This window comes from Diplotaxodon limnothrissa, linkage group LG11, assembly GCF_057381915.1.
Source record: "Diplotaxodon limnothrissa isolate DT_005_m linkage group LG11, D_limnothrissa_male_GT1.1, whole genome shotgun sequence".
In the NCBI taxonomy this organism is placed as follows: domain Eukaryota; kingdom Metazoa; phylum Chordata; class Actinopteri; order Cichliformes; family Cichlidae; genus Diplotaxodon; species Diplotaxodon limnothrissa.
In genome coordinates this window covers 32,791,056-32,862,488 of record NC_140606.1, presented here as the reverse complement: position 1 = coordinate 32,862,488, position 71,433 = coordinate 32,791,056, and the positions used below count along the sequence as shown (strand labels likewise).

At 38.6% G+C, this 71,433-nt stretch overlaps 4 protein-coding genes across 4 annotated transcripts; 1 reads left to right on the top strand and 3 right to left on the bottom strand.

Moving 5' to 3' along the window:
- The first annotated feature begins 852 nt into the window (after positions 1 to 852).
- On the top strand, positions 853 to 8,480 carry onecutl (one cut domain, family member, like). The gene is made up of 2 exons (XM_085365857.1): positions 853 to 1,897; positions 8,170 to 8,480. The coding sequence occupies exons 1-2, from the start codon at positions 853 to 855 to the stop codon at positions 8,478 to 8,480; spliced, it is 1,356 nt and encodes a 451-aa protein (XP_085221983.1).
- A 5,749-nt stretch (positions 8,481 to 14,229) lies between these two features.
- Positions 14,230 to 25,328, bottom strand: LOC146623288 (cathepsin S-like). Its single transcript, XM_085365856.1, has 8 exons — positions 25,275 to 25,328; positions 21,042 to 21,157; positions 20,798 to 20,920; positions 19,157 to 19,309; positions 18,004 to 18,228; positions 16,416 to 16,581; positions 16,130 to 16,232; positions 14,230 to 14,663 (listed from the first exon to the last, which is right to left on the bottom strand). The coding sequence occupies exons 1-8, from the start codon at positions 25,291 to 25,293 to the stop codon at positions 14,564 to 14,566; spliced, it is 1,005 nt and encodes a 334-aa protein (XP_085221982.1). The 5' UTR covers positions 25,294 to 25,328; the 3' UTR covers positions 14,230 to 14,563.
- Positions 25,329 to 43,084: 17,756 nt separating this feature from the next.
- Positions 43,085 to 51,327, bottom strand: LOC146623287 (cathepsin S-like). The gene is made up of 8 exons (XM_085366645.1): positions 51,273 to 51,327; positions 49,559 to 49,674; positions 49,311 to 49,433; positions 47,399 to 47,551; positions 45,741 to 45,965; positions 44,412 to 44,577; positions 44,123 to 44,225; positions 43,085 to 43,459 (listed from the first exon to the last, which is right to left on the bottom strand). Exons 1-8 carry the CDS (start codon positions 51,289 to 51,291, stop codon positions 43,360 to 43,362), a joined length of 1,005 nt encoding a protein of 334 aa, XP_085222771.1. The 5' UTR covers positions 51,292 to 51,327; the 3' UTR covers positions 43,085 to 43,359.
- A 3,964-nt stretch (positions 51,328 to 55,291) lies between these two features.
- On the bottom strand, positions 55,292 to 66,220 carry ctsk (cathepsin K). Its single transcript, XM_085365855.1, has 8 exons — positions 66,151 to 66,220; positions 64,454 to 64,577; positions 62,072 to 62,194; positions 60,628 to 60,780; positions 57,763 to 57,981; positions 56,644 to 56,809; positions 56,214 to 56,322; positions 55,292 to 56,023 (listed from the first exon to the last, which is right to left on the bottom strand). Exons 2-8 carry the CDS (start codon positions 64,574 to 64,576, stop codon positions 55,924 to 55,926), a joined length of 993 nt encoding a protein of 330 aa, XP_085221981.1. The 5' UTR covers position 64,577; positions 66,151 to 66,220; the 3' UTR covers positions 55,292 to 55,923.
- Between the last annotated feature and the right edge of the window lie 5,213 nt (positions 66,221 to 71,433).

Here is a 71,433-nt window from a genome sequence, read left to right as displayed (position 1 = left end):
GCTCGCTGACAGAGTCGGAGAGATGCACAGGACGGACAAGAGTCGCGGACGCGCTCTGAGAAGTGGATAATAAAGGTAGGATTTTGCACGTTTTTGTAAAACCAATACGTGGTGGTGATATATTTTCTGAATCGCCACCATGTGTGATAGTTAGTTTACGTGTCCTACATGTGGAGCGAAAATGCAAAGGAACTGGTCATTTACAGCGCTTCGCATGCGCGCTGTGGGCTGCTTCTGTATCATAACTTTGCATAAGATTCAAAAAGAGCAAAAATATTACATTCCAAGAGAATATTAGGTTGGAGTGAAAAGTGATATCTGTGTTTTCTGGCGCTTTCCGAGGAGTGTGTGTGGCAGAAAAACAAAAGTGCTTTTTAATTAATTTTTTTAAATTATTTGTTGCTCTTGTTGTTGTTTGGGCTACATTTTATTTTCTCTCACTGGGCTGCTTTATTTTTTCTCTGTAACGACTGAAGTTTAAATAAAGCGAATAACAGCGCCTGTCTTGTCTCACGCAGGCACAAAAGCGAGGCTTTTGCCGAGGAACCCAGCTGAGCACCAAAGAGACAAGCAGAGCGCTGATGCACAAGCGAGAATAAAATCTCAGTTAGAGCTCCTAATGTTGTTGCAATCTCGTTTTCCGGGGAGTTTGAGGAAGTACTTAACGTTATCAGATAATTAATTAGACACCCTATAAGCCCGGAAATCAATTAATTCACAAATCAATAAATCTATAGTCTGGTGTAACAAGAGACCTTACAGACTGTTGGCCCAGTTGTCCAACAACAATAACAAGAGGAGACCAGCCACACATCACGGCAAGAAATACAACTTTATTTGTTGAAATTAACGATGGATGGGAGTCTAGGGGAGATGTCCCTCCACAGCCACTCTGATCTGGCTCACAGCCAGGATGGCAGGGCTATGCTGCACTCCCGGGACCTTTCAGCTGCTTTCCCCAGGCCTTCCCTTGGGGGCTCCTCCATGTCTCTGGAACCTGAGCCCCGTCCACCAGGCTTCGATCACTCCATGTCAGCACTGGGCTACAGCGGCGACTCCCCATCCAGCTCTGGCAGCACATACACTACCCTGACCCCCCTGCAGCCCTTTGACGACAAGTTCCACCACCACCATCACCATCACCCCTGTCTCCCTGTCAGCAATGTTATTGGTAGCTTTACCCTTATGCGTGAGGATCGAGGCCTCAGCACCAACTTCTACAACCCTTATGGCAAGGAACTGGCCATGTCCCAAAGCCTGTCGCCTCCATCCACAGGATCAGGCCTGGGTTCCTCCATGCATGGCTACGGAAGTCTGGGCAACAGCCCTAATGGTAACGGCAGTCAGATGCTCCCTGGTGGTTATGATGTACATGGAGGGAGCCTTTTCTGCCGAACATCGGATTTTGGCCGAGAGATGTCACCGCCAGGCCTAGGAGGAGGTGATGTTTCAGTGGGGCATCAGCTAAATAAAATGGAGACTCACCAGCATGCCCCAGGCCATCACCCACACATCTATAGCCAGCACTACCAGCCACACCATCACCCGAGCCAGCAGGCCACCAAGATGGGTGACCACCTGCACTCTTCATCGTCTGCTTCATCCTCACCCAGCGAGGGCATGCTGCTGGGCTCACAGGGCAGTGGAGGCAGCACTGGAGAGGAGATCAACACCAGGGATGTGGCCCAAAGGATCATCACTGAGCTGAAGAGGTACAGCATCCCCCAGGCCATCTTTGCTGAGAGGGTTTTGTGTAGGTCACAGGGCACACTGTCTGACCTCCTGAGGAACCCTAAGCCCTGGGGCAAGCTCAAGTCTGGCCGTGAGACCTTTAAAAGGATGTCCCGCTGGCTCCAGGAACCGGAGTTTCAAAGAATGGCCTCGCTCAGGCTGGAGGGTAAGATCTGGCTTTACTCTGTATTTTTTCCACACACACACACACACACACACACACACACACACACACACACACACACACACACACACACACACACACACACACACACACACACACAGAGGCTCAAACAGAAACCACAACAACAGACACGCTCACTCTCCTTGTTTTCCCCAAACGCCTCCCTTCTCCGTGTCTTCCAAAAAAAATCTCCTCTCCAGCAATCAGTATGCAGCTCAGGTTGGTACATGAGTAAAAGCAAAAGCATCATACTGATGTTTCCCTCCTTCCCACTGCTGTGAATGTACAACCGCTGTGTCTGTTGTCTCATCAGCCTGGGTAATAAGAACTTAGCAGCACATTAAGGTCAGTTTGATCAAGAACAGGCCATATGTGCCGTTCCTTTGTTTACTTTGCTCCCAAACAGTTCCTATTGATTTGTACAGTAGCTACAATAAAAAAAAACCCACAGACATTTGCCCTCCTCTTAAATGAACCATGAAGATCAGTGTGAGCAGCGATTGGCAATTTAATCGCTTTTGAGCCCACAAAATAATTTGCGCAGATATGCCATTCTGAAGCGATTGATTAATTTCAGCAGTGATTTATATCTGCTCAGCGCCTGACTCAAGTTGAGTTGGCAAGGTAACTGATGCAAATTAGACTTGAGCTTTTGCCAGACACCTTTTATCAACGTTGTCACTGAGGCAATTACTGCGGGGCTAAATACGGATGTTGTTCAGCTCTAAGGCAGCTCCTTCCAGGTTTCTCACATGTGGAAAAGAAGATGTTGCTGCTTAAGTGAGGTGCATGTAGTCATTAGTGCAGAATCACTCAGTCATATGGAAAATTTGACAACAGTTTTGAAAGTTAATAGAATTTAGTTACAAAGTAAAAAAAAAAAAAAAAGTTTTTTCCAATGTAGAACACCAGCTTTCTTCTTTTGCTATGATTTGCTACATCTTTTCAGTTAAATAAATATCATAATAATAATATTTCATTGTAATTATTTCTTGCTTTTTATACAGATTTCATGGCAAATTTTAATTATTACTAGTATTATTTTTTAAAGGCACATTACAGTGTGCTGCTTGCCATTTAATATTCTTTGGGGATGTGGATTCAAGACGTGACAGCACGCCGTACAGTGCCGTGTTACAGTGTAGTCCCTCCACAGGGACCTAAGACCCATCTGATACACGCAGCACAGAAAGAGATCCAAGTGAACGCGGTAATATGAGATGAGCATAGACGAGTGTGTATCTGCAAGTGGTCGGCTCACTGCGGGGGTCTGTGAGCTGTACGTGTGTGTGAGCCTCCCCACTTGATCACCGCTTCTTTCGTTTCTGTTGGCAGCTCGACTGATTAAGCCGAGCAACACAATAGGGTTCATAGGTAATGATTGTGCGCTCTTGCAATCCCTTCACAATTATTGATCTTTGATTGTTCAACTCTGAGAGCACATGTGTACATCCTCCATTCAGCAAAACGTTAGCGCAATCACAACCAAACCTCTTTTCTAAAGATTAGTTATCTTGGGTTTTGCTCTGTAATTTGACCCAAACGCCGTTTGATTAATCCCATCCCGTGATGTGTGAATGCTTTGTACGCAAAACACCTATTATCTCCCCCACGAAAAGGCAAATCTTCATCATGATAAATCAGCCCTTTGTTCTTTGGAGCAGATTTAATCATCGTTCTTTCTTTATGTGCAGCATCCTTGTTTCTTCATTGTCACAAACACAAACATTATTTTTAACGAGTCAGACCGCCAAGTCCGAGCAGCCGATCAATCAGACTCATAAAAAATTAAAGTCCCTACACAGAGAAGCGTACTAATGTTTGACAATGCTCCTACTCTCTCTCTCTCTCTGCTCTCACACTCTCTGAAATTGCATATTTAGTTCTTGGCAAAGCCACAATTTGGACAGCTCGGCACTTTTCTACATAACCTACTTTCCGAAGGGGGTTGTTGTGTTTTCCCCCCCCTGGCCAACCCCCTTTTGTTTAATTACAAGCCTCTATTGATTTCCATGGGAAAGAGCAGCACGCTTTGCCCACACACACCTCGGCCGCATCGGCAAATCGAGACTGGAATTAGAATGCGCGGTGCCCTGTGCTCCCCAGTCTGAAGATAGCTCAAGTGCTCTCTGCTTCACGCCTCAAGTTTTAAGATGATCCTCCTTAATGCAGCACTTGCTTAAATACATAGAAGGCCCTTTAGTGTCAGCCAGAAGCACTGTTATTTCCATAATGTCTCTTCTATAGAGGGCTGCAGAGCTCTCTCCAAAGCTTGACGCACCGTAATTGTGGAATTTAGTTGCTGCCATTTTGTATTTTCATATGTCTTTTTTGCAGAAACCTTTTGGTAAAAATGCTGTGATCCCTGGGATTTATCTGCAGTATCTTGTGTGTGTGCTGTATGGATTACTGCACTGTATATGAGATGCATCTCCAGCCCAACCTCAGGCTGTGGAGGAGGCAATCAGGATTTAGTCAGAGAAGAAGGCAGGATAAAGACCACACAGCCTTGCTCTGACACTTAAAGTCAAGGAGGGGGGATCAGAGACTATAACTTTAAAGATGATGGCCGAAGCCCTTGTCTAAAGGTCTAAATGAATAAGAAAGGTCAATGCGGTTTACGTGTCAGCTCCAGTGCCCGCACCACCCCCACAGTAATGAAAGCCACAAAGCCTTGTCCACCGCTCGCTGCGTACAGTTCACGTTTTGCTAGCGAGGCTCAAAGGTCAAACCCAATGCCATTTGCATATCAGGAATTGCAAACAGGCCGGCGTGACCTTAGCTGTGCAACATCAAACAAACAGGGTTGTTGTTTTTGTTGTGTTGTGTTGTTTTTTTTTTTTTATCTGACTCTTGCAGCTCCCCCCACTCTGGCGCTGAAGGGGTTAACCAGCCTCTGTGGGTCGAGGAGTCTGAGCTGCACAGATTTAATCAATAATTTCTATCAGCCCCTGGCCCAAGAAATCAGCAGGGGGTGGGCTGGGGCTGGGTGGGGGTGGGGGGTGGAGGGGGTGTGGAGGGAGAGGACAGGGAGGGGAGTGGTGGTGGTTGTGAGGGGGGGGGGCTGAGACGCCAGGGGGTAGGGAAAGGGCTTTCGATCACGTTTCAGCAACACGAGACAGGGGCATACATCATGATTAGGGGCTGTTCCCACGATCATAAGAAGCCTATAGGGGAATATTTATGTCTCCAAGAGTAGCCCCGGTGCTGGGGATTTATAGCATGGTAATTGTGAGCCTTTTACACATGATTACAGCATAAGGAAGCATTTACTTAATGGTCGGCGTTATGATCGTCAGTAAGGGAGAGAGCTGAGGATAGGATGGCGGCGAGGAGGAGGAGAGCGGCAGGACACGGCAGCTCCTCCAACGAGCCATAAATCCACGCTACAAGCGAGCTAGCCAGCACTATCATGTCATTCCTTTCATTACTACATGAGCTCATAGTGCACCACTGTATATACATTCCATAGCTGCAGCTCACATCCCAACACCCCCAACCCTGAAATATTGACCGTGGTGATGGTATAACTCATATGAAGAATGCAGCACAAATACTATATATATATATATATATATATATATATATATATATATATATATATATATAATTTCACTTGTGGTGATATTGACATGTTGCTGACATCTCGGCCTGTTCAGATTTTAATGAGACGTGGTTCGATAACTCTCAGAAATGCAAACGAGCTCTGGATGCCTAAAAGCTAACAGGCCCCTGTAATCTCAAGTTGACAAGAGTGCATCCCCGAGTCAAAACACTTCCTTCAGATAATGATTTTAGAGGAGAATGTTCACAGGGAATTCATGGGGAGATTTATTCATGTCCAGTTGAGTACTTAAGTTTCAGAAACTCAGCTGGATGTTAGAGCAATCAAAGCCAGACGGTGCGAAGTACACACACACACACACACACACACACACACACACACACACACACACACACACACACACACACACACACACACACACACACACACACACACACACACACCCTTTAGACCTGCGTCTAATTCTGCTGTTGTGATTGCACTCTGTGAAAAAAAAGATGGCGGTGAGGTCACACTTTTTCCTAAAACGCTCTGCTAATGAGAGAAATTTGCCACTGTGCGTTTGAAGAGTGAAAAGACAGTCATACAGTTAACATCAGCAGCACCCCTCAGTATGTGAGATGTTTCTCAATGGGAAACTGTGAGCCAATCAATTGGACGCGTCAGTGCTGTTGTGAGAGCAAAAGGCAGCATCTGTGTTTTATATAATGTATGTTTGCAGCGTGAGTTGGGTTGTGTTTCTCCGTGTGTTAGGGTTTGAAATATTGGATCTCAAGGTTATTGCGAGCTGAAATCTCCATATAATCACATATTTTTTTTGTCAATAATAGAACTCCATACATATTTCTCTGTGTTTTCTTAATATAAGTTAAAAAAAAATCTGCCTGTGCAGCAGGATTATTTCAACCAGCTTCAACACGAATACAGCTTATTCCTCTCTTGCTTGAAAAATGGTGTGTGTTAAATCTCGAAAAGAAAGAAAGAGTTTCTCTTTTCTTGCAATAAAAATGACACGTTTGTTACACTGAGGGCTGTTTTGGTTGGCTAAATGCTCAAAAAGCCCAAAGAGCATGTGTAACCCCAGCATCTTATCTTTCTGAGATCGAGAAAGCTTCTGACACAACATGCCAAATAACATGCATATCTAATATCATACCTATTAGAAGAATTCATATTTTATACCCCCCCTGAAAAAAAACCCACTCTCTATATAGGCACTAATCCATCTGTCCTTGCTCATTTGTGTGTGTGTATTTGTGTCTTTGTGTTTTTTGTGCACGTACACCAGTGTGCTTACACTTAGAAATGCATTTGATACCATCAGCAAAATAGTCGCCCAGCAACCGCACAGTGCTGATTGAAACCTCTTAAAAGTGTGCATTTAGGTAATTGCACGACTCTCCCAAATATGTTTTAGCCCACTTAAGGCTTCTAAATGCCCTGGGCAATGCCGACTCTGCTTGTTTCACTCACCCCTGACGTAACCTGCCTTTAATAGAAAATAAATTAGTTCCCCCTAAAGTGATTATTACTCACTCACTGCCGCCACATGTAAATGACTTTTATGAGAAACTAATGATGTTGAAGTGTCCACTAAGGGAAAGGAAAGAGTGGAAGTGGAGGGAGATGGTTAGAGAAAAAGAGCGGGATGGAGGGTGGGAGGGAAGGGAGGAGAAGTTGGCTCGGTACACAAAGGCAGAGGTTGGTGTTGTGTTTCCTGTAAATACAGAATTACAGCGTGTTAGAGGTGAAAGGTTCAGCGATGGATATGCAGAGGAACATGCAGCCTGAATTCAAAATGCTCGTCTGATTCTCAAAATGGATCTGAGCTCAGCCCACACGCATCAGGCTATTTTTCTCTCTCACTAAACAAAACTGTTCTTTGCACTCTTTTTTTTCCCTTCAAAATAAATTTCAGACTTTTTCGCTAGAAAATATCGATTATATAATTGGGCGGGCTGCCGCAGCTAGAGTGGTGTTTAACCCAGACCCCGGGATTTTATTTTGTGGTTGTTGTACGCAAGACTTAGATTTAAAAAAGAATCACCAGAAGACTTAACTGTTACTGTAGATTGGATTTGGATAACTTTGATACTGGACAAATGCTGCTAAAGCTTTTTATCTTCTGAGGACTAAAGATGCAGAAATAAATAAGGGAGAGTCTAAGAGGGACAAAACGTGACATTTGATGTGATGAAAGGTTATATTTCAAATTTTTAAGGGGAGAAATTTGATATACATCTGTTTTTGTGTTTGAATTCAATTTTTGTTTGGAAGATATTGCCATTATCAGTGCAACACCAGATTTAGTTTGTCTCCAGGCCATATCTATGTAAAAAATTAGACCATTTTCCAAAATGTAATTAAAGGGAATAATGAAAAACATCATGGAAGACTTCAGGACTTTGGTCTGGATGTAGTTATATGTTTTTTTCTCCCTAGCAGCTTAGAGCAGCTCACTGGTAATAAGATGTGATAGGTTGAACATCTTGATTCCTTTACTGCACAGTGAAACAAGTTGCTGATTCATCTCTTTTAACTAATCAAAGTTGCTTAGCTAATCTGTTTTCTTTCAACAAATCCACTTTCCCACAGCTTAATCCATTTGTCCTAGTTAGCCAGCCAGTCTGTTAGCTAACCTGCTTCCCCTTTCCTTTTTTTAATTTATCTTTTATCCATCTGCCTGCAGCCTGCAAGCGTAAGGAACAGGAGCAGAACAAGCTGGAGCGCAACCAGGGCCCGAAGCGCACCAGGCTGGTGTTCACAGACCTGCAGCGGCGTACGCTTCTGGCCATCTTCAGGGAGAACCACCGCCCAACCAAAGAGCTCCAGGTCACCATTGCCCAGCAGCTGGGCCTGGAGCTCTCAACTGTCAGCAATTTCTTCATGAATGCCCGCCGACGCAACCTCAACAAGTGGGCAGACGAGGGCCGTCCTTCTTCCACCGGTTCCTCGGGCTCCTGCATTTCCTCCTCCGCAGTGTCCTGCAGCACGGCGTGATGCTAGACCGTCGCGGAGGTGCGGTGAGGAGGGCGCTGAGGGAGCAAGGGGGCACATAGACTGGTCTAGGCAGAGATCAGCCGTAATAAATGTCCTCCTCGTTATCAGAAGGAGAGATGGAGCCAGCTATTATAGATGAGTTTATGAAGATGAAGCATTTTTCCCAAACCAAAGTTAATTGCTCCCTTGAAAAGGAAGGGGCAATGCTTAGTGATATGATTGCAAGATGTGAGGTCTTGCCTGTATAGTCAAGGGTGCAAAGATGATTTGACTCAAAGAAGAGTCACACCCTTACATAGACACCATCTCATTGCATTATTATGATTATGTAGATTAGAGATAATGAGGGTATTGCAAATCAGGAGTAAGCATATTTTGGTGTACCTTCAAATCTTTTCTCATCTCTCCAAACGTGAAGAATCAAGAGGTGTCGTTTGCTCACATCTGGAGAGCTTCATTGTGTAACTTCCTAATCAAGTGATCGCCATCATCCGAAGACATTAATCCTTCCCCGATGTTATTGTAGTCCCTTTATTCCTCCAGAATCAAGGTGAAAGAGGAAGAAGAGGCATTTTTTTTAAGTCCTCTTTTTTTTTTCTTGGAGAACTGAATGCCCTTTTCTTAGCATGTGTTTCCATGGTAATGGTTCCCAGGACTGTATGGCGTTGTTCCAAGCTTGGAGCCTGGAATAATCAGGAGGGTTCTGTAGCGCCTGTGACTCCCAATTGTCAATCATTTCCCATCAACAGGAGCCTCTTCTGTATTGTGTCAAGACGGTCCCACCTCGAATGAATCAGAGTTTTCAAGGGGGAATCGCGGCACATCTCACCGTATGCCAGGACAGAATCGATAAACACAAGTAGGACACAGAAACAGACTTGTTGGTGCAACCGTCTAGCTTTAAGACTCTCACTGAGCTTCCAAATTAAAGCTCCACAGCCATTTTTTTGGACTCCAAATCAAAAAGAAAAAAACCAAAACACACACACAAAAAAAACGAAAACAAAAACAATTTGAACACAAAGGCTCTCTGGAGAAGAGGTACACCTGACACAATGTATAGTGACATTGTAGTATTTTTTCCACTCATTTCCAAACAACTGTATACTCCTCCATTACAAAATCTTTTTTTTACAGATGTCTAGAAAATGGAGGAATGTGATTCTTTCCAATGTTTTTGTACAGATTTCAAGCACATCGCTCTATTTATAGTAACACGTTGGAAGTGTGGGGCAGTTTGTTTCAGCCCTGCTGACGTACAAGGTCATTTTTTTGGTCCACAAAGGAATGGCTTTAACCATGCCTCCTTATAGCCAATAGATGAATCAAACCAAGAACTTTTCAAATGCAATTAATGATCTGATCAACATATTTATTACTGCATTTGTGTATTTATTGGTTTCCCTTTTTCTTTCCTTTATTTATTTGGTTATTTATTTATTTATGCTATCTATATACTGTAAGTATTTATTTAACAATGCTCTGTATGTCTGTGTGAAACTGAAAACTTTTTGTGATGGGCACTTTTAGCTGTAGAATCCCATCGTAATACCAAAGATTAACATTGCCTCCCTGAATGTACGGCCTGAATCCCTAAACCCAGTACCCGATCCACCCGGATCCAGCCCGACCCACCCAGTGATGTTAAGTATCTCTCTATCTTTAAGGCCTGGCCCTTTTTGTTTTCTTTGTTTTGTTGTAGAATTATGGGGAATTCTTTACTCTTGCAAATGTCTCTGCTGTCAGCTCTTAACGCCAAGGCCAAAGCTTGTTTGAATGTTGTGATAATATTTATAATTAATAATACTACCAATAATGACAATAACAATAATAACAAAGATGATGTGGCATCCCATAGGCTCACAAGTTGCTTGTAAAGTTGTGTTCAGACCAATGCCATCTGGCAGAGTGCGTAATGTGTCTGGGGACCCACTTAAAGCACTGTCTAATGTTGCGTAAGTCCTTCGGGGTCACGCGCAAACATGCGTACTGTGCATTTGCCTGGGGAAATGCATGGTTATGACCCCCCACCCCGCCCAATCTCCCTCACCTAACCCCTTCCCCAGTGCAGTGCAGACACTACTGTCTATGTCCTTCTCAGTGTGATCTCACCGTCCACCACACGCAAAGGCTTCTGCTAGTTGTCTCAGTTCCAAGACGTTTAGTAGGGTTCACTCCTGACTCCTCCCGTGTTTTCCTCAACTTGAATTGAGATACTGGAGTTTTTTTCTGGGTTTGTTTGCTGTCCAATGTGATTCTTAAAGGGTGTTCCTCATCTTCCGGGGAATTGGATTTATGTACCCGTGGTTTTTAAGGTCTTTTGAAGGTTTTTCCCATTCTCGTTTTCTGGGAATCTTTAATTTCTTTTGTAAGATTCTTTAGTTTTATGACCTATGCCCTCTGCCATCCAAAGTTCAGTGTTTGAGAAGTCTTAGATTTTGTTGTAAGGCTTGTGGGGCTTGTCCCTGACCCTGTAAGAGCTTCATGGATCTTTCCAAATCATTTGGAGTTTTGGCATTTGTTCTAGGTCCTCCTTCCTTACCTGGATTTTCCATTCTGAATAGTGGGTGCTGAAATCAGGAGAAGTCACCTAAGATTTAATTTTCTCACTCTCGACTAAATGCTGCCCAAGTGTGGCAAAGCTAGATTTGCCGTTTTCAACATTGACTCTTTCCCTGTCTCATTTTCTCTCCCTTTCTCTGTCTTTAACGTTGTAAGAGGCGGATTGCCGGGGCCCCCTTCACAGCGTGCACTTGAAAGACGGGTGGTCATGAAAGAGGCCATCGACTTTTTCGTGGACTTCAAAGGGGAGGCTTTTTTCATCCCGTCTCCTCTCTGGGTATCTGGTCTGGGGTCTGCTCTTGGCCAGACCTGTGGGCTTTAGGGGGCATTCAAAAAGGGGTGGGGGGAGATCAGAGAGGAGGCTGAATCGTCCAGAATGAGGATGGTGGTAGCAGTGTGTGCGGAGAAGTAGGAGGGGGGGTTGTTTGAGGAACAGGAGGTGTTGGAGTAGTGGGGCATAGAGCTGAATTAAACTTTAATGAGTAACAATTGTAAGCATGCTGAGAGCTACGGGGGGTGGCAGTGGGGTTGTGTGGCTGTGTCTGTACAGCGGTGAAAAAATTAAAAATAAAAGAGCTTGAAGGCTCTTCTGCTGATCTCTGCCCACTGCTGTCATTGTATCAAAGCTGAGGTGACACCTTTCAGGTTTTTCTTTGTCTCTCTGACTGCGAGTCTAAAATGGAGACAGTGCTTTTTGTATTGAGCCACCCTCTGCTCCGTGTCAAGCAGGGAAGCTCTTCCCTTTCTGTACAGAGGGTAGGCGGGAGGGAGGAGTGAATCCAGTTGGCTGCTGCAGGTGATCCGCATTGCCATTTTAGCCTGCGGCACCCCCTAGTGACTTTTCTAGAAACTTGACCCTGAGACAAGCCTGGCAGCCGAGGCCATTGCAGAGCAATTCTTAGGAGCGCGTTAATAATGAAATAGCAGAACTGAAAGCTGACATATACTTTCAGAATAAAAAATTTAAAAAGACCAAAAAAGTACTGTTTTTGATAACGTTTGAACGAAAAAACAACCAAAGATCAATGAGTAACTGCTGAATCATTATGTAATGTAGGTAGTTTTAGCAGTTCCTCATCAGAGCTACCGTAGCACTCAGAGGATTCAAAAAAGCACCAGTGGGGTTCCGTGTGCTGGTTATTTATGTTGCATAAATCAGTATTATGTTGAGCTGGAACTGAGAAACTGACATGAAGCAGTGTCTTCAGATGAAAGTCTTTTGACCCCAGTGTCTCCCCCTCTGTCCCTGTCTTCTCCCGTGTGCGTACATGAAGACTTTACCCATCTACCTCAACTGTGTGAGATGTTGTGTGGCAAAAATGTTCCTTAACCAAAGAATCCATTCTGTCAGGGTGTCTGTCTATCTATCTATCTATCTTGTCTGTTCATCCGTCTCTTCTTCTTCATGCCTTTTACTTCTTCAAACCAAATGTGCTGGAATCAATCTGTGAAGGGGCTGAAGGAACCCCCTGTCCAGCCAAAGCTCAAGTCGAGTATGCTAGTGTCCCATTGATCCATGTTCTGTATATAAATAAAATCATTCTCAAGACCAAAAAAGAAGGAGGTGACAATCCAAGCAAGGAGGATCTTGCTGTAATCAACGTTGCCTGTTCCTTGTTTTCCAAAAGCTAGAATTATGCGAATTGCTGTAATAGAAAAAATAAACCCCAAATCAAGCACTCATCCTAACATAAAAAAAAGATCAGAGGAGACAGAAGCTATTTTTCCACATTTGTAAGCCACCCCTCCCACCTGTTTTTTTTTCAAAATGTTTAGTGTAGTTGAAATACTGTTCAATCCCACTGTTGTAAGTAGGAATTAATAAGATCCATACAAAAAGCTTTAAACGGGAAAGAGCTGAGGGAAATATCTGACTGAGTCTGACTTTCCCCAGCTTGGACTCGACCCACCATGCTTTATTGTGCCATTCTTGTCCATGTGTTAGACTTACTAATGAATGTGGCTAACCAACCAAAGGCTTTAAAAAAAGATATACAAAACTTTAAACGTCAATCATGGTGGGACATTTTGTATCAACAACTAAAGAAAATCCCTTTGAATACCTCATGTGAAAATTGTTTGTTGTGATGTTGCACTAAAAAAAATAAAAATGACTCATTTGTAACCCAACACTGCAGTCTGTTGACTTTATTCTGACCTTGTTCAAGATGTTGGCAGGAAAGATATGTGGGTTTTAAAGGCCAACACCAATAGCTGCTCTGAAATCTGATTTATTTTTTATTTTGTCCAAAAACAAGAAAACACACTTACGAAACCAAGGCTTCCTTTTAAACGTCCTTTTTGTTTAACGAAAATGCTGTATAACATGCACAATTTAGTACTCAACCAGTTAAAACCCTCAACATCCCAGGCATGTTTACATAAATACATATCCCCCTTTTGTCAGGTCTGTGATGGCAGACTGTGTGGGGAGTGTGGACCCAATTGCAGAGTAAGGAGGACTGCAGTCAAAAATGAAAGTGAGCTTTTTATTTTTGACTGCACAAAATACAACCAAAGCAAAAGGGAGACTAAGATTAAATCAACAAAAACTAAACACAAGGTACCTGGAACAAGAAAACCTGAGACTTGAAACATGACGGATGATGAACATGACGAGGATCTGACGAGGGACAAAGGGACAAACTCACACAATAAAGATACACAAAGGCAAAAGAGAGGGAACGAAACAGAACTAACTAAAAGTAATTAAGAACCAGAAATCTAAATGATTAAACCAGGAAACTAAGTAATACCAGAAAAGGGCTAAGAAACATAAACCGCTACCATCGTAAGAAAACAAGACCAAAAGTCCAAAGACATAAACGCAGTAACAGACACAGCACCATGACACCCTTAAAGTTAAATATTATAATTCCGTGTTCATTATTTTGTGAATAAGGAACCAGATTTTTGGAAAATGTTTTATTTTTACATTGAGTCTGATTACATAATATAAGTGTCAACAACAAAGCAGCAGTACATGTTGTGTTGTGAATTTAATCTTAATCTCACTCATGTCATAAAATATACAGTAGTCCAGCGCTAAACATCCAGTACATTCACAACTTTTTACCACAGATATAGAAAGATTTTTAATTAAACCTTGTAACCTTGAACAAATGTCTATACTTCTGGTAACCCCCTGATTTAGTAGTTAATGCTAACCAAAGTAAACATTGGGGGATAAATATTTTTCTTTAACTTGTGAAAAATCAAATCTTTTAAAGCAATTGCTGAACCTTACCTTTCAAGGAGAAAAGTAGTTTGAACTTTGATAAGCGGGTATACCAAAAATGTGTGTACTCACACACAGAGATACACACATTAGCATTTCCACAATGTCACACGCCAAATAAAGTCAGTGATAATGATTCCTCCTCAAGATATAATTTTTCAAGAGAAGCACCAAAAAGTGTTAGTTTGAAGCTGTAGTTTTTGAAGACTTAATAAAAAAAGTCATAAATGATATATTCATTTATATTCATTTTGCAAGAGATTCATTTCAGTTCCCTCTGCAGTTACATGACGGGGTAGCAGGCATCCAGAGCAATGCCACACTGATCATTCTGGTTGCGTGCCATCCGGATGTATCCCTGATCTCCGAAGGAAGTTCCCCAGCTGGAGAGTACAAAATAATGAATTATCAGATAAATGTAATTAAATGTTTTAAAACTTCACATTTTGTTATTGATGTATTAAATCATTCTTATCTTGTTTTTTTGACGTTTTTATTAAAAAAGAAAACAAAAGAAGATAAAACCAGGTCCAGTGGATGATTAAATGCTTGTTCATATGAATTCTAAAAATGAAATGACTTCAGCAGCTGGTACATTTGTTTTTTCATCTTTGAATAAACATTAACAAAACTGTCTTTCTTCCTACTTTTACATCTAACTCAGTATAGTTTATGTTTAAGTATTAACAAAGGACAGGGATGTCATATGAATGGATGTGTCCATTAGTCGAACCTCAGATACAGGAGGAACAATGCATTTTTTTGTCCTAGTCGTGGAACACTTGACCAGCTCTTGGTCTGCAAAGCCGGCAATAAGTTGGACTTGTTCCTGGTGGGTGGTGGGCTTTGCCAGGGCAGCCCTTAGTCACCTATTCTGTTCATAATTTTTATGGACAGAATTCCTAGGCGTACCCAAGTGGCAGAGGGCTTTCACTTGGGTGGTCTCAGAATGTCATCTCTGCTTTTCGCAGATGATGTGGTTCTGTTGGCTTCATCGGGTGATGGCCTCCAGCTCGCCTTGGAATGGTTCGCAGCTGAGTGTGAAGCTTTGGGAATGAGAATCAGCTCCTCCAAATCTGAGGCAATGGTCCTCAGCCAGGAAAGGGGTGGAGTGCCCACTCCGGGTCAGGGACAAGTTCTTGCCCCAAGTGGAGGAGTTCAAGTACTTGTTCACGACTGATGGGAAAAGGGAGTGGGAGATCGACAGATGGATTGGTGCTGCGGCTGAGTGATGCGGACGCTGTATCGGTCTGTTGTGGTAAAGAGAGAGCTGAGTGTAAAAGCAAAGTTCTCAATTTGCCGGTCAGTCTACGTCCCTACCCTCACCTATGGTCACTAGATGTGGGCAGTGACCGAAAGAACGAGATAAAAGAGGCAGAAATGGGCTTCCTCCGAAGGGTGGCTAGCCTCCCTCTTATAGGGTGAGAAGTTCAGCCATCCGGGAGGGGCTCAGAGTAGAGCCGCTGCTCCTCCACAACAAAAGGAGCCAGTCGAGGTGGTTCGGGCATCTGACAAGGACGCTACCTGGGTGCCCCCCTGGGTGAGGTGTTCGGGGCATGTCCCACTGGGAGGAGGCCCTGGGGCAGACCCAGGACACTCTGGAGAGATTATATCTCTCGGCTGGCCTGGGAAAACCTTGGTATTCCCAGGCCAGGTCAGTTTTTGCGTGTTGATGATATGTACTTTTTAAAAAGCCTGACTTCTCTCTTTCACTTCTTATTTGTCTTCTAGAGTCCTCCAGTATGCACCACATTAGTGAACAGATGGTGGAAGACAATAGAGGCCCTGTCCATGAAATCACTTTGTATATAAAAGCCAGATTCAAGAGAAATCAGTGAAAATGTCTCACCTGTTCTTTATGAGCCAGTAGTCTTGTCCATTCAGAGTGCCGTAGCCCACAGCTAACACAGCGTGATTCACATTCTGAGTGCATGATGGGTCATTATACACTCCTGAAATTATAAGAAGAAATGATCAATCTGATTAAAATTTTCTAAGCAGCCATAAATAATAATTTCCAGGAAAACTGAACTCAAATTTGTCTTCTAAAAAACAAAAAAAAAAACCTCCTTCATCCTCCAAACATTTTAAAACTGTTTTTCCATTTACTTTGCATCTGATGAGGTGTATCTTACCACTCCTATATAAAATAAACGTGGGCCGCCTAGCATCAATTCCCACTGAAATGGGTCCAATGGTAGCAAGACCCTGCTTCAGAGCGTTCTCGTCCCCTTCAGGCAGACACTGGTAACTGGAGCAGTTGGCAGCACGGGTTGCTGGGTTGTAGTGGCACTGATCATCCTGAAGTTAAAGAAAAAAATGTTAAAGGATCTGATGCAGTCAGGAAAGAACTTCATACACATTAAAAAAAAATCTAAAAATATTCTTGTTTTACAACATACAGGGCTGCCCTAAGGCAGAATTGGAGAATTGGGAGGGGCACCAACAAATTGAAAATATATTCATTAACTAGGTTTTTGAACTCAGTTAAAATCACTCCTTTAGTCTTGTAGGCTCTCCATTGATTGGACTGCATCTCACTTCTCAAAGGAATAAGTCAGTGGTGTCATAATTTGCACTTCAGGACAAAAATAAACCTAAAGACTGTTGCAAACTACATAGATATTGTCATAATTTCCATGCTTGATTTTTTTGGTAAGGATAGTCACTGAGTATTTCACATTACAAAGTTCTTGTTTTGTTTTTGTTTTTTCGTTTTTTTTTTTTAATTTTCTTTTGGCTAAATTAAAAACATTGCCACCCCCGCGAGGCTGGAACAGTCTGTTGAATCGTCTCAGAACTGGCCTCCTCCACACAAACAACAGCGAACTACATAAAGCCTGGAGGACAAACATGTTGTCCGCTCCGATTAATTTATTGTTGCTCCAAAGAGACGTTAACAGCTGACCACAGACAAGTGTGAGTGTTGCTGTCTACAGCCTGAAGGATCAGACTCAACTTCTTGCTGGTGTTTATACACCCACCTAGGTGTCTCATACAGGGTTTTGTAAAGCTTGTGTTAGAGTCCTATGTTTAAATTTTTGTAAAAGTTTTGTAAAAGTTGGCTTGTTGGAACAGAATATACTGATTTCAAATTATTTAAACTCTGTTATTAATTGAATATAATATAAAGACGGTATAAACTAGGATTATATTAGGATTTTATTAAAAACATAACATTTCTTAATTAAAAGTTACAAATTGTTTTTATTTCTACACACATTTTAAACTAAGACATGTTTTTCTTTGTATAATCATAATATAATCCTAGTTTATGTTTATCTTTATGAGCAAAAAATAACTTTGCTACTGTCTACTCCATTTTTGTTGTAAATAATGAATTTTGATATTTGACCTTCTGTTAACGAAGAAGGAGATACACTTTATTAATCCCATTGGAAATTAGTCCACTGCATTTAATCATTCACTCAGTGAAGCAACCACCAATACAGTGTCCGGGGAGCGGTGTGTAGAGATGCTGAGGAAAGTACCTTTCTTAGGGGTACTTGCTTCTCATATGTTTAATATTTGTATTAATTATATTTGTCCCTACTAACCTGGAGATGGCTGATTAATGAAAGGAGGGTGACAGGGATTGTGATGAATTACTATTTTAACTGAGATTTTGTTTTTGCCTTGGAATTATCACTTAAATAAGTGCTGAATGTTCTTTTAGCACAGAAGTGTGCACATGAGGTCACACATGCATGTATGTTTACTTACATGTCCTGTATATGGGTATGAAGCATCAGAGTCAATTCCGTGGTTGTCGATGACATATTGGAAAGCTCGGTCTATGTAGCCTCCGTTGCAGCCTTCGTTACCATATTTGCCAGAACAATCCACCAGGTTTTGGGGACTGAGATCCACCAGCTTTCCTGTTGTCTTGGCTAACTGACCTTCCAGGGCCCCTGCAACACTGAAGGCCCAGCAAGCTCCACAAGCACCCTGAATAAAAAAAAAATTAAATGTCATGCTCATATTCTTAAGTCTTCCTCTAAATGTCCACTTTAAGAGCATAGAAGCACTTTTTATAACTCCAATTCCAAAAATATTGGACCGCTGTGTAAAATGTAAATACAAACAGAATGCAATGATTTTCAAATCCAATATTTCATTTATAGTAGAACATAAAAACTATTTCATACTATTTCATGTCAGATATTAGCTCATTCTACATTTCATGTTAGCAAACGTTGTCTCAAAAAATTTAGGCCACTGACAACCAAAGGCTGGGAAGGCTACAAAGAAACAGCTGGAAGAATACTTTTCAAATAATAAGGTTACTGGCAACAGGTCAGTAACATGATTGGGCATTAAAAACATCTTAGAGAGGCAGAGTTTGTCAGAAGTAAAGACTGTCAGGGGTTCACCAATTTTTTTCACCAAAAACTGCTTATATGAACTGTGAAATATTTTTAGAAGAATGTTCCTCAACATAAAATTGTAAAGACTTTGAACATCTCAATATCCTGTTTTCTAACATACATGATTTATTTTATAATCTTATCATATCATATAAAAAATGCAAAAATATAAATAAATAAATATGCACTGCTTTAAAACAGTGATGATTGCTATGTTCTAGTGTGAATACAGTACAGGTTTATGAGATTTGCAAATTATTGCGTTCTGTTTTTGTTTTTTTTCAACAGTGTTACACCTTTTTTGGGATGTAAAACTATGAAAAAACATAAAAAAAATAACAAACAAAAAAACCCCAGAGAACTTTCAGGGTTCAGTAAACGAGAGGCAGTCATCTTCTTCGTAGTAGTAAAAGTGGATATGGTGAAATTCTTCTCGTGCAAACATGAACTGATTCTTCTCAGCAGCACTAATACACAAACCCTGATATAAATGACCTCTTTTTTTTTACCTGCATCTTGACACTGGTGACATAACCCTTCTCTCTCCAGTCCACAGTGTCTGGTATGCCAGAACCTGATGCCCCTGCAAAGGGAGATGGCGCCCTCTGGATGCCAGTGGGAGGTTTGAGAGTTGCAAAAGACTGCAGGATCTCTTCTTCTGTCTATGAGGAAGAACACAAATTATGGAATGAGACACAAATATCTGTTACAATCAGCCTTTTCTGTCTGAATGCGGAAATTCCAGTTCATTTAATGGATGTGGGATTATTTTGACAGTTTTTTGATGTCGCTTTCAATTAAATAATAAAAAACACTTGACATTTTTAATTCATGAAAATGCTATATTATTATTTAAGTTTTTGTTGATTTTTGCTACAATCATTTTATATGTTCCCAAAGACTGGGAACATTTTAAAATATTTTTTTCCCTCAAACGAATTATTTGTTGATTGCGGATAACCTCTCCAGGACAATAAGAGCCTTTTTAATATTGATTGAATGGAGAGAGCAGTCAAAAAAGAGAACAGTTTCAGTTTGCTGCTCCTGCTGTTGCACGAGATCATATGTAAACAAATAACTACCATTTCAGATTTTCATGAGCACATATTAAAAAAATGCCCTGATAACACTCTTGACAGTATGCAAAATAAAACCAATGTGTTAAAAAAGGTAAACATGTTTCACTGTCCACTTTATATACAGTAATCTGTGTCTGTCCTTTTCAAATCTGATTCCTCTCAGGAATCACATTTGTTTCTTTTGGTATAGATGAAGTCAATAAATAAACAGAATGGACTCAGTTCTGTCTGAATGCTCAAAAACATTCTCCAACAAAGACTAAGGTGAAGCAGGTCACTGACCAGACAACGGTTGAGATTCCAGTATGCAGTCTGAGTGCTTTGGTTATTCATTAAGTTAGCTCAGGAATATACTGTAGGGTCTTGACTGGAGAATAGATCCTAGTCAGCCTGATGATTATTTGAGCTAAGAGGAGAAATCACCTCATTACTCCAGTCAAGTCTCAAAGGCCAGAACCAACACTCTGCAGCTAATCAGGAAAGAAAGGTTAGAAGAGCCAAAAGGTTAAAGGTAAAGCTTGGTGCTTTACCAGTTAATGTTGCTAATTTACATTCTGCAGAAAGTTAAAGCAAAGGTACCATAATTTATTTTTTGAATATTTGATAGTTTTTTTTAAACTCAGTTTAAGTGTTACCACAGCATATTGAAATGTTATGAATGCTAACTGAATAAATTAAGAGACCTGAGATAAAATTAGCAATGTGAAACTATACATGTGTGCCCCAACATATGTTTAATATTAGCCTGCTTGACTTGTATTTGTTTTTGTTAGAGGTATCTAGCCTGCATTAATTGATAAAGCACCCAAAAGACACTAAATACAAAATATGAAGACACTGAAACATGAAAACTGACACGGAACATAAAGACAGAGAAAGGGGAACTCAGAAAACAAAAATAGGGAAACCAGAAACATGAAGTGCCAGTAATCTGTTATCTATTCATAGCTACTCTTTAAGACAGATCAGCTTTAATTCTGTTGACCTTTTCAACATCATTAATACAATCACCATTAATGAATAAAAAATATCATAAGTCAAAAGCATTAATGAAGCAAGAGAGTGTCTCACCAGGTCTCCCATGTGATTCATGCCCAGTTCATAGGTGTGAAGTCCCATTGAGGCCTCCAAGTTGTGCACGGTAATCATCTTCAGGTTATTCTCCCACAGCTTGCGGCGGTGAGCATCCTCCACCTCACATAAAGAAAGAGCAGATGAGGTGAAAATGCCGTATAAGTTAATTATAAGCCTTGTGCAGAGTTTGTACATATATAACACAAAAAAATATTTATTACTACTACTTTTTGTCACATACATCTTTTTTGTAGCTCTTCCCATGTGTCTTCTTCCACAGCTCCCAGTGTGCGTCCAGTGTGGATTCAAACATGGCTGCTGCCCCGGCACACAGGGAGATGAGCAGCAACAGCAGGCCTGCAAACACACAAACATAGACGATGACACGAGAAGACAGGATGTCACCTGACCTTTGATGAGACTGATGCTCACTAACACACTGAGAAAACAACCTGCCTGGCAGAAAGTTCTGGTTTCCAGTCAGAAACAGACCTTAGTTTCATAAAAACCACACATAGAGACTCTGGCACGACACAGGCCAAAATATTTTCAGTGCTGTTTTACATACTAACAAAAAGAAAACAACAAAAAGATGGAGATAGGCGTTTAGTAACTCTAAAGGGTCAAAAGAGGCCACAATTATTTTTCTAGATACATCCATGGTTATTTTTCCCAAATGAAAAGGCATTTTTTTCACAATTTTACTGTCTCTAATTCTCAGAATGGGGACAAAACACACTTGTAAATATTGGTTTACGTCACTTGTTATCAGATTGCTGGCAATAAATCTAAACCAAACTGATCTAGGTCACCTCTGCGTCTCAGAAACAGGGCATAAACATATCAGCATGTACTAGAATCAACAAAAAGGTCTCAAAATACAAAAAGGGAGAGTGTTTGGAAAGTTTTCTTACAATGACTAAGATGAAATATACAAAACTGTAGACATTAAAGTGATTCCACTGAAAACTGCTGTTTGAACTCAGAGTTCAAGCATGTTACCAGGCTGTAATTGGTGCTGATGTTGTCTTCAGGGGTTTTATACCAAGGTGGCTCATTGGCCTCATCTACATAGCAAATAGTGATGTGTCATTCGCGAACGAAATTGCTCTTTGAGCCGACTCTTTGAAGTGAACGAGGCAAGGCGTGTTTTTCTTTTCTTTCTCTCACCCTTTCTCTCGCACTGTTTTTCCGCTTCACTCCGCATGCGAGCCTTGTGCTTGCGCTGAGCAGAGGGGGGAGGGGCGGTAGTTAAACTCGCAGTAGCACAGGAACAGAGCGGGAGGGCAAGAGAGCCAAGGACAACAACGTCACATCAGAAAGGTACAGTGATGGGAATAACGGCGCTACAAGTAACGGCGTTACTTTTTTCAGTAACGAGTAATCTAACTAATTACTGTTCCTATCGTTACAACGCCGTTACAGTTACTAACAAGAAAATGCGGTCCGTTACTATTTTTCAACAAACAGACGGTTGAAGCTGTGTTCAGCTTAGCATCTTATATCAGTTGCACGGAAGCAGCTGTAAGTAATCTGGGCGATACAGCTTTAAGCAGCTGCACGCGCTCCCGCGGACGGTAATCATGATCACTGTCTAGCACAACACCTGGAGCTAAGGGGGCAAAACAATGGCATGAGTGCTGCTGTTTGACTGAGGAAGAATAAAGTAGTCGTGGTAAGCCAATCACACGGCCACTTAAAGACAAAGCAACAAGGTGATATATACCAGTTTTTAAATTGTGTTGATAGGCCATGTAAAACCAGAGTCATGATAAACAATATATACGTGTGTTTTTTCCTCAATAGTTTCGTCACGTTTACTGTCTAAGGACAGCGCTAGCAAGCACGCTCTGCTTATGAGCAAAAAATAAAAAAACAAAACAAAAAATAGGGGAAGTTTTAGGAGTGACGCGGAGAGAGAGAGATAGATAGAGAGAGCGAGAGAGAGAGAGAGAGAGAGAGAGAGAGGGAGTTTTGAGATGTGAGAGATTAGTGACGTTTAGCGTGTTTGGGGTGTGTAGTTAATGTGTTGTCTGGTGTAGTTAGTGTGTAGTGTTGTGGATAGTTTTGTGTTGTGTGTCAGAACAATGAGGCGACTGTTTTTTTTTTGGAATGGCACAAATAATTTGTGTGGCATCTTATTGAATGCAGAACAGCTGATTGTTCTGTAAATAGTTTGAAATGGTTATTTAAAAAAATCAATGTAAAAGGTAAATGGATGCAAATAACTTTGTTGTTTGCAAAACTTGTGCATAGGATTTTAAAATTGACAATTTATATTTCCATTTAAAGTTATGAAATATGATTCATTAAACATGTTTGCGATTGTTAAAAAATATAACTTTTTCTTCTCTGATTTTATGTTCTTTGTCTGATTTTAGATCAATTGTGTTAATACAGTATGTCAAAATGAAAACATAACTGTAAATTCAGACACATGAGGTTGTGCTGAAAAGGATGATACCAAACAAGGTAAAGTAAATCGTTTTTAAAGGTGAAATGTGGAGGGAAAATCAAAAGTAGTTAAAAAATGGCCAATTATACCCTGGACCCCAGAGGGTTATATGTTTTTTTTTTGTTTTTTTGTTTTTTTTAAGTAATGCAATAGTTACTTTTCAAGTATTTAATTACTTTGAGAATATTGTAACTCAGTTACTAACTCAGTTACTTTTTTGAAGAAGTAACTAGTAACTATAATTAATTACTTTTTCAAAGTAACTTGCCCAACACTGGAAAGGTATAGTAACCATCCACAATTTTCAGTTGTGGATGATAAAGGATTCAGAAAGTTTATTCATGCAGACCTATATGACAGAGAATGTGGATCTTTTTGTTTTGCATATTTTAATCTAGATTTAATTGTGTTGTGGTTTGCGGTGTTTTGTGTTGTTTCACTTTAAAGCTGAAAGTTTAAATAGTTAAAAGTTGAAATGTAAATAGTTGTTCTTTTGTATTATATGATTTATTGATTACATTTTATGTGGAGTGAATAAACAAAAGTATATTTACGGTGGCCCCAAAACACGTGCAAACTCAAAACACAACAGAAGTGCTCCAGGATGCTAGGCACAGTGTTGAGCTTTTGTTACCTACACATGCCAAGAAGTACCAACGACTGGATTTGGTGTGCAACAGGTAAATGAACATTTTTTTTAAATTATTTGACTATATATGAGTGCTTGTGTATAAATACACAAACAATACACACATGCTTTCAATTGTGTAATTTAAGTGATCTAGATATCTCTGTTTTGGAAGTTCAGTTAACGCTAGAAATGTGTTTTGGAGTTTGTAAATGCTTCAGAGTTTTTACATGCTTTTTGAGTTTGTACAAGCTTTGTCTCCAAGGACCACCATTTATATTTATATGTAAATATATAAATAAATAAAACAACGTTGTTGTTTTTTTAATTACTAATTTCTTTTGTGCATGATTTTATATTGTTGTTGATAATAAATGAATTAAAGCAACAAAACAACCTGAAGAGTCGATTGGGAGCTGAAAGAGCCGGGTTTTTTTTTTTTTAGTGAGGCGAGTCGAAAGAGCCGGTTCTCTAAAAAGAGCCGGAATTCTCATCACTAATAGCAAAAGTCACTTTTAAAAAAAACAACTTTTTGCACAGATCACTGTGTCTTTAGGGTCACTGTGTTAAGATGAGTCTCAAGTATCACATCCACATATTTAAGGCTGTGCAAGTTTTCAAAATGACTCCACAGTCACAAGACCTGAAGTGAAACTTATGAAAACGCAAAAAGTACAGCGATGAATATGAAGCTCCACCTCTTATACCTGGTACAGTTCTCAACTGGGAAGAGGACCCTCTTCAAACAATACCGGTACATACAATACCCTCAGTGTATAACCTTAATTTAATATGATATATATAATATTTTTTAACGAGAATTTATAACTCATCAGGCTTCTCATACTAATGTATGCGATTTAAAGCAATTTAAGTAAGCCATCTACTCCGTTTGTACTTGGAGTTTTACCCAAAAGTGACTTTGACTGGCTCTTTTTTCCGCTTCGCTTTGTTGTCAGTTTCATAAATACAAATACAAAAACGAAGAATTCCGGTTTTATATTACTTTTAAATTGTTTTACTAAACAAATGCTACAGCGTAGTTGTACAACACAGCCTTCATTTCTATGGTGTAATTACATAAGAATATACTAAACATACACCGAGTGTGTTTGGACAATTTCTTTCTTTCTTTCTTTTTTATTTTTACAATTATTAAACATTATAGAAACACTTTACTTCACTGTGATGACATTATAACAAGGTTACAATGTATTTCTATCGTTGAACACACCTGCAGCCTGAACAAAGAAAAGTCTTTGAAAGCTACAAAAACGAAAGTAAACTAAATTATGAAGCTTTTTATGGGGCGATGTCCGCCTTTTTGTTTTACCAGCGATTAATATTTCTACTAAAGCTGTTAAAGTATTACTGGAAAGTGTTTCACTTGCCTTGATTAGTCGGACTCATCTTTGTTGCGCGGAAATTCAGTCTGACTGCGTTTCCTTGTTGCTATTATTTAAGAACGAAGTGTCACATGTTCTCTCGCAGTTCTTCCTCTTTCGAAAGTAAAAGCTACACCGTTTTCCTCACAGTGCAGGAAAGGAATAGTTGAACGCATAAGATATGAAACAGAAGGTAAACAAAAAACACTTATTCAGAGGTTTTCTCAAAAATTGAACCACACAATTGCACACTTTCGGAAAGTATGGCAAGTACACACACTCAGCATTTTATGCACATTAAAAGTGTCTTACTTCCCACATTTAGCCTTTTCATTACACCCTATGAGCAATCAAGTTTTTTTTAGTTTTAATTTATTAAGTTATTTATCTTTAGTTCAGTGTAGTTGGGTTTATTTCCAGATTGGGGTTTCCTCGTTATTATTTTATGTTTTAGTTTAGCTTCTTATTAGACTGAGAGTTGTGTTTCTGTTTTATATTAGTATGACAGAGGCAAGATTAAAGTTCAGAATAAACACAACAGAAGCACATCGTTTTGTCAAAGAAGGTATCTCACAGTCATGTTTCATATGCCAGAATTCCTTTCTTGAAATTACAAATTCGACCAAGCTGACAAAGTTATTTCCAACAATATTTCCTTTGAGTTTTCATTTGATCTTGTGAGTTTTGTACAGAATGGCATAAAATCATAATTTTAGCTGTAGCTACCCATATTAACTATGAGACTATCATGTGTGCAAATGACAGTTTTCTCTGAGGGTTAGAAATATGGAAATGGAAAACTTGGAGAATGGAAAATTATATTATGGCAATTTACTTATTAGAATTTTATATTTAATTCATTGAAACTAATCAGAAAGGTCAGGAAGGTCATTAAAAATCTTGGAAGTTAATTCTGCAGTTACAGAAGGTCAAAATAAATATTTGACCTGTCAGCTGTAAATGAAAGATCATGAGGTCAGTACGTTGTCTGCTGTTGGATGAACACAGAACACTGAAGGCAAGGCAAGGCAAGGCAAGTTTATTTGTATAGCACAATTCAACAACAAGGTGATTCAAAGTGCTTTACAGAGACATTAGAAACAAGAACAAATAAAAAGCATGATTTAAAATTGATTAAAACAAGCAAATAAACTAACTAACTAATTAACAAACAAACAAACAAACAAACAAACAAACAAAACAGTATATAAAATCAAAACAGATAAAATCAGAACAGTAGATAAAATCAGTAGTTAAATGTAAGTTTTGAAATTTAAGCTTAAAGTGTGGATTTGGTGCTTTATTCAAATGCAGCTGAGAACAGGTGAGTCTTCAACCTGGATTTAAATAAACTGAGTGTTTCAGCTGATCTGAGGCTTTCTGGGAGTTTGTTCCAGATATAAGGAGCATAAAAGCTGAATGCAGCTTCTCCGTGTCTGGTTCTGACTCTGGGAACTGATAAAAGACCGGATCCAGATGACCTGAGGGATCTGGAAGGTTCATACTGGGTCAGGAGGTCATTGATGTATTTTGGTCCTAAACCATTCAGAGCTTTATAGGCCAGCATCAGAACTTTAAAGTCTATCCTCTGACGGACAGGCAGCCAGTGTAAGGACCTCAGAGCTGGACTGATGTGGTCCACTTTTTTGGTCTTAGTGAGGACTCGAGCAGCAGAGTTCTGAATGAGCTGTAGTTGTCTGACTGATTTTTTAGGTAGACCTGTAAAGATGCTGTTACAGTAATCAAGCCTACTAAAGATGAATGCATGGACTAGTTTTTCCAGGTCCTGTTGAGACATCAGATCTTTTATCCTTGATATATTCTTGAGGTGATAGTAAGCTGACTTTGTTATTGTCTTAATGTGTTTTTCTAAGTTTAGGTCTGCATCCATCACTACACCCAAATTTCTCGCCTGGTTTGTGGTTTTTAGATGTATAGATTGAAGTTCTCTGGTGACCTGTAATCGTTTTTCTTTGGCGCCAAAGACTATTACCTCAGTTTTGTTTTTGTTTAGCTGGAGAAAATTGTGGCACAACCAGTCATTGATTTCCTCAATGCATTTACCAAGAGCCTGTACAGGGCCTCGGTCTCCTGGTGACATTGTGATATATATTTGTGTGTCATCTGCATAGCTGTGATAGTTTATTTTGTTGTTGTTTATAATCTGTGCCAGTGGGAGCATGTAGATGTTAAACAGAAGGGGTCCCAAGATGGAACCTTGGGGAACTCCACATGTGATACTTGTCTGCTCAGATGTGAAGTTACCTATTGATACAAAGTATTTCCTGTTTTCTAAGTATGTTTTGAACCAGTTTAGTACAGTTCCTGAAAGACCTGTCCAGTTCTCCAGTCGTTTGAGTAATATGTTGTGGTCAACTGTATCAAATGCTGCACTGAGATCCAGTAAAACTAGGACTGACATTTTTCCACTGTCTGTATTCAGACATATGTCATTAAACACTTTGGTCAGAGCAGTTTCAGTGCTGTGGTTCTGTCTAAAACCTGACTGGAAGGCATCGTAGCAATTATTCTGTTTTAAGAAGTAACTGAGCTGTTGAGAAACTGCTTTTTCAATGATCTTACTTAAAAATGGGAGATTTGAGATCGGCCTGTAGTTGTTCATTTGTGTCTTGTCAAGATTGTCCTTTTTCAGTATAGGTTTGATTACAGCAGTTTTTAGTGATTCTGGAAACACACCTGATAATAAAGAAAAGTTGACGATCTGTAACAGGTCTGACTCTAAAGTCTTTGAGACCTTTTTGAAAAAACTTGTTGGCAGGACATCTAAACAGCAGGAGGAGGAGTTCAGTTGACCTAAGATGTCCTCCAGGTCTTTGCTGTTAATAGGTTGAAACTGTTTCATGGTGTTTAAACAGTTTTTTGGTGGACACAGTACATATCCTGGATCTGCTGTTGATGTACCAATTGCTTGTCTAATTTTTTGGATTTTTTCAGTGAAGAATTTGGCAAAGTCATTGCAGGCCATGGTCGAATGAAGTTCAGCTGCCACTGACACAGGAGGGTTTGTTAGCCTGTCAACTGTAGAAAATAAGACCCGAGCATTATGGCTGTTTTTAGTGATGATGTCAGAGAAGTAGGACCTCCTTGCATTCCTCAGTTGTAAATTATAATTGTGAAGTTTCTCTTTATAAATGTCATAATGAACCTGGAGGTTTGTTTTTCTCCATCTGCGCTCAGCTTTCCTACACTCTCTTTTTTCATTTTTCACCAGTGTGGAGTTTCTCCATGGAGACTTTTTCCTTCCAGAGATAACCTTCACCTTAATTGGAGCAATAGTGTCCATTACATTTAACATGTTAGCATTGAAGCTATTGACGAGCTCATTGACTGACCCTCTGGGCAGGTCAGGTGTTAATGGGAAGACCTGGTTAAAAATTGCACTACTGTGTTCAGTTATACACCGTTTTGTGATCACTGTTGTTGATATATTTGTGTGGGCTGAGATTTTACTTTCAAAGAAAACACAGTAATGATCAGACAGGCCCACATCAGACACAGTAACCTTTGAAATGCTCAGGCCTTTGGAGATCAGTAGGTCAAGAGTGTGTCCTCTATTATGTGTGGCCTCTGTTACATGCTGAGTCAGCCCAAAGTTGCCCAGAGTGTTACTCAGGTCTTTAGTCCCTTTGTCCTGAGGGTTGTCCACATGAATGTTAAAACCCCCAACAATAATTACACAGTCAAAATCAACACAGATCACAGACAGCAGTTCACTGAGGTCATTAAAAAAGTCTGTGCAGTATTTGGGAGGCCTGTAAACATTAAGAAACACAACTTTGGATGGGGCCTTCAGCTGTAAAGCCACATATTCAAAAGACTGAAAACTTCCAGGAGATAGCTGCTTACATTGAAATGATTCATTAAATAAGACAGCAACCCCTCCTCCTCTCCTGCTCGCCCTGACCTCACTGATAAAACTGTAGTTAGGAGGGGTCGTCTCGATGAGAACAGCTCCACTGTTACTTTGGTCCAACCAAGTTTCAGTTAAAAACATAAAATCAAGGCTGTGCTCAGTGATTAAATCATTAATTAAAAATGTTTTCCCAGCTAGAGATCTAATGTTTAATAAAGCCAACTTAAGTGTTTTAGAGGTATTACTTGTCCCCTCGTGTTTGGGAGCAGTCTGTGGCACACAAGGTATGTTTACTATGTTTAAAGATCTTTTAGAGTGCAGCTCTCTGTGTTTTGACCAGGCCACATGTCTCCTGTCACCTAAAAGTACAGAAATTTTAAAACCTTCTAGTAAACAGGGTCCCCGCTTCTCCTGGGAAAAGTCATCACTGCCATAATCCTCACAGCCTGGACCCTTCACACATCACGCATCAGACTGCGGAGACAGGGCATGAAGAGGAACTAAGGGGGGCGAGGCTGGGCAATGTGACTTCGATTGCTCTGTTGAGGGTGGGGCTCGATGGCGAACCTTTGGCCGCTCTGGTGGGGGGTTTATGGGGGACAAAAAGGGATTGGGACGGGGGGTAGATCTGAGCCCAGCATTGACCCGCTCCATCATCACCTCAGTGAATTTCAGGTGTGGGGAGGAGGGAGAAAGGGAGGGGGAGGAGGGTGATGGCCTGTCAGGGGTTTGGGGGACTGGGGAAGGTCGTGGTCCCTTGTCCTGGTCGTTGGTGTTGTTGAGAGAGTTGGAGGCAAATAGGGACCCCTCTTCTTGCCTTAGATGTCTCTCCTTTCTGAGGCTCTTCCTCAGATGCCATGGATGTCTCTCCTTTCTGAGGCTCTTCCCGGGTGGGGGCAAATGGAGCTCCTCTTCAAGGTTTCTGCTGGGCTTTGTCTGTTCTTGGAGTTCTGTTTGTTCCTCTTTATGAGATAACTCCTCGTTTATCTCAGCCTTGGCACCAAGCACGGATGGATGACGTATGAAATAAAACAAGTTGGAGGTGAACAGTTTCACCCCTGACTTGTTAAAATTAAATCCATTTGCTTTGAACAGATGCCTGCGTTCCCAAAAAATATTAAAGTTGTCGATAAAGTGCACTGAGTGGTCAGCACATGCTGATATAAGCCATTTATTCAGTGTAAACAACCTGCTGAATCTCTCGTCTCCTCCTCTGACCGGCGGTACAGGTCCACTGATGAATACAGCTGCATTCAGAGAGTTTACAGTATTTAATAATCCAGTAAAGTCCCGTTTCAGAACCTCCGACTGTTGTTTGGACACATCGTTTGACCCTGTATGCAGAACAATGTTTGTCACAGTTGGATATTCATCTGCAATTTGAAGAATTCTCTCCTTCAGGTTGTTGACCATATCGTTAGGAAAGCAGAGGACTTTAGTGTTCTTACCGCACATCCTTTGTACATCCTTTACGGCAGAGTCACCCACAATCAGAGTTTCAGGCCTAGCCTTTAGCTTTCCCTGTGGCCTTTCACTTTTTAACAGATTTTCAGACCTTATTTCGCTGCTTTTAGATGGATGGTTGTCCGATATAGATCCAGGGTCCTTTGATAGTGGAGCAAATCTGTTCTGCAGTTTCACATTCAGTTGTTTTGGAGGTTTGTTGTTAACCTTCCTATTCACGGTTGTCCAGTCCTGTTTCCTCCCGTATACAGGGGTAGAAGAGCTTCTCTGTCTCGTAGGAAGTGAAGGCCAGTCGGTTTCAGAGATTTCAGCTCGCTGTGCCCTGCCTGTGATACGTCCTCCCCCTTCCAGGAGACATGATTTATGTCTTGGTTTTGCACCAAGACAGTCTAAGGGGGGATTATCACTTGAGGATTTATAATAATGCACAGAGTCTACTTTCTTGGTCATGTTATCTGTGCTCCTTAGCTGTGTACTAGCTTGCTCATCGCCATTGTTTTGAATCAAAGGCAAGGTTGTTTCATTTCCACACAGTCCATTTACCTCCACGTTTACTTCTAAGCGATGAATTTTTGTCTCCAGTACTGCAATCTTCTGCAGGAGGCTGTGGTAGTCATCTGTGGAGAGGGAAGGCATCTTGTTGCTAGTTAGCCTAGCGGTTAGCACCTTTCCAGGCTATTGAGGCTGCTCGGTGCCCAGACGCTGTAATCAGGCTTCAGCTGTGTCTAGGCCACAGACACACGGAGCGCTGAGGACAAGGTAACCATAAAATGTTGCTGTTTCTGTTAAGAACACTCTAGTCCTAATGATCTACAAGTGTCCAGAAGTTATCGCAGGTAAGCTCACACGGAAAAAAGGGAAAAAATCAGCATAAAAATCAATAAAAATCAATATAAGAAGCAAAGCATTCAAGAGCAAAGAGATGAAGCGTCCAACCATTCCCTAGTCTGTTCACACGATGGGGTAGCTAGCGAGGTTGGTGATGCCGCAGACATTGCCACGGTTATGTGCCATCAAGATGTATCCCTTGTTGCCCCATTCCTCACCCCAGCTGTGAAGAAAAGACAAAAGATGGACTTGGAAATGACGGAGAAAATGAAATATCACCAGGAGTCAAACAGCATTTCAGCTTATCATTTTGACAGATGACATGAAAACAACAACCAACCAACACTTAATTTTAGTGGACATTTGAGCCACCTGATGCCATTCAGACAAGTGACATGTCCCACCTGTTCTTTACAATCCAGTACTTCTTCCCCTTGGTGTTCACTCCATAGCCTACTGCCAGTACGGCATGATTGACGTCATCTTTGTTACAGTTGGGATCGTAGTAAACACCTAGGTTCACAACAGAGAGAGAGAGAGAAAAAAAGAGTGAGCTGCATTAGTGAACAGTGCATAAACTATGTACCTCGCACACTTTTTAATGTTGAATATAACCAGAAAGTTGTTGATGTGTTATTATGTTTAATTGTTTTACTAGCTTATACAGACCATTATAACTAAATTTTACTGCTGCCTAATTTAAAGTTTATTGCTCAAAATGAAGGTGTGAACTCCATGTTTAGTTTATTTAATTCATATTTAATGAAGAAATCCTGACTAAACAGGCCCTTAAATTCTAGGATTTTATTCCACACACTTTCCTTCCCTTATATGAAGTAGGTGCAGGTAACAATTTCATTTGACCAGACATATGAGAAGTTCATATGTTCATATACCATGCTTGTAGAACTGGAAGCTGCTCTGTTGTGCATCGATGCCCACAGACACTGGACCAACTTTGTAGAGTGCAACAGCCAGTGCGCGCTCATTACCCACTGGGATCTCCTTGTAGCCTTTGCACTGGGCTGCCATGCCTGATGCATTGTAGCGGCAGGTCTGATCCTGCAGGCAAGACAAAGGAGGAGAAAATGCTAAAACCGTTTGTTGCCGATTTTAAAAGTGTCAATTCTTGATATTTAAGATGCTACTTTTCATGTCCTTACCTCACAGTATAATCATATTTAGGTAGAATATCGAATTTTAATCCAATGGTTATTACTGATTAACCGACAATAAAAGAAAGTTAATAATTGCTGTATAAAATCAATAGTCAAAATACTTGCTATGCAAGGTTTTAGTACCTTGTGACTCTTCTGTCACATGTTATATCACATGATGTGTTTGGTGCAATTCCAACTAGCCAAACAATAGAGAGACGGCAGATTTTTATCATTACCGAGCAGATGTACTTCCTTCTCATATTACCAAATGACTAAAGAGGAAACTATGCTCACTCTGTGGGAGAGTTTCCACTTCATCATTTCTGCTGAATCACCTCCCTCTGGTAAGATGTTTGCAGCTACTTTACTGTCAAAATGAAATATTTTCTTCCTCGTTGCATGTTGTTGGTGAAGCGTGTGAAGGGGACAAACGTGACACCCTCACAGCCAAGTGAGAACCTCTTCACCATCTATGCATCTGCAGCTAACAGCTGATTACTGGGTATTATTTATAACAACTAGGTTAAAAGACTTTTTATGCAAAGCTTCTTTGTAAGAGTGCGTTACCAGAACAACTTCGAGCTTATCTTAAGTACTGGAAGAGGTGGGGCAATCACTCATTTAAAAAACAACAAACACCAACTAAATTATACTTGTTTATTACTTTAAAAACCCCCGCTTGACTGCTTTGGACCATCTTGCTTTTATGTGTTCAAGCACCCAGTGATATTAAAATATAAGTGCTTAGTTTATAGAGGATGTGGCACTCACTACATGAAACGAACTGAAGTGAAAGGCTCAGATTAATAAGCTACTTCAAGTTTAGTTGTGTGTTTGGCAGAGTGGGTTGCTCACCTGTCCAACATATGGGTAGGCCGCTTCAGAGTCAATACCTCCATTTTCATTCACATACTGGAAGGCATTGGTCATGTAGCCTCCTCCACAGCCGTCGTTCTCTGTAACACAGTCCACCAGGTTCTGAGGACTGAGGTCAACGAGCTGCTAAAACCGTTTGTTGCCGATTTTAAAAGTGTCAATTCTTGATATTAAAGATTTTCAATTTCTACTGTGTGTCAGTACACTGACACACAGTGGCGCTAATGAATGAATACATGCTAGGTATTAAGTGAAATATTGGGTTATTATTAGTCAAAAGATTTAGGAATTGCTACTGGAGCTCATGGGCAGTAACTAATAAATACACACACACACAACACAAAATGCTTTTGCAGGTACCATGTATTTAACCAAAACCAAAGGAAAATAACAAGGAAAGAAAAGGGAAAACTTCAATAAGCACTCCAGCTGCAGCGGTGCAATTAATCAAACATACCCAATTGGGGTGTATAAAGACAATTAAATAATCCTATACCTTTTATCAAGCAATATAGATTCTCAAATCAACAAAAAATGTTCCCCTATAAATAACACACATCAACATCAAAAACACTGATCCACTCTGAAAGGGAGAAAGTCCATGGATTTTATCTATGAATTTTATTTATGCAGTGTGCATTAGAGATATCCAAGCACTATTGTCCATAAACGGGGGAATGGTGTGTATGAATGTGGAAATCAGTGTGATTGGATAATCTTTGATAACTTCCTACCAGACCAGTGGAAGTGGAAGCTTCAATGCAGAACGACTTCTGCTCCTTGCCGTTCATTGGCTGGCCATCCTTTTTTTTTTTTTTTTCATCCTTTTTTAAACCCAAAAAGGGTCACCTGGCCTGCATCAAATAAACATGGCCAATAAGAAATCACAAGAATATGAAAATATCAGCCAGTTGAGCTAAATACATTAAGTTATTCTTGTTCCTGTGTACACAATTTATAGATAGATAAATAATTAAATAAACAGTATATTTTATCAATAAGAATTTAACAAAAAATAGTTCAACTGCTATATACAGATTGTATAGCTTCAAAACATTTGTTATCCAACAAATATTAGTCAACTCAAAACAATCCAATTAGCGTCAGCTGCTAGCACCACAACAGTCCAAAGTTCAAACTCACCAATTCCGTTCTGTTCGGTGTATGACAACACTATGCGGCTCTTGCTCACAGTAGTCGGTGTCTAAGTCACATAAAATTATAGTGGTTGTTAAAATAATGCATTAGAACGGGAAAGCAAGTGTTTGCCAATACGAACCTCCAGTAACAGCTCTGTCAACTGGCTTGCCTCCACGCATCTGACCGGAGGAAGCCGGGACATGCTTTTGAGCAAAAAATTAAAAAACAAAACAAAAAACAAAACAAAAACAAAAACGCCCTTTTGTGTTGGTGGAAAAATGTGCCATGTCGACCAATCAAAAAATGATATGGCAACATGACATTTGGTTGTTTAGGAGAAGTTTTGAGAGAGGGAGAGGGGGGGGGGGAGAGAGAGGGAGAGACAGCAGAAAAACAGAGAGAGTGAGTACATACATATTGAATGCAGAACACCTGATTGTTATATAAATAGTTTGAAATTGTTATAAAAAAAGAGGGTAAAATGTAAATAGCTGCAAATAACTTTGTTGTTTGAAAAGATTTGTGCATATAACATTAAAATTGACAATTTATATTTGCATTTAAAGTTATGAAATATGATTCAATAAACATGTTTGCGATTGTTAAAAAATATAACTTTTTCTACTCGGATTTTATGTTTTTTGTCTGATTTAGATCATTTTTATGTCAAAATGAAAGCATAACTGTAAATTCAGAAACGTGAGGTTGTGCTGAAAAGAATGATACCAAACAAGGCAAAGTACATAGTTTTTAAAGGTTAAATGTAGAGGTAAAATCAAAAGTGGTTAAAAAAGGCCAATTATACACTGGAGCCCAGAGGGTTAAACATTTTTTTTTAAAGTAACGCAATAGTTATTTTTCAAGTAATTAATTACTTTTAGAATCTTGTAACTCAGTTACTAACTCAGTTACTCTTTTGAAGAAGTAACTAGTAACTATAATTAATTACTTTTTCAAAGTAACTTGCCCGACACTGATTTTAATCCAATGGTTATTACTGATTAACCGACAATAAAAACAAATTAATAATTGTAGTATAAATTAATAATCAAAATACTTGCTATGCAAGTTTTGGTACCTTGTGACTCTTCTGTCACAAGATTCACAAGGTACCACTGATTACTGGGTATTATTTATAACAACTAGGTTTTTGTGAAAAGTACTGGAAGTACTGGAAGATAATTTAAAAAAGAACAAACACCAACTAAATTATACTTATTTATTACTTGGAAAAAAAAAACTTGCCTGACTGTTTTGGTCCATCTTGCCTTTATGTGTTCAAGCACCCAGTGATATTAAAATATAAGTGCTTAGTTTATAGAGAATGTGGCACTCACGACATGAAACGAACTGAAGTGAAAGGCTCAGATTAATAAGCTACTTCAAGTTTAGTTGTGTGTTTGGCAGAGTGGGTTGCTCACCTGTCCAACATATGGGTAGGCCACTTCAGAGTCAATACCTCCATTTTCCTTCACATACTGGAAGGCATTGGTCATGTAGCCTCCTCCACAGCCGTCGTTCTCTGTAACACAGTCCACCAGGTTCTGAGGACTGAGGTCAACGAGCTGCCCGGTCTGCTTGGCCAACTGCCCCTCAAGGGCCCCGGCAGAGCTAAAGGCCCAGCAGGAGCCACAGGAGCCCTGTCAGGGGTCAAAGAAAGACTGGTGAGTAAGAGGTTTAGTTTGATATGTACATACCACTGTGACTGGACTGTTGCTGACAACAGTAAGAGGAAACTAAGCCGACATGGAAGCTATAATCAGCAGAAATGTAAGAAACCCAGACCAGACCAGAGTTGGTAGGAAACAGGAATAAATGTGCACATTGTAAGGAAATAAATACCCAGCTGTTCTGATAGGCATTATTGTTTAAGCAAACCATTTGCAGAGAGCCTGTTTTTTTCATCAAGATTTATCATATTAAAGAGAATCAAGTTAAACAGATTAAATCAACATCACAGCAAATGCTGTGTCTTCTCCTGTCTGTCCACCGGGAGGCAGACTGTGACCACATTGACAATGAAAGAAAGCCATTTCTGTTTGCTGATCGAAATTCTGTAACTGCTGTGAATTTGGGTTGTAAATAGAATCAGCTGCTGGGCAGTTTGTGGTGTTCAGTAATGTCGAAACAGTGTTCATGACACACAGTGAGAAATGGGCTTTTTTACAGGTCTGGACTGACACATCCAGCGCTAATGAATCACTGACACCGCCATCGTGTTTGGCTTTCACCCAGGAAACAGGGACTTGCTGTAATATAGATGAACGTTTATGTTGACTTTAAATGAAAAGGTTATTCTTGTTAACATGTGTTGGGTGTAACTAATGCTTCTGTGCCTGAAAAGGTGCAGATCCCTTCCCTGTATGTTATGAACAACCTCCCTGGAGGAGTGCATGATGTAATAAACTAGATTAATGCTTATAGCTCTGAAACACTTACATGTAAACATACATTTGGTTTTAAAGTGTGTCTCATTCCCTAATCAGACGAACATTTATTAGCTTATTATTTTCTTTTTTTGGCCTTCATTTTGAAATATCTGAGTCTTCACACCTCTAATGCTCCACGTCAGTCTGCTGCTTAGAGATGCCCCAATTAAAAACTTTGTAAATCTTAAATCAGATCGCTGAATGTTGTTTGTGGCTTTGAGCTCTGCGATAACAGAAATTTGCCTGAACTGAAGAAAACATCAGAAACAGAATTCAGTCATCATAAAAGGAGCTCAGGATGAAGCAGCAGAGCTGTTACTATGCAGAGACTGCAACCAGTTTGCTGCATAATTCATGAACCAAAGGAACCAAAGCAAGAGCTAAAAAAAAAAAAAAAAAATCCTGTTTATGGCTGTGTGTTCAAATACATCCGCCAGGGGGAGACAACGTAACACACAATCCCTCAAAGAATGTATGTTTTACTAATTTATATTATCTGGCCTGTGAATGGCCTGTATTTGTATAGCGCTTTACTAGTTCCTAAGGACCCTAAAGCGCTTTACACATTCAGTCATCCAAACTGTTGAAATACATTCATACAAATATAGTCACCAATTCCACCAGATGAATGTTGTTTACATAAATGTTTTTTTTAATTTGCTCTTAACAACCAATTACATCTAATAATGAAGGCCTTTGTTACCAAGTCAATTAACCATGAGAACAGCCTGTTACTTTTAGTGTTGATCTGAGCATTAAGTGGGACTGGTTACGTCTTTAAATGTTTAAATAAATGCTGCAAAGATTCAAGCTTTTTTCCAAGTTTTTCTGAATCTTTTTTTTGAGTTTACAGTAAAAAAAAAAAAAAAATCTTCACAAATTGTGAAGTCAGTCTTTTCAATTTTACACAGGTGGTTGGATGTTACACTCTGGAAATGGAAGGAAGGTGAGTGTTATTAACCATGTGGTCCACGGACACGCTGCACCTCCACCTCCATGACAATTTTAAGCTGACATAGCAAAAAGCTGCAGCCACGCTGAGTCTCTATTTCAGCCCACACTGAAAGTTCGGACTTCAAAGTTTTTAAATTTTAATTACAGGCCAGTAAATCCAGAGTTATGATAATATATATAAGCCATGCTTTTTCTAAATACTGTCGTCACGTTTTTGTGTGTGTGTTTTAAGCGTTTTCTAAGGACAGCGTGAAAACAGTAAAGAAAGGAAAAAAAGCCACCTCTTTCCTATCGGTAGAAAAATGTACCATGTGGACGAATTAAAAAAAAGTCAACATGTGGGATTTGGTTGTTTAGGAAGAGGGAAAAGTTTTGGGAGTGACAGTGACAGTAATGGCAGCGAGACAGAGCGAGTGAGAGAGAGAGCGAGAGAGAGAGTTTTTAGATGTGGGAGATTTGTGACGTGTGGAGTGTATACTTAGTGTGTTGTGTTGACTTGTGTAGCTGTTCTGTTGTGTAGTCGTTTTGTTTTGTGTGTCAGTGAGGGCACTAATGAATGTCACAAAGGCACATTTGAAAGGTAAACACTGTCACTAAGTAGAAAACCAGCGGAGTGATACACCTCCTGTTGTCAGGCCTGCAGGTTTATCCCTGTGCCGTTCTCCTCTGTCTTTTGGTGGACAAACTTTTTTTTTACTGGCACACATCATTTGTGGGGCATCTTATTGCGAAACCTGATTGTTCTCTCATTTTAGTTTTAGTAATATTTTTAAATGGTTGTAGAAAATGAAAAAACAAAACAAACAGCAGGTGTATTGTCTGCATTTTTAGATAAATAGTTGTATATGTTTAGAAAATGTACATTTTATATTTGCATTTCAAGTTATAAAAATTTACTCAAAATGTCTGGTTTTTTTTTACAGTAAAAAATACTACTAGGATTTTAAGTTCTTTGTGTGATTTCAGATCAGTAATAGTACTATTAATAGTAATTGTAGTACAAATGCAGTATGTCAGTGAAAAAAACAACAAAATTCAGTTGAGCTGAAAAGAATGATACCAAACAAGGCAAGGGGAAAAAAATAAAATGAAACAAACGTAAACTCAAAAGGAGTCAAAAATGGCCGGTTGTATTTCAGGCCTCAGTGGGTTAATCCAACAAATGATGAAAAATTAGGTTTAAATTTTTGTTCATGACAGTGCATTTCTGACATTTTGTGTAATTTAAGCATCTAACAATGTGATTGTTTTCTAACAAAAAACAGTGTGAAACTTAAATTAGACTTGTGTTTGTAAATGAACCGCCCCATGTTGTGTAGCTTTCTGGATTGGGCTACATATTATTTAATATACAGGCTATACAGTACATAACATCAAAACTCACATGTTTTATGTAACTAAAGTGTGTAATTATGTGGGCTACAGACAATAATTAAGTTATAGACTATATTTATACGAAAAACGTGTATACTTAGTGCATTTGAATCATTTTAACCATATGTAACCACCTGCATATGTGGGGGGTTGATTTCTTTGCCACCCTAAGAAAATTTCTCTAGATCCGCCCCTGCTCACGGGCACACGGGGAATAAACTCAAAAAGCACAGCTTTATTGCTGGAAAACAGATCACAAATAATACAATATTAAACTGGGAAAATCTAAATGTAAGGTACACCAGGAAACACAAGGAGAACCACACACAGCATATGAGAGATCTCAACACTAACACAGAGAAACACAGGGCTTAAATACACTGGGAAATAACGAGGGGAATGCGACACAGAAGGGGAGCACAGCTGAGAGAAATTGGACATAACCAGACCCAAAGGAAGCGAAACTCAGTACATTCACGTAGGACACAGACCTTCAAAGTAAAACAGGAAATGTAACAGACACAGACTTGACTAGGGGAGACAGCACTAAGAAACACAGAAAACAACAACAAGGAGACATGGAGGGCAGCTACTAAATACTTAGAAAACTAAAGAGAATACAAGAAAGCCAAACTAAGACACTAGACTAAAGAATAAACTGGGGCAACAAAGAGAAGTAAGATAAAAATACAAAAATTTAGAGACACAAGAAACTCAAAACACTGGGTCACCGACCCAGCACCGTGACAAACAGGGGAACTGTTGTGTCCCTCCCACCTGTTCTTTTCAAAATGTTTAGTGTAGCTGAAATACTGTTCAATCCCACTGTTGTAAGTAGAAATTAATAAGATCCATACAAAAAGCTTTAAACTGGAAAGGCTGTGGGAAATATCTGACTGAGTCTAACTTTCCCCAGCTTGACTCGACCCACCATGCTTTATTGTGCCATTCTTGTCCATGTGTTAGACTTACTACAGTCCAGCTCTGAGGTCTTTACACTGCCTGCCTGTCCGTCAGAGGATAGACTTTAAAGTTCTGATGCTGGTCTATAAAGCTCTGAATGGTTTAGTACCAAAATACATCAGTGACCTCCTGACCCACTATGAACCTTCCGGATCCCTCAGGTCATCTGGATCGTTTTTTTTTTTATCAGTTCCCAGAGTCAGAACCAGCCACGGAGAAGCTGCATTCAGCTTTTATGCTCCATATATGTGGAACAAACTCCCAGAAAGCCTCAGATCAGCTGAAATTTGCTTAGTTTACTTAAATCCAGGTTGAAGACTCACCTATTCTCAGCTGCATTTGAGTAAAACACCAAATCCACACTTTTAAGCTTAAATTTCAAAGCTTACATTTTAACTACTGATTTCATCTGCTGTTCTGATTTTATCTACTGTTTTTTTTAAATCAATTTTAAATCATGCTTTTTATTCGTTTTTGTTTTTTAATGTCTCTGTAAACCACTTTGAATCACCTTGTGGTTGAATTGTGCTATATAAATAAACTTGCCTTGCTAATGAATGTGGCTAACCAACCAAAGGCTTTAAAAAAAGATATACAAAACTTTAAACGTCAATCATGGTGGGACATTTTGTATCAACAACTAAAGAAAATCCCTTTGAATACCTCATGTGAAAATTGTTTGTTGTGATGTTGCACTAAAAAAATTAAAAATGACTCATTTGTAACCCAACACTGCAGTCTGTTGACTTTATTCTGACCTTGTTCAAGGTGTTAGCAGGAAAGATATGTGGGTTTTAAGGACCAACTCCAGCACCAGTAGCTGCTCTGAAATCTGATTTATTTTTTATTTGATCCAAAAACAAGAAAACACCCTCACGAAACCAACTCTTCTTTTTAAACGTCCTTTTTGTTTAACAAAAATGCTGTATAACATGCACAATTCAGTACCTGATCAGTTAAAACCCTCAACCTCCCAGGCATATTTACATAAATACATATCCCCCCCTTTGTCAGGTCTGTGATGGCAGACTGTGTGGAGAGTGGACAGAGTGTGGACCCAAATGCAGACTAAAGACACGGTACTGGACTGCAGTCAAAAATGAAAGTGAGCTTTTTATTTTTGACTGCACAAAATACAACCAAAGCAAAAGGGAGACTAAGATTAAACCAACGAAAACTAAACACAAGGTACCTGGAACAAGGAAACCTGAGACCTGAAACATGACGGATGATGAACATGACAAGGATCTGACGAGGGACAAAGGGAGACTCACATAATAAAGATACACAAAGGCAAACGAGAGGGAACAAAAGGGAACTAACTCAAAGTAATTAAGAACCAGAAATCTAAATGATTAAACCGGGAAACTAAATAATACCAGAAAAGGACTAAGAAACATAAATCGCTACCATCGTAAGAAAACAAGGCCAGAAGTCCAAAAACATAAATGCTCAGTAACAGACCTATCACCATAACATCTATAAATTTACATATTATAATTCCGTGTCCATTATTTTGTGAATAAGGAACCAGATTTTCGGACAATGTTTTATTTTTATATTGAGTCAGGTTACATAATATCAGTATCAACAACAAAGCAGCAGTCAAAAAATATACAATTGTCAGGCGCTAAACATCCGGTAAAGTCACAGCTTTTTACAATAGATATAAACATATTTTTAATGAAACCTTGTAGCCTTGGACAGACGTCTGTACTTCTGGTTACCCCTGATTTAGTAGTTAATAATAGCCACAGTGTTGGAGTGTAATGGAATACATGTACCGCCGTTACGTATTTAAAATACAAAATACGAGTAACTGTATTCCGTTACAATTACCGTTTAAAAAGGTAGTATTCAGAATACAGTTACTTTGTTGAAATGAATGGATTACACTGCGGTATTTTTCTGTTTCATATGTTAGGCTATGCCATCTCTATTTTTGGGAATTCCACGCCGGTGGAATGTGTCTGTGAGCGCGAGGAGGGAGAAAAAGAGGTGAAAAGTACGAGATTCACCGACCAGAAACGGGAGCTGGAAGCATCTAAATATAATAATAACCATTGCAGCCAAAAAGAATGCCTGAGGAGCCCATTTGTAAGTACGCTATTAAGACTCGACTGTACACTGTGTTTGTGTTTTCCTCCGAAACAGTAAGTTCCATTGGAGCAGCCTTTCAACGCCTCTCTCTGTCTCTCGCTAGCAAAGTTGACCCAGACAACAAAGTAAAGCTACTTTTCAGCTATGAGCCGACACGGAACCCACCGTATTAGCCAGAGGACCCTTTTTTACGGTTCGGAGCCACAGAGCTGTTTTATATACGCGCAGAATTGTTTTCTATACGACATACATGTCCATCCTACTGATACTCATTTTATATTAAAATGTAAAAATCCTGTTGGTTTTGGTATGGTGAATAACCTTCAGTAATAGTAATAAATCACTAGCAATAGTACATTCATGTAGTTGTAAAAAGCATGATAATATATTAAGTAATCCAAAGTATTCAAAATACGTTACTCTCATTGAGTAACGTAAAAGAATACGTTACAAAATACATTTTCATGTATTCTGTAATTCGTAGTGGAATACATTTTAAAAGTAACCTTCCCAACACTGGATAACCACAGTAAACATTGGGGATAAATATTTCTCACTAACTTATAAAAATGAAATCTTTTAATGAAATTGCTGAATCTTGACTTTTAAGGAGACTTTTTCGGAAAGCAGCTTGAGCTTTGAGAAGAGGGTCAGAAGAAAAAAAACATACAAAAAAGACTCTTAAACAAGCACTCACACACAGAGATAGAAACATTAGCATTTCCACAATGTCACAAGCCAAAGAAAATATAATGCTTCCTCCTCAAGATATCATTTCTCAAGAGAAGTACCAAAAGGCATTAGTTTGAAGCTGTAGTTTTTGAAGATAAAAAAAACTACAGCTTCGAGGTGATCATATAAAAAAGGGTCATCATATATGAATTTTTTATTTTTTTTTTGCAAGAATTTAATTTCAGTGCACACTGTAGTTACATGACGGGGTAGCAGGGATACAAAGCGATGCCACACTGGTTGCCTGTGTTGCGTGCCATCCGGATGTATCCCTGATCTCCGAAGGTTGTTCCCCAGCTGGAGAGTAAAAAAAAAAAAAAAAAAATCATTATGAAATAATAGCTCATCGGTGAAATTGAACTGTTTTTAAAACTCCACATGTCATTCAGCAGCTGGTTGCTTTGTTTTAATCTATGAATAAACATTAACAAAGCTGTCTTTCTTCTTCTTCTTCTTCTTCTTCTTCTTCTTCTTTACATTTAACTAGGTGCAGTGCATGGTTAATTATTAATACGGATAGGAAACTTATATACATGGGTATGTTCAAACTTTTGATTGGCTGTATTCTTTTGAAGTCTTGATGTTTCCATGGAATAACTAATGTTTGATTAAACTTTAATTTAATGATGGAGGCCAACTGGTATATCGCAGCCCAACAGTCTGGAGAGTTATTGCTTAAGTTTAAAAATATATATAATTTAAAGAAATCCACTTTAGTCCTGTCAGCAAAAACTGAAAGTCTGAACAGAATGTAACAATCAGTCTTTGCATGTTAATGATATGTACTTTCCTAAAAAGCGCTGACTTCTCTCTTTCATTTCCTGTTTGTCTTGTAGAGTCCTCCCAGAATGCACCACATAAGTGAACAGATAGTGGAAGACAATAGAAGCCCTGTCTATAAAATCACTTTGTATATATAACCCAGATTCCAAAGAAATCAGTGGAGTGAAAATGTCTCACCTGTTCTTTACGAGCCAGTAGTCTTGTCCATTCAGAGTACCGTAGCCCACTGCCAACACACCGTGATTCACCTTCTGAGTGCATGATGGGTCATTATACACTCCTGAAATGATAAGAAGAATTACCAATCTCATTGTAACATTCCAAAAAGCTAAAAACAATAATTTCCAAGAAAGTTTTATTAATTCAAGCTTTTCTCGAAACATCTTCATTCCTCCAAACTTCTCAAAACTATTTTTCCATATTAATAGACAAGAGTACACTTGACACCTGACGAAGTGTATCTTACCACTTCTATAGAAACTAAATCTGGGCCGCCTAGCATCAATTGCCACTGAAATGGGTCCAATGGTAGCAAGACCCTGCTTCAGAGCGTTCTCGTCCCCTTCAGGCAGAAACTGGTAACTGGAGCAGTTGGCAGCACGGGTTGCTGGGTTGTAGTGGCACTGATCATCCTGAAGTTAAAGGACAAAATGTTAAAGGATCTGATGCAGTCAGGAAAAAAAATAAAAAAATAAAAATCTTAAATTATTCTTGTTTATTAAAAACATACAAGGCAGGCCTTAGACAGAACTGAACAAACTGGGAGATGGGACCTCATACCACTAGAAGTGACACCAACCATCAGAGCAGTCCTTGAGCTTGCTCTACTTGCCCATTCTAATGTGACATTTTACATATGAATGATACTTTGGCAAAGTTGTGGATTATTTTGGATTATGAGCTGCAGTTTTTTTTTTTAAACCACCCCTTTAGTCACCAGGCACTGGAAAACAGGCTCTCCCTTGACTGAACTGCACCTCACTCATAAAAGAGAAAGTCAGTGGTTTCATAATTTGTACTTCAGGACAAAACTAAACCTAAAGATTTTTTCAAAATACACACATATTGTCATGTCCATATTGAATATTTTTGGTCACTATGCTTATAGAATATTTAACATCAAAAAGTTGCTTTTTCAAATATCTTTTTCTAAAATTAAAAACATCGCCACCCCCGCGAGGCTGGAACAGTCTGCTGAATCGTCTCAGAACTGGCCTCCTCCACACAAACAACAGCGAACTACATAAAGCCTGGAGGACAAACATGTTGTCCGCTCCGATTAATTTATTGTTGCTCCAAAGAGACGTTAACAGCTGACCACAGACAAGTGTGAGTGTTGCTGTCTACAGCCTGAAGGATCAGACTCAACTTCTTGCTGGTTTTTATACACCCACCTAGGTGTCTCATACAGGGTCCTGTGTTTATTATTTTTTTTGCAAAACTTTGTTCACATTGTATGAACAACAAAAATAAAACAGAATATGATGACTGAAAATCATTTAAACACAATATTTAAATTGAAAATTGAAAATTAGACAAAGACAACATAAACTAACATTATATAAACATATTAAAAAATAGTAACATTCCTTAGATTAAATAAAAAATAAAGTAGCTTTGCTCCTGTCTACTCAATTTTTACTGTAAATAATGGAGTCAGATGTTTTGGTTTTACCTTATGAACATTCACCTATCACTAATATTATAGCTGAAAACATCAGTTAAGTACGTAGGTATGTTCTTTTAGCACAAAAGTGTGCTTATAGGGCCACAAAAAGGTTGTGTGTTTACTTACACGTCCTGTATATGGGTATGAAGCATCAGAGTCGATTCCGTGGTTGTCGATGACATACTGGAAAGCTCGGGTCATGAAGCCTCCGTTGCAGCCGTGGTTGCCATATTTGCCGGAACAATCCACCAGGTTTTGAGGACTGAGATCCACCAGCTTTCCTGTACTCTTGGCTAACTGGCCTTCCAGGGCCCCTGCAGCACTGAAGGCCCAGCAAGACCCACAAGCACCCTAAGATAAAAAAAACAAACCCATAGGATCTAAAATACAAATATGCTTATATTCTCAGTATTCCTCTAAATGTCCATCTTAATAGCACTGATGCACTTTTTTACAATACCAACTACAAAAAAAAAGTCCTGCAGTGATTTGCAAATCCCATAAATGTTGAAACTGAGACACTTTACAATTTCATGACAAATATGAATTCGATTTTGAATTTCATGGCAGCAAAAGATGTCTCAAAAATGTTGGGATGGAGGCAACGAAAATTTTGAAAATAATTAGACTAACTAGCAAAAGGTATTTTACACAGCATCCCAACACCCTTGGAATTATGGTTGTAAAACTTTGACCCCAAATTACACATCTGACTGCACTTGTAGCTGTGACAAAATAAACAAGCTGAAACACACTGGTCTGGCAACAAAGGTGTTCTTTATATTAGTTCTGTTGCTTGAGTTTTCCTTTCTGGTCTCTTTCCACACTTCTTAGAAATCCATAAAGAAATCCATCTTGATTTTGATTTAATATATACAATTCATTGATATAATAATAAATAAAGACAGAGTGAAAAATCCCCCTTCAACAATGTTCCTGTAGCTTGTCACTACATCAGACAGAAATAGAATAAATTCCTTGTGCATCATTTCACACATTTCTGTGTTTGGCAGCTCAACAGGCGTTTGTAGAGGTGTTGGTGAAGCAAGGGTCCAGCAGGGTGTAGGAGGTTAAAGAACTCAAGTGATTAAATGAGAATGTTTTTTGGTCAGTTACATTTACCCTGTTGCACAGAACAGAAGCAATGCCAAAATCAATATGTGTGTGTCTCTGGTTAAATGATATTCATCTGCACAACACAAGTTAATAATAAATTGGGCATCAAAATCTGTTTCTTTCTTTTAAAATTATTATTTTTATCTTTATGATTTTTCCCCTTAGACTCCACGCAAAGCAATTTCAGCACAGAAAGTCATATGGATTTAAAATACCCTAAAGTAATGCATATTTTAGCACTAAACGTTTCTAGAGACAAATAAAGTGAAGCTTTGGAATGGACTATTTACATACAGAAAGAAAAGGCAGAACATTAAGACATATATTTCCTTATTTCACCTTAATTTTTGTATATTAATCATCCAAAAACTAAGATAACGAGACAGTTTTGAAAGTATCTAGGTTAAAAAAAAACCCTGTAAGACCGTGCTACCCACCTTCTTTGCACCAAGACAAATGGATGTGACCAAATAATTGCTAAACTAGCAACTGTGGTAATGACATCCTGTGTAAACATGAACCTTTTCAAAGAATAAGGAACAGGATGAATGGGGGATATGTTGACACTACTGCCTGTGTGGCTATGAGACATCAAATGTTTTTGCTCTTCTCAGCAGCACTAATACATATACATTGATTTAAATGCCCTCTTCTTTTTTTTTTTTTACCTGCATCTTGACTTTGGTGACACAACCCTTCTCTCTCCAGTCCATGGTGTCTGGTATGCCAGAACCTGATGCCCCTGCAAAGGGAGACGGCGCCCTCTGGATGTCAGTGGGAGGAGTGAGACTGGCAAAAAACTGCATGATCTCTTCTTCTGTCTATGAGAAAGAAAATGGCAATGATGAAATAAGAAACAAAAGCCAGTCACAGCTGGCAGACAGTTATCAAAGTTTTCAACTTCAATGTGCTTTATAAACTTTCTAAAAGCTTTAATTTTTCATATAAATCTCCCCTATGCAATATTTATATGTTATAATCTCCCTGACTTCATTAGAGCCATTTTAATGTTTAATTTCATAATCAAACTTTGCATCTAATCCAACTACTAACCAAGCTGCAGGCAACTGGAGCTGTAAAAACATTGTGGTGCATCAAGTGCCGCTCCAAGCACTAACAGGATGTGTCAACAGGAAGACCAAACATGTTGCAAGACAACAAAAGGCCATGGTGGCTGTCTTTTTGATTTAAGCTACACTGTAAGAACAAGTCCTAATATAAAAGTATTTTACTTGTATTTTACAGTTTCGTTCTGTTCTTCTAGAATATCATTAAATTTACATAAAAAGACTGTGATTTCACATTTCAAATGTAAATTAACGTAAAATCACTGTAATGTAATAAAACAGAACTTTCTTGTTTTTTGTCTGTACAATCTAAATATGATTGTTAAAATACATTCACAAATGTATCATGATTGCACAGATATTTGTCCGTTATTTGAAGGATTGAACTGTTGAATTCAAATGTAATGCTATGGCAAAATATATAACATGATTCCTATAAATGTTGTTTACATAAAATAATTATTACTATTATTGCTACCTAGGGCCATCGTGGCTCAAGCGTTGGCAGTTTGCCTTGTAATCACAAGGTTGCTGGTTCAAGCCCCGGCTCGGACACTCTTGGTCATTGTGTCCTTGGTCAAGACTCTTCACCTACTGGTGATAGCCAGATGGTGCGATATGGCAGCCTCACCTCTCTCAGTCTGTCCCAGGGTATGCAATCCATTATTATTTAAACCAACTGTTAACAGTATGTTTCTGTACATTTAAGTATTATTATTCATATTGCCACATTCATTGACCTTGTTTATAGGTAATTTCATTGTTTGATCACATTAAAATGTTCCTAATTTAATGTTTAAAAGCACTTGAGAAAGGCAAAATCCCATGTAAAATTAGGGCAACAAACTGTATTATCATTACTGAAAATAACTGTATTTTTATGAGAAAGTTATTTTCTGTTATTGTATGTTATTACTTTGGCGCCCCAGCTGCAGGAATATTACTGTTTTTCTAGGATTTTTTTTTTTTTTAACAGTGTAGACTTTTCACCTCAAGAATAATTTTCCAGAGCTCCATCTCACCAGACTTAATTTTTGGGTCATAAAGCTCGAGATATTTCTTGATGTAAACTTCTAGTTTCTCATTCATTAGCTTAAACATGAGAGAAGGCAACAAGGGAAGAAAGGGTGCTTCTACAGAAGCTAAAAATGTGAGCTGCAGAAGTGTAGATGTAAACGCAGGAAGTGAAAAAAAGTATTTTGAGGGGCAGGTGGAAACTGATCATATAACTGTGGCATGAGGTTTTGAGCCAGCATCACTGTGGAGGTTTTATGTGGAAAATGATGGTCAAGTGTTTTGACATAACTCTGTTGGGCCTGAACACAAAGACTTTTGAGCCACTTGTAGCCTCAGTTTTCTGCCAGTAATCTATCATCCATCACACACCCAGCTACTCTTCAATACGGATCAGCTTTGATCCTGTTGACCTTTTCAACATCATTAATACAATCACCATTATTGAATAAAAAATATCATAAGTCAAAAACATTAATGAAGCAAGAGAGTGTCTCACCAGGTCTCCCATGTGATTCATGCCCAGTTCATAGGTGTGAAGTCCCATTGAGGCCTCCAGGTTGTGCACGGTAATCATCTTCAGGTTATTCTCCCACAGCTCCCGGCGGTGAGCATTCTCCACCTCACATAAAGAAAGAGCAGATGAGGTGAAAATGCCATATAAGTTAATTATAAGCCTTGTGCAGAGTTTGTCCATACAAATATAACACTTTAAAAAAATATTTATTACTACTTTTTGTCACATACATCATTTTTGTAGCTCTTCCCATGTGTCTTCTTCCACAGCTCCCAGTGTGCGTCCAGTGTGGATTCAAACATGGCTGCTGCCCCGGCACACAGGGAGATGAGCAGCAACAGCAGGCCTGCAAACACACAAACATAGACGATGACACGAGAAGACAGGATGTCACCTGACCTTTGATGAGACTGATGCTCACTAACACACTGAGAAAACAACCTGCCTGGCAAAGAGCTCAAGTTTCCAGTCAGAAACAGACCTTAGTTTCATAAAAACCACACATAGAGACTCTGGCACGACACAGGCCAAAATATTTTCAGAGTTGTGTTACATGTTGACAAAAAGAAAACAACAAAAAGATGGAAATCAAAACAAAGAATAGGCGTTTAGTGAAATATGAGCACAACTGAACTTGTTTATGAGAGCCCCTGATATTTAATTCTTCTTATTAAAATCCAACATTTACTCTAAAAGGTTAACAGAAGCCACAACTATTTTCCTAGATTCATACATGGTAATTTTTCCCAAATTAAAAGGCCTTTTTTTCACAATTTCACTGTCTTGATCTGCTTCTCAGTCAGAACGCGGAAAAACATGATTGTAAATATTGGTTTACGTCACTTGTTATCAGAAGGGCTGGCAACAAGCTGAAAAAGGCATACAAGAATCAACAAACAGGCCTCAAAATACAAAAAGGGAGAGTGTTTGCTCAGTTTTCTTACAATGACTAAGAGCAAATATACAAAACTAAAGACAGTGAAGTGATTCCACTGAACACTTCTGTTTGAACTGAGTGTTCAAGCATGTTACCAGATTATAATTGGTGCTGATGTTGTCTCCAGGGGTTTTATACTGAGGTGGCTCATTGGCCTTATCTACATAGCAAAAGTCACTTTTTAAAAAACAGCTTTTTGCACTGACCACTGTGTCTTTAGTCTCTGAGTGTTAAGAGAAGTCTCAAGTATAACTTCCACATATTTAAGGCTGTGCAAAATTTTCAAAATGACGCCACAGTCACAAGGCCTGAAGTGAAACTTATGAACAAGCAAGAAGTACATCCATGAATATGAAGCTCCACCTGGTACAGTTCCCAGCTGGGGAAAGGACCCTCTTCAAACAACACACACAATACCCTCAGTGTAGAACCTAAATGTAATATGATATGTATAATATTTTTTAACCAGAATTTATAACTCATCAGGCTTCTCATACTAATGTATGCGATTTAAGTAAGCCATCTATTCAATTTTTACTTGGACTTTTACCCCAAAAGCACTTTGACTGGCTCTTTTTTCCGCTTCGCTTTGTTGTCAGTTTCATAAATACAAATACAAAAACGAAGAATTCCGGTTTTATATTACTTTCAAATTGTTTTACTAAACAAATGCTACAGCGTAGTTGTACAGCACAGCCTTCCTGTCAATGGTGTAATTACATAAGGATATACTAAAAATACACCGAGTGTGTTTGGACGATTTCTTTTTCTGCAATTATTTAACATTATAGAAACACTTTACTTCACTGTGATGACATTATAACAAGGTTACAATGTATTTCTATCGTTGAACACGCCTGAACAAAGAAAAGTCTTTGAAAGCTACATAAACGAAAGTAAACTAAATTATGAAGCTTTTTATGGGGCGATGTCCGCCTTTTTGTTTTACCAGCCATTAATATTTCTACTAAAGCTGTTAAAGTATTACTGGAAAGTGTTTCACTTGCCTTGATTAGTCGGACTCATCTTTGCTGCGCGGAAATTCAGTCTGACTGCGTTTCCTTGTTGCTATTATTTAAGAACGAAGTGTCACATGTTCTCTCGCAGTTCTTCCTCTTTCGAAAGTAAAAGCTACACCGTTTTCCTCACAGTGCAGGAAAGAAATAGTTGAACGCAAAAGACATAAAACAGAAGGTAAACAAAAACCACTTATTCAGAGGTTTTCCCAAAAACTTGAACCACACAATTGCACATTTTCGGAAAGTATGACAAGTACACACACTCAGCATTTTATGCACATTAAAAGTGTCTTACTTCCCACATTTAGCATTTTCATTACACTTTATGAGCAATCAAGTTTTTTAGTTTTAATTTATTAAGTTATTTATCTTTAGTTCAGTGTAGTTGGGTTTATTTCCAGATTGGGGTTTCCTCGTTATTATTTTATGTTTTAGTTTAGCTTCTTATTAGACTGAGAGTTGTGTTTCTGTTTTATATTAGTATGGCAGAGGCAAGATTAAAGTTCAGAATAAACACAACAGAAGCACATCGCTTTGTCAAAGAAGGTATCTCACAGTCATGTTTCATATGCCAGAATTCCTTTCTTGAAATTACAAATTCGACCAAGCTGACAAAGTTATTTCCAACAATATTTCCTTTGAGTTTTCATTTGATCTCAGTGACTAATATTCTAATATTCTATTCTATTCTATTGCCTCAGAATGGCATAAAATCATAATTTTAGCTGTAGCTACCCATATTAACCTTACTATAAGACTATCCTGTGTGCAAATGACAGTTTTCTCTGAGGGTTAGAAATATGGAAATGGAAACTTGGAGAATGGAAAATGATATTATGGCAATCCACTTATTAGAATTTTATATTTAATTCATTGAAACTAATCAGAAAGGTCAGGAAGGTCATTAAAAATCTTGGAAGTTAATTCTGCAGTTACAGGAATAAGTGGTTCTGGAAAGAAGTGAAGGTCAAAATAAATATTCGACCTGTCAGCTGTAAATGAAAGATCATGAGGTCAGTACGTTGTCTGCTGTTGGATGAACACAGAAAACTGAAAGAGGAACAAACCAAATCATGCATTTCAGTCATGAACATATAAGTTCAAGCAATGGTTTCATGGCACTACATGCTTTTATAGAGTAATTCAGCACCATATAAATAATAATCATTAATGCAAACTCCTTGTGGTGCCAACTATGGCCGAAAAAATACAAACGTCACTCATTTTCCTACATGAAAACAGTCATGGGGGTTAATGTTGGGGTGATGGTGTTCCTTACTTCAAAAAATATAGAAATATTGCACATTTAGTAGAATAATTAAATTATAAATATAAACACAACAGCCACTTTATATACCTGTTAAACCACTCATTAAAACAATGACTGATTATCAACCAGTGCCATGGCAGCCACTCACTGCATTTAGGCACATAGACAGGTCAAGATAACCTGCTGTTCAAAATTTGAAAATATCCATTGATATTATAGGAAGGAAAAGTAACTCAAAAAAATCAGTAATTATAACCAAGGTGTGTGGAAAAGTCTTCCAAATCTTTGGATGCACAACATGTCAAACCTTGACGCAGCTGTTATGGCCGGTCTAGGGGTGGCCAGACCACAACGTAAGGGTGAGCCATCTTCATCAGAGCCAAGCAGCCACATCACGCAATTGGTAAAGTTTGATAATGATTTATTTACAATATATTGATTCGTTAGGTTATTTGACACAAACGAGGAGCTGATTATAGCTTTGGGGTGGACCTAAACAACAACAAAACAAAACAACAAACCAAAGGAGCCTATCTCGAGTATTCACCAAACTTACCTAATCAAACCAAATGACAGCAACTTGCCTCCCTAACTACGAAAAACAGGAGAAAACTATCATCAAACAAAAAATATTGTTCGGTGTGATGGATCTCACACTGTAAGAAAAAAATCCAAAAAAACAGTGATATTCCAGCAGCTGGGGTGCCAAAATAATACCATACAATAACAGAAAATAACTTTCTCATAAAAATACGGTTATTTTCATTAATGACAATGCAGTTTGTTGCCCTAATTTTATATGGGATTTTGCCTTTTTCAAGTGCTTTTAAACATAAATTAGGAACATTTTAACGTGATCAAACAATGAAATTACCTATAAACAAGGTCAATGGATGCGGCAATATGAATAATACTTAAATGTACAGAAATATACTGTTAACAGTTGGTTTAAATAATAATAATAATAATGGATTGCATTTATATAGCGCTTTTCGAGACCCTCAAAGCGCTTTACAATTTCACTATCCATTCACTCTCACACACTGGTGGAGGCAAGATACAGTTGTAGCCACAGCTGCCCTGGGACATACTGACAGAAGGGAGGCTGCCATATCGCACCATCGGCCCCTCTGGCCATCACCAGTAGGTGCAGGTGAAGTGTCTTGCTCAAGGACACAACAACCGAGACTGTCCGAGCTGGGACTCGAACCGGCAACCTTCTGATTACAAGACAAACTGCCAACTCTTGAGCCACGATCGCCCTAAATAACATTATTTGATGCAAAAAAAGTTTATAAGAATCATTTTATATATTTTTCCATAGCATTACATTTGAATTTAAGAGTTCAATCTTTCAAATAACGGACAAATATTTGTGAAATTATGATACATTTGTGAATGTATTTTAACAATCTAAATATGCATATGTACAGACAAATATATTTGAAAAACAAGAAAATTATGTTTTATTACATTTACAGTGATGTCATGTTATTTTACATTTGACATGTAAAATCGCAGTCTATTTATGTAAATTTAATGATATTCTTGGAAAACAGTACAAAACTGTAAAATACACAGTGAAATACTTTTATATTACAATTTTTTTTACAGTGCAGTTTCTGCTGCCGCATTCAGATGGTTGGGTCAGAATTTGATCTAAACAACATGAAATAATGGATTCAATCTGCCTTCTATCAACGCTTCAGCCTAGTGGTGTTGTAATTACAACTCTTTCTCCAATCGATCTTTCTGAGTTAACTTCAATAATTACTTCCTCCAAACCATCAACGTGTCTTTTAGACCCCATTCCTGCCATTAATTAATGCTTCAATCTTAAATATGATCAACCTATCTCTAATAATCGGCTATGTACCACAAGCCTTCAAGCTGGCTGTAGTTAAACCTTTACTTAAAAAGCCATCCCTAGACCCAGCTGCTGTCTTAGCTAATTATAGGCCAATCTCCAACTTTCCTTTCATATCAAAAATTCTTGAAAGAGTAGTTGTCAAACAGCTAACAGATCATCTGCAGAGGAATGGCTTATTTGAAGAGTTTCAGTCAGGTTTCAGAGATCATCACAGCACAGAAACAGCTTTACTGAAGGTTACAAATGATCTTCTTATTAGAATATTAGCGCCAAATCACAACAACAGTCGCCTTAAGGTGCTTTATATTGTAAGGTAGACCCTACAATAATACATACAGAGAAAAAACCAACAATCACATGACCCCCTATGAGCAAGTATGTTTGCGACAGTGGGAAGGAAAAAACTCCCTTTTAACAGGAAGAAACCTCCAGCAGAACCAGGCTCAGGGAGGGGCGCCCATCTGCTTCAACTGGTTGGGGTGATAGAAGCAAAGGACATGATTTCAGTGTAAGCTGCCAGTATTATCCAACATGATCTGACAGCAGCTCATTTACAGTTTTATGGAATGTGAGGCTGTTTAGAAAATCTGTAAATGTAACACACAGGGTTTGCGCATATCATATGATTATAGTTTATGATGTTGTGGTGTATCATTGAATTATTGTACAGTTAAATCCTTTCATCTGACTTACTTAAGTGCCCACATGGAGTAGAACCATTGGAAAGTATTTTTGAGTGCATATCCTGATCCTTACATAACTTATTCCCATATTTGTTTGTGTTTTTGTAAAAATTCCATAAAATGTTTTTTACAAAAACATAAAAAAATTCCAAATGAGGCATTCAAAGTCAAAATTAACCCTTTATTCAATTTCATAGAAAACATCTGTTTACAATGTAATCATTGGAAAAGTGCAGAACAGAACGACAAGTCCTTGTGATCACAAGAGAAAATAGTTATAGGAACTCACACTACCAGCAGGAAAGGAGTAGCTCCCATTGCACAGCAATGTTTCCTGTCTTTTTTCACACAGAAAGCAAGTAAAAGTAGGGACTGAAACTATCACTGACTACCAGTCAAATACTGTAAAAAGAAAAAGTATGTTGTGCCATGTAGATATGTAGATTTAACTTGCGACTTCAGCATAAAACAAGCCTGTGTTCTGGCTTAGGTTTATTCAACAGCATGCTCTGAAGTTACAATAAACTGTATGTGTTTCTTTATTAACCAGAGCACAGCAGAGGTCTGCAGGCATGAGATAACTCATGGTTTAAAAGTGTTTTTTGGAATCCAAGACTCAGAAACATTTAATGCCTGTTTTCAGTGAACCTGTTCGTTATCTCCAAATTCCATTTCCTGTTAGAAAAGACTGTAAACAAACATATTGTACTGTAGTGGTTGCGGATGTGTTGAAATGAACATTTACTCTGAACATTTCCAAGTGTATATTCGTCTTATAGTAGTCTAAGCAAAGCCCGTTCATTTTCCCTAATCTCTTCACAAGATGGGGTAGCTAGCGAGGTTGGTGATGCCGCAGAGGTTGCCACGGTTACGTGCCATCAGGATGTATCCCTTGTTGCCCCATTCCTCACCCCAGCTGTGAAGAAAAGCCAAAAGACGGAGTTAAGATGGAACGATGGAGACAATGAAATATCGCCAGGAGTCAAACAGCATTTCAGCTTATCATTTTGACAGATGACATGAAAACAAATCAACAAACAACCAACACTTAATTTTAGTGGACATTTGAGCCACCTGATGCCATTCAGACAAGTGACATGTCCCACCTGTTCTTGACAATCCAGTACTTCTTCCCCTTGGTGTTCACTCCATAGCCTACTGCCAGTACGGCATGATTGACGTCATCTTTGTTACAGTTGGGATCGTAGTAAACACCTGGGTTCACAACAGAGAGAGAGAGAAAAAAAGAGTGAGCTGCATTAGTGAACAGTGCATAAACGATGTACCTCGCACACTTTTTAATGTTGAATATAACCAGAAAGCTGTTGATGTGTTATGTTTAATTGTTTTACTAGTTTTACTAGGTGTGAACTCCATGTTTAGGTGATTTAATTCATATTTAATGAAGAAATCCTGACTAAACAGGCCCTTAAATTCTAGGATTTTATTCCACACACTTTCCTTCCCTTATATGAAGTAGGTGCAGGTAACAATTTCATTTGACCAGACATATGAGAAGTTCATATGTTCATATACCATGCTTGTAGAACTGGAAGCTGCTCTGTTGTGCATCGATGCCCACAGACACTGGACCAACTTTGTAGAGTGCAACAGCCAGCGCGCGCTCATTACCCACTGGGATCTCCTTGTAGCCTTTGCACTGGGCTGCCATGCCTGATGCATTGTAGCGGCAGGTCTGATCCTGCAGGCAAGACAAAGGAGGAGAAAATGCTAAAAGCGTTTGTTGCCGATTTTAAAAGTGTCAATTCTTGATATTTAAGATGCTACTTTTCATGTCCTTACCTCACAGTATAATCATATTTAGGTAGAATATCGAATTTTAATCCAATGGTTATTACTGATTAACCGACAATAAAAGAAAGTTAATAATTGCTGTATAAAATCAATAGTCAAAATACTTGCTATGCAAGGTTTTAGTACCTTGTGACTCTTCTGTCACATGTTATATCACATGATGTGTTTGGTGCAATTCCAACTAGCCAAACAATAGAGAGACGGCAGATTTTTATCATTACCGAGCAGATGTACTTCCTTCTCATATTACCAAATGACTAAAGAGGAAACTATGCTCACTCTGTGGGAGAGTTTCCACTTCATCATTTCTGCTGAATCACCTCCCTCTGGTAAGATGTTTGCAGCTACTTTACTGTCAAAATGAAATATTTTCTTCCTCGTTGCATGTTGTTGGTGAAGCGTGTGAAGGGGACAAACGTGACACCCTCACAGCCAAGTGAGAACCTCTTCACCATCTATGCATCTGCAGCTAACAGCTGATTACTGGGTATTATTTATAACAACTAGGTTAAAAGACTTTTTGTGCAAAGCTTCTTTGTAAGAGTGCCTTACCAGAACAACTTCGAGCTTATCTTAAGTACTGGAAGAGGTGGGGCAATCACTCATTTAAAAAACAACAAACACCAACTAAATTATACTTGTTTATTACTTTAAAAACCCCCGCTTGACTGCTTTGGACCATCTTGCTTTTATGTGTTCAAGCACCCAGTGATATTAAAATATAAGTGCTTAGTTTATAGAGGATGTGGCACTCACTACATGAAACGAACTCAAGTGAAAGGCTCAGATTAATAAGCTACTTCAAGTTTAGTTGTGTGTTTGGCAGAGTGGGTTGCTCACCTGTCCAACATATGGGTAGGCCGCTTCAGAGTCAATACCTCCATTTTCATTCACATACTGGAAGGCATTGGTCATGTAGCCTCCTCCACAGCCGTCGTTCTCTGTAACACAGTCCACCAGGTTCTGAGGACTGAGGTCAACGAGCTGCCCGGTCTGCTTGGCCAACTGCCCCTCAAGGGCCCCGGCAGAGCTAAAGGCCCAGCAGGAGCCACAGGAGCCCTGTCAGGGGTCAAAGAAAGACTGGTGAGTAAGAGGTTTAGTTTGATATGTACATACCACTGTGACTGGACTGTTGCTGACAACAGTAAGAGGAAACTAAGCCGACATGGAAGCTATAATCAGCAGAAATGTAAGAAACCCAGACCAGACCAGAGTTGGTAGGAAACAGGAATAAATGTGCACATTGTAAGGAAATATAAACCCAGCTGTTCTGATAGGCATTATTTGTTAAGCAAACCATTTGCAGAGAGCCTGTTTTTTTCCTATAAAATAATCAGTCATCAAGGAATAACAGCATATTTAAACCATATTTATCATATTAAAGAGAATCATTTAAACAGATTAAATCAACATCACAGCAAATGCTGTGTCTTCTCCTGTCTGTCCACCGGGAGGCAGACTGTGACCACATTGACAATGAAAGAAAGCCATTTCTGTTTGCTGATCGAAATTCTGTAACTGCTGTGAATTTGGGTTGTAAATAGAATCAGCTGCTGGGCAGTTTGTGGTGTTCAGTAATGTCGAAACAGTGTTAATGACACACAGTGAGAAATGGGCTTTTTTACAGGTCTGGACTGACACATCCAGCGCTAATGAATCACTGACACCGCCATCGTGTTTGGCTTTCACCCAGGAAACAGGGACTTGCTGTAATATAGATGAACGTTTATGTTGACTTTAAATGAAAAGGTTATTCTTGTTAACATGTGTTGGGTGTAACTAATGCTTCTGTGCCTGAAAAGGAACAGATCCCTTTCCCTGCATGTTATGAACAACCTCCCTGGAGGAGTGCATGATGTAATAACACTAGGTTAATGCTTACAGCTCTGAAACGCTTACATGTCCACATACATTTGGCTTTAAAGTGCGTCTAGAAGTAGAAGGACCCATTTCAATCTTATTCCCTATTCAGACGAACAAATAATAGCTTATTATTTTCTTTTTTTTGGCCTTCATTTTGAAATATCTGAGTCTTCACACCTCTAATGCTCCACCTCACTCTGCTGCTTAGAGATGCCCCAATTAAAAACGTTGTAAATCTGAAATCAGATCGCTGAATGTTGTTTGTGGCTTTGAGCTCAGCGATAACAGAAATTTGCCTGAAATGAAGAAAACATCAGAAACAGAATTCAGTCATCATAAAAGGAGCTCAGGATGAAGCAGCAGAACTGTTAGTATGCAGAGACTGCAACCAGTCTGCTGCATAATTCATGAACCACAAGCACCAAAGCAAGAGCTAAAAAAAAAAAAAAAAATCCTGTTTATGGCTGTGTGTTCAAATACATCCGCCAGGGGGAGACAACGTAACACACAAGCCCTCAAATTTATGTTTTACTAATTTATATTATCTATCACAGTTACCTATTTTTGACACTCATATAACAATGATTTCTATCATAATTTGTTATCACAATAAAGAAACTGTTGAACATTGTAAAACATTTCCTACAAGTATATTCACCAATTCCACCAGATGAATGTTGTTTACATAAATGGTTGTTTAATTTGCTCTTAACGACCAATTACATCTAATAATGAAGGCCTTTGTTACCAAGTCAATTAACCATGAGAACAGCCTGTTACTTTTAGTGTTGATCTGAGCATTAAGTGGGACTGGTTACGTCTTTAAATGTTTAAATAAACGCTGCAAAGTATTTTTCTGAATCCTTTTTCTTTTTTCGAGGTTACAGTAAAAAAAAAAAAAATCTTCACAAATTGTGAATTACATTCAATTTTTTCAAGGCAACAGGCTGCTGAATCTTTTCATTTATACTAGAGATGAATATAAAGGTGTTCACCTACACTTACATAAAACTTTTTAAAACTATTCATTTCTGATTTCAGATGGTTTCATAAACATCTACTTTGACTTTGTGTAAAACAATGTCAGATATTGCCACTGAACACAACATAAAATGTGTAACTGAAATCCCAGTTGATGTCATTATTCTTGCCTCTGCCTTCAACAGTAACAGTTCCCCACAGAAATCACAGAGGTTTTGAGTTTCACTCTTAAAACTTTTCCTGAAAATAGCCCTAGGAACTTTTTCTTAGTTCTCCACAAACTTTTAAACAAACAATCATATGCCAGAGCCCACAGGAATCCTAACTGTAGATTACTCTGCTAAAATCTACAAAAACTTCCTCCAGTAAGAAACCTGCTGTTTCAGATTTGATTTCCAAGAACTGTGACAGAGCAGATTGTCTCTGTCCTCTGTCCTGTTTGGTCTGCCCCGTGTTGCGATATGCTACACTGTACTTGATCACGTTAAATGTTTCCATTACACAAGCTGTGCCCTTGTGCTGCTATCAATTGTGTGTTGACTGACACATTTCATTTGAATGCTATCTCTAAAACACTTGCACTGAATCTATTTATTCACACATTTCTGATTCATGCTTTTTTTTTGTTAAGTGCCTATTTCTTTCTTTATTAAAAGCAGTAGCCACACATGTTTTTTTATGCTCACTTGGTCAGTGAATTGTGGTTGTGAAAAAAAAAACAAGTTAAAGCCGCACTTTGACAGTTAAAGAGCTGCTTTCTGAAAACCAACACATGCAGCTAATGATACCAAACAACAACATTTCAGCTGATGATATTAATCCACACTGACAGAAACTAGTCAAATATTATTCAGTTCTCACCTGGTTCTTAACTGAAGTCACCATGCCCTTTTTGCGGTAGTCAACAGATTTGGGAATTTTGGAGGGCATGTCATCCATAGCCAGTGTGAAACTGCGCTCCTGGTTCACTGGGATTTGCAGGCCAGTCATCTTCTCAACCACCTCCTCTGAGGTCTGCATGAACAGAAACACAGTTAAGGTATTTTAAATTGTGTTTCACATCGTAGGGATGTTACTGAATGAACATTTGAACAAAGTTGTAGTCGGGGTCATAGGTCATAACATCCAGGCAATGGGATTTTTGAATAATTGAATGAGAGAAAGTGTTCTTGAAAAAGAACCAGAGTGCCGGGGGGAGCTGGAATACAAAAAGATTTTCAAATGTGCATATGACAAACTGCAGACTTCAAGAAACTGCAGGCAAAGGAGTAAAGGAGAGAGGGATATAAAGAGGTCAAAGGGAATTCAAATTTGTCTGGATTCCCTGGGGCTTTTATTACAGCTGAGTCTAAAAGTAGAAAGATCATTAATGGAAGAAATACAGGCCATCTGTTAATTTCGTTTATTTAATTTAAGTGCTTTCAATCAAAATGGAAAAGCATCCTTCATTTCCCACCACCTGTTATTTCATAAACATGAAATTGGCCATTTGTCAAGAATTCAGATGCGCATACTTGTTCTATCACTAATAAATGAGCTTGAGCCCTGCCATGTTGTGCTTCATTTCTGGAGCAGCCTTTTAAAGCCTCTCCGTGTTGATGAAAAAAAGCCACCATCAGTCACAACCCATGCTGGCATGTCACTGACACCGGCTGATTTAAGGACACCAAACCCAGTTTCACATCAAGGGGCTGCAGCATGCATTAGTGAATAAAAAAAGCAGAGATGACAAACCGACTGCAGCTGCAAAAAGCCAAAACTGCTGAAGAAAACATGAATGTGACATGCAGGAGCTATTTTTTACTGTCAAAATTACCCAGATCTTACTCAAACAAGCAAAATATTTGCTGTTCCAGTTTCTCAAAAAGGTGGATTTGATTGTGTCTAGCGTCATACATGAAAGATGTACCAGAAGAAACAAAATATTTTGTACTTTAGTATATTCAAATCTATGTTGGTGTGTTACACACTGCAAGTGACATGTATAAAAAATAGGGACAGATGGTCTTATAGAGATGTAATGTGCTGGGATCACATACATGTCAAAAACAAGATGTAAAAAAAGTGAACATGGAGTCGTGATTAGGACAGAGATGTGCCAGACTGCATGACGATCCACAACCAATAAGAGCGTCTGGTTTTTCAGAAACAGGCTTCTGGGACGAGCAGTGTGAGCTATGGTATGTCCACTGACTCTTCTTTTTGTCAGGTTTTAGACAAAGTCTAAACCAGTGTCCTTACGGTAATTATGATGCACTTCATGGAATAAAAAGTTTTATCTGGTATTTGACAAGATTGAACTCACCATGTCTCCCAGATGGTTCATCCCCATCTCAAAGGAGTGAATGCCCAGCGCGGCCTCCTCGTTGTGAGCCTCAATCATGCGCATATTCTTCTCCCAAATGGCCCTGCGGATCCCCTCCTCACCCTGAGGGGAACAAAAGTACACGTCACTGTACTTAAGTTAAAAAAGAGCTCCCTGGCTTACACTTACAAAACAATCCACATTTTTAGAAGCTTTAAAAGTATCACAAATAAATATTATAGCAGATGTTATAAAGAAGTCATTATCATTTCGTTGCTTCCATTATTATTAGAAACAACGGTGACCCTCCTAATATGAACAACAAGAGGACTTTTACTTTCTAGGATGATGATGCAGCCTCACTTTTGAACTGGTGTGAATGGTTTTCTTATAAAAAAATCTTTATAAAAAATAAAAGAAACACTTTTTCCAGTCTTAAAGTTTGCTTTCCTTGTTTCTACACTCATGCACGAACACCTGACAGCTGAAAGAAACTAATCTAGGCAAACAGGACAAATTTGCATTATAATTAGCAGATTAAAAAAAAGCTTGTCTGTGTTACAGCCCCATTTCATTAATTAGGTCAATTAAACCAGTGCACATTCACACAACAATCTTCCCTACAGATTATACATATGTGGGTTAAAACATTAGTTTGCCTTTATTCAAATTCCACCACTATGTGTCATCCACGAAAGAGTAATATTATAATATGGAAGTGAGATAGAGCCAAGTGTTTGGTATTGAGAAAATCAAATATGCTCTACTTAGTAGTCTAGGTAATCTCACCAATGATTAGCATAACTATAAGCATTATTTCCATCTTGATATTCATTCCAGTAATGGAAAATGTAAATATGGTAAGGGGACTTTGATTATATTAGATCAGTGATGCCAATTCAAAGAAGGTTGAAAAGCTCTCCTGTGCATAAATACTGATTAAAATCACCATGAGGGGGAGAGAGAGATGTCTTTTCTTCACACTACAGAAACACATGTTATAAAAACTATATACGCACATTCAGTTCATGAATCAAAGCACATGTAACTATACACACTCATGAAAACTAGACATAAACACACACACACATGCCCCAGCTGTGGGGTGCTGACCTCTAGCTTGAGGTGAAGAGCAGAAGGATAACAGATGCTCAGTGAGCATTCATGGAGTAAATCACAGTCCGCTATGGTTTAAGAGCAAACTGCAAACAACCCCTTCTTCACAGCCAGGAAGAGAAACAGAGTATAGGGATTTTTTTGCCGCAGAGAAACCGAGAAAGAGGAGTGGAGGACTTTCCTCTGTTAGAAATTTCTGGCTCTGGTGATATGACACATAAAAAGCTAATGATAAAACTAAATTACAAAATATGCTAGGATTTTTTTCTCCTCTTGTTTCATAATATCATTAAATAATGATTTAAATACCCATAGTTGTTGAATTAGTCTTTTAAACTGAAAAGTGTTGAATTATACTAAACAAAAAAACAAAAATTTAAAGTTTAAAGGAGGATCCAAACATCTACTGGTTATGGATGAGAAAGTTGGACTGACAGAAAATTGCATGTCCTGCTTAAGGTAAGCTTCTGTCTGTTTAATTTTCAGCCAAAACAAAGAAGAAGATCAACCAGTGCTGCCATCAAGTAAGGAGGTAAAATTATCAACAGTTTAAACATAACTGATTCGATCATATAAAACAAAATGTGACTGGGGAAGCATATTTGTTCCCTGTTAATGTTGCTGATGCTTCCTTCTGTGACTCTCTGGCTTTACCTGATCTGCTGTTAGCGTTTCTGCCAAAATAACTGAAACTGGTGGAGCTTCCTTAAAAAGGGCAGCTTAGCCTGCAGACTTACAGAAGCCTGTCTTGGGCTAAGATGTGGAACATGCTGTGTATAAATAAAATATGAGTCTTTGCCACATGTGTATGCAAATGTATTAAACCATGTAAATTATAAATAACTACATGTTGCTGAGACTGGATGAGGTTTTTTTTAAGTCAAACATAGCATTGTGCAGTCATGTCTATTCCTTTTCAAGGAGCAAGTTGCATCAGATAAGGAAAACCAATGATGTTTTGAAACTGTGATATGCACATTTGATGGGAAAGCACATAATGTGCATATTTTTTTATTTCATTATTTCATTTTAGAATTAATGTATTCACCAAAGGCTTCACCAATACTGCTCTCAGTTTTGTTTTCAGGTTTAGTGTTTTATTTGTAGAAGTCCTCTTTCAGGAAAATCAGATTTAAAAAGAAGCATCTGCTTTTTAAAAACAAAATCTTTATATTTCCTACCTTATATTTAAGTTTTCTTTGTGCTATTTATATCTCTTAATTTTATCATTATTTTAACTCTAAAACAATAGTAACACACACTCACCAAGCCATTGTATTCTTTCCTATGTGTGCTCTTCCACTCTTCCCACTGGGCATCCAAAGAGTATTCATCAAAACGGCCCAGCGCAGAGGTAGCCAGCAACAGCACACACACAAGTGGCAACATCCTAAAAGAACAAAAAACACCTTCATGTTTTTATTTATACCAAACCCAAAAGTTTTTTTTATTAACAAAGTTTTATTTTTTACAATAGAGTTTTCATATTTCAAAAGTGTCACAACATTATAATTAGGGTATGTGTACGCATATAAAATATCTCAGTGTTATCTTATGGGTGTCCAAGAGAGGAGTTACTGTCAAAATTCCCATTCAGAAACAGAAACAGTTTACCATATGAACTTGCTGGAGAAGCTTAGGTTTGAATCAGGTCACTTCTTCATTTATAACCTTCCTGTCTGCACTCGACTGTCATAAGGATAAAAGCTAATATATATATCTATCAATATCTATATATGCTTTCCTATAATCCAGTGAGAGCATTGTGTTTCTGCAGGGGTTTACTCTCATGTGGTTGGTTTCATTATCTCAATCATGCCACAGTGACAAAAACAAAATGCTAAGTTGCACTTCTTGGGAAACAAACCTCTATTCCATGTTTTGGTTTGAGACAGGAAACTCTCAGGATAATTCTTATATGATTTTTAACGAATTTCACTTTCGTTTTCAGGGTCAGACCGGACAATGCTGGATATAGTTTGACAGCAAACGTGAATGACAGCTACAGGATGAAGTCTCAAACACAACTGAACTCCACTGAGAAAATGTTTTCACTCTCGCTCTCATCAGTGATTCAAACATTTTAACTGTGGGTTTTTTAAGTCCAGGCAGTGTGAAATTTTTTCTCTGCCTTTGTTTCTTGGGCTTTCTGAGTCCATCTTATATTTTAATACATTGTGCTTCTAATCTGCATTTGTGGGCTTTGTTTCCAGTAAAGGTCGCTGACCTTGGAGTTTCTCTTAACTAAGAGCAGAAAACAATATTTCCTTTTGTTTTCTTTTCTTTTTCTTTTTGATTCCTGCTTCCTACACTCATGGATTATACACAGCATGGCTTCACCTTTGGGTGAAAATCTATGTTTTAAATAGAGCAATCCCATGATACATGCCAGTAATTCAGCATATGTGCACAATGCTGAGTATGAGTCACAAGACTTCTCCCTGTGGTAGCTTATGTTTTGAAAATAAATTTATATTTTGCATAAAACATTAGCATTCATGACTTTTTTCACATTCCCAGATGTGTGTTTTTTTTTTTTTTTTTTTTTGCATTGGTATGTCAAACTTTCCAGAACTCAAACTGGCTGCCAGTAAATGTTACGTCTCCCTGCCCCCCTCTTCCAAGAATGACTCTATTAATGTGCAGTTGGGTCAAAATTGTTCTGTAATCTTTTTTAAGGCTGATTACTTTCTTAGCTGCAGAAAAGCTATGCATATATTTGAACCAACATTTATGGAAAAATCTCTTTCAAGGTCTTGAAAATCAGTTCATGTAATTAAGTAAGAGCCATGTCTAAGTTCAGTTCAGCTGAGTTGTTTTTACTTAAATACTAAAATATCAGAAAGCAGCAGTTCTTTCAAACTGATTTAAAGTTTAAAACAATAAAGTTACAACACGCACAAAAGAGCAAAAAAGATTTTGTGTGTTAGGAGTGTTAGGAGATCAGCAGTAAACAAACTTACCTGAAGTCCAAAAGTCAAAAAGCTCAGGGAATTCTTCCGAGTTTGACTTGGTCTTCCTCTGCTGCTGAAGTAGGTCAGTGGGCGAGTTTATATCGGCTGAATTTTGAGGAAGTACAATGGGAGCTCCAGGCCTGGGGAGGAGTTTTCTTCTAACATGGAGGGAAATTACATCTGGTTTCACTGAATAAACCGGATGATGTCAGGTGTCAGGTTACAGAGACATGTCTGAAAACTCCACAGAGGATGTGGCACTGCTGCAGTCTGGGTTAGTGCTTGAAGAACAACAAAGGTGCTTTGAAAAAAAAAAGACCTGGAACTTGGCCTTTCTTTACAAGTCTAACACTGATTATCTTTTATAGCAGAACATTGATTTATATACATGATCATGCTTTGTATTTTGTTCAAGAATCAAAGTGACCTTTTAGTCTGCTTTCAAGTTTACTCTAAATCATGAAGAAGAAGAATAATGCTAGGTTAACATAGATGAATGGATGGGTCTCTGAGTGATTAATTATTGAGCAAAGATATTTTTATTCCAAAAGGAAGGAAGGAAGGAAGGATGCAGCAAAAAAGGCACATGGAAAAAAACAGTATGGTACAAGTGTGTACAATGTAATAGTTGTCAGCCAATAAACTGGGTTACTCAGTTTGCACTAAAAATAATTTGACGGTGGGCACCAGCAGCGGCTGTTACAAGAAAACATGTCATCTCCTGCACTGCAAATTTAGTACTGCTATTATTTATTTAGCATTTAGTGTGGTCATTATGAGTATCACTGGAACCAAACCAACACGATAAGTCAAAATATTTGCAAAGTTTTTTTTCAGGCCTGTCGGCTGAAGATTTCCAGAGACTCTTCCAGCGCAATTTCTTTTGTCTCTTGTTATGCTGAAATTTTTCTCAGCAGAACATTTTCTCAGAACGTTCTGACACTTGGTGTGGAAAGGCTATTAAGGCTACTATATGTATTTTTTTATGTTCATTGTGTGTAACTGGAAAACAATTTCTCTACTTGAAGAATAAAAACCAAACGTGCTTATTTTAGATTTTAGATTAATTATACAAGAACACAGCATGTGAAACTTGATCATGAGTGGCAGTTTGATAAAAAAACATTCCCACGGCAGAATCCAAATAGGTCTTTGCCATATTTGTATTTGCTCCAATTTCTGTCTGTTTGGTGGTACTTCCTCTTGCTGTTAGTCATGTGTGTATATACATGAATGTGTCTTATGACTCCTATACTCATACTGTTGTCTAGCACATATCTAGACAGTGAATTAAATATAGGAGCATCCCGTGCAGCTGAGATGTCCAGTGATACATGTCCATGTTGCTACAAGTTAATCAGACGTATAATCATGTCTCCATGAACAATAACACATTGTTCAATGGAGAGGCCTTGCTAACACAAGTGCTTGCACTACCATTATCACAACTGCTATTACAAGATTATTCATGCATATCATTACATATCAGTCTATCATGTGTTTGTGATCTGGACAAATATATATTTATGCCACCTTGAACTTGAAACATACCAAGGTTTTGCAGGCAATGAAACTTTAAGATGCTAACATGATATTTTGGTGCACAGCTATGAACAATAAATGACAGGACTATACCTTGTCTTGTATTTATGTAAATTTAAATCTTTATTGGCTCCTTAATTCCCTAATCAGTAGTGGCTATTTTATGCATGTCCTTGCTCAATACAAAACATTGATCCAGCACAACATGAAGTTTCAGCAATTTGAAGTAAATCAGACAAGCATGTATTATGCTTTCCTGCAGCACTGCAAGGAAACAAAGGAAATTGAGATACCAGTTTGAGTTGTTTAAGTCAGACTCCTGTTGTCTCATGTTAGCTTGAGCTTGATGTGTTGCTGAAAAGAGACAATTTGTATGTAGAACCACGAGTGTGGATTTTGCTCCCCATAATTTATCTTGCCATTGCATTACTGAGGGATATCTTCAGGTGCTAAAAAAACTACGAGTGGCCATGAATCCATTTATAAGATGGACAATGACAATGATTTTTCCATCAATATCTAACTAAAACACCTTTTTAAACTCAATAGTATTAAAATCTAATCTAAACTCATTGAATACTGGAAGTAAATGAAGTTCTCTGTAATTCCGATTGCCACTCTGAGATGAAAACATCAAACTTGATGGCGAGTTAGGCCTGTAGAACTAATTTTATTGATAGCGGTAGATGAAGCCACAATTAAGCCACTACAAATACACAAAAATATACTAAATGGCAAAACAAGGTGGGACAATTAAAAAAATAGACATGAATTACCTTGTTATTACTATTGTTATTACTCTTGTTAAAGTTACATGTCATTGTTAGATATCTAGCTAAAAGCTGCTGATAGTGGATTGCAAGTCCACAGTGCACATTTTTTTTTACATTATTTGGCCTGATGGTGATATACTTTTATATTTTAATCTTTCTTGATAGATTTAAAATATGACTTTTGGTTTAAATAAATGAATTCTCCAAGATTTTTGTAAATTTCTGCGATGTTTAGCATATTTTTTTCATGAGTAGGTTCAGAGCTGTATTCTGTTTTGTTTGAATTAATTATCAAGTGATATTATTCTAACCACTTATGAAAATAGGTCATTGCAAAAGCAAGTTTTGAATACATGACACCAGCATGTATTAGACAAAAAGAAAATGATCCAGAATCCTGCCTTGTGGGACTCCTAAGGTTTAAAAAAGATATTACATGACTGATTTTACCCACTGGGACAGTTTAGTTAGAGGAAAACCATGAATATCAAAAGGCAAAAATTTAAATGAGCAGAGTTTGTTCAGCAGAATCCGACGATTTACAATTTCAAAGGCTTTATGAAAAAATCAATATGCAATCGGAGACGGTATCATACAGTGCACAAATGCAGCTGTCGCTCTCTCCTTTGCTGCTTCAGTTCTCCTCAAGGTCAAGAACAATCTTGGGTGCTGTGCTAAGATTCCTGTTGTGTTAAGATCTCTAGTGTGTTAAGTGCAGTGCAGGCAAGCAGCTCAAGGCAATGGCTTTCATCACTGACAGCTCACTATCTAACTGATCGATATTTTAACTGATGAAACATCTGCTCACTGGATTTCACCAGGCTGGAGAGTGCATCTTAAGCCTTTGTAAGACTCTTCCTTCCTCTTTGGCACTTTAGATAATGAGATTCATGAACGGGCGGTATTTTGATTGATCCACCATGCAGCACTCAACCCCAATCTTAGCATCAGGGAGCATACCATCTTGCAGCAGGTCATAACCTGTGTGTAAATGTATGTATTTGAGCAGATTGATTTATACAGGTATTCCTTACTAAAATGGTTACCTAGCAGTCCGTATAGCTCTGTTTTTTCTTCTTGAGTGCTAAAACAATCTATTAATATCTCCACATGGGGCTGATGCTGAGAATGCTTTTCTGCATTTATGACTTTTTCTCATGTGACCACTTGGCAGCCATTTTTTGTTCTTGTCTGACTCTTTGTTTTGAACAGTGAAAAGTACTCTGAGGCCCAGCTCAGCAGTAAATTCCTCTTGTCTTCCGTTTTTTCTCCTCCTATTAGGTCACATCTGTTTCCCATCTCAGCACATACTCACAACCCACCGCAAAACTGGAAACAGCTTACCTCCCAGAATCCTCTGCAAGTCATATGATCCTGACTCACCCCATCACGGGATAGGGTTGGGTTTTATCATTACAAAAACTGAACTGGCTCTGTAATAGCAAGAAATAGCCTTACATCACAGCGTTTAGGTACTGCAGAGTAAGCTGAGTGACATCTCATTTTCTATATGCATGTATATGGCTCTCAGAGGACAGATTATATGCCCCGAATGCTGTAACTTGTTGAAATCCATTGCATTTGAGCACCATAGAAAATCAGGCTTCATTCAGATTCTTTCCCCCTGGCAATCTAGTGAGAAAGCCCAAGAGGCTTTAAATTCTCATCTGAACTGCGTGCACTTTTCATTGACCAGTTCAGAGATTAGTGCCGCAGACACCAAAGAGGTTTTAAAGGCTTGTTTTGATTCCAACAGATTAGACAGTGTTGTCTTTTTTCATTCCAAGCTCAAATTGTTTATAGCAGGGGGAAAAAACCCATTACGTGTATACTGAGTTGTTGTTGTCTGAGCCATGCATGTCCTGCTTTCTCTATGAAAACACGAGTGTCTGTGTTTTACATTAAAAATGAAGAGGAGATGTTTGTCATGCCCTAAAAGCTGCCATTCAGTTTTGCTGTATAATTCTGTCTAGAAATAAGAGTAGTGGCCTGAAGCCAGGTGCATCTTTGTGTTACTGATGCTATTCTTCTAGAATTGTCAAATTTGTCTAAGGTATTTCTGAAAATTTGTTTCTGATGGATTTTCAGTACCTAGAGTGAAGACAAGACTTCAGGAAGTTACTGCTTCTGGTCACACAAAAAACTCTTTTCATACTTACATTTTTAGAATTCCTCAATTAGTAAATTAGCAAATATTAAAGCTGTTTCACTACTTGTGACTGTATGAAAGCTTCCTGCTATAATAATCCCCATTTCTGTTTCTGAATTTGATCCATTTTATTATGTAAATAAGGCTTTTTATGTCACCAAGAACAGAGGTGAGTGTGATTCTTCTGATCAGAAGAGTCACATACTGGCGTCTATAATAATAATAGGAATAATTTTCCAAGAGCGTTAAATCAAATTTCCCATATTACATGTTGCAAATGAAAGTAGCCAATATGTTTCAGTACAATCTGTATAGCTCATGCAACACACTGAAAGATAATAGCAAAGTAATAGTGGGAACAAATTAGTGCCACCTGGTGGCTTCTTGCGCCTCCTGTCAGAATTTACAGTAAATTTAACATCGTAAAGTGGTCATATAATCATATATACCAAAATGATAAATTTCATATTTTTTCAAGCTCCATTTCTTTTATCATGGCTTATGTCCAATTCAGGCAAAGCTGACACACTGGCACAGCTGATGTGTATCTGAGAGCGTGTCATGAGAGACATTTTCCATTGAATGTCAATTCAGTGTTCAAACAAAGTAAATTCATAAGGTACTTCCAAAAGCAGCACTGAGAGGGATGTGTGCAGCAATGAGCGACACATACAGTATGTGCAATAAAGCAGCCAGGAGCCACTGGGGCTTTGTGCTAATACCATATTACTCCTGAGGATATAATATCCACGATGACCTTCAGTTTCATTTGTACATTTCAGTAACTTGTCTTCATGGGAAAGCAATTATTTTTTACTGTTGAGTAGC

Coding starts and splice junctions, on each gene's coding strand:
- onecutl (XM_085365857.1), top strand. CDS start 853: ATGGATGGGAGTCTAGGGGAGATGTCCCTCCACAGCCACTCTGATCTG. Junction 1,898..8,169: donor GGCCTCGCTCAGGCTGGAGG/GTAAGATCTGGC, acceptor ATCTGCCTGCAG/CCTGCAAGCGTAAGGAACAG.
- LOC146623288 (XM_085365856.1), bottom strand. Junction 20,921..21,041: donor GGAAGAGCTACAAAAAAGAT/GTATGTGACAAA, acceptor TCTTTATGTGAG/GTGGAGGATGCTCACCGCCG. Junction 18,229..19,156: donor TCACCAGTGTCAAGATGCAG/GTAAAAAAAAAG, acceptor TTTTTTATTCAG/GGTGCTTGTGGAGCTTGCTG.
- LOC146623287 (XM_085366645.1), bottom strand. Junction 47,552..49,310: donor TGAATCACATGGGAGACCTG/GTGAGACACTCT, acceptor TCTTTCTCATAG/ACAGAAGAAGAGATCATGCA. Junction 45,966..47,398: donor TCACCAAAGTCAAGATGCAG/GTAAAAAAAAAA, acceptor TTTTTATCTTAG/GGTGCTTGTGGGTCTTGCTG.
- ctsk (XM_085365855.1), bottom strand. CDS start 64,576: ATGTTGCCACTTGTGTGTGTGCTGTTGCTGGCTACCTCTGCGCTGGGC. Junction 56,810..57,762: donor CCTACCCATATGTTGGACAG/GTGAGCAACCCA, acceptor TCTTGCCTGCAG/GATCAGACCTGCCGCTACAA. Junction 56,323..56,643: donor CTTCCAGTTCTACAAGCATG/GTATATGAACAT, acceptor TTGTGAACCCAG/GTGTTTACTACGATCCCAAC.